This window comes from Panulirus ornatus, chromosome 1, assembly GCF_036320965.1.
Source record: "Panulirus ornatus isolate Po-2019 chromosome 1, ASM3632096v1, whole genome shotgun sequence".
NCBI lineage: Eukaryota > Metazoa > Arthropoda > Malacostraca > Decapoda > Palinuridae > Panulirus > Panulirus ornatus.
Window position 1 is genome coordinate 89,838,479 of NC_092224.1, and position 72,089 is coordinate 89,910,567.

The 72,089-nt window shown below is 41.1% G+C and overlaps 1 protein-coding gene across 8 annotated transcripts; it reads left to right on the forward strand.

The window, feature by feature from the left end:
- The first annotated feature begins 12,086 nt into the window (after positions 1 to 12,086).
- On the forward strand, positions 12,087 to 43,396 carry LOC139750797 (double-stranded RNA-specific editase 1-like). 8 transcript variants are annotated; one of them, XM_071665550.1, is made up of 8 exons: positions 12,087 to 12,244; positions 18,004 to 18,176; positions 23,883 to 23,976; positions 25,056 to 25,222; positions 25,377 to 25,623; positions 37,044 to 37,183; positions 37,352 to 37,565; positions 42,801 to 43,396. In XM_071665550.1, exons 1-8 carry the CDS (start codon positions 12,232 to 12,234, stop codon positions 42,890 to 42,892), a joined length of 1,140 nt encoding a protein of 379 aa, XP_071521651.1. In that variant the 5' UTR covers positions 12,087 to 12,231; the 3' UTR covers positions 42,893 to 43,396. The 8 variants fall into 8 exon arrangements, with proteins under 8 accessions (XP_071521651.1, XP_071521686.1, XP_071521668.1 ...); XM_071665585.1 differs by having other exon boundaries at positions 37,415 to 37,565; XM_071665567.1 differs by having other exon boundaries at positions 37,053 to 37,183.
- The last annotated feature ends 28,693 nt before the right edge of the window (positions 43,397 to 72,089 follow it).

Genomic DNA, 72,089 nt, shown 5'->3' on the forward strand with positions numbered 1-72,089 from the left:
AAAATTTGTGGATGCACTTTACCTGTAAGTCTTTGCCCTCTTCATGTTGTTATCAGTCAATGTTAATGAAATGGAAGATGCTTCACCTAAAGCAGATGCATCTTGCAATTACTACATGAGTTATACTACTGAATGATTTTAAAATTGGAGTAGATTTTAGATGTCAGTGACAAGCTAGACAGGACCTGGAAGCTCGAAAGAATAACAAATCAGCAAATGATAAAGAAATATGAAGTATAACTCTCCTCCAACAGGAATTCTCATTTTTAAGACTTTATTGATGACTGAGGATTGGATATAGTATGTTGACTTGTGGTTGCTTAACCCCTTCCCTTATTATATATCTATTTCTCTGATTGTTACCTCTGGGAACTTCCATGAAGGGGATATCCATAGGAAAAGTCCTTGCATTTATCCCAGTCCTTACATCCATACTTTTCCTTACACCACTTCATGCAATCTAACCCCCATTTCTCTGCCTCCTGTACTCTACCACTCTTTCTCATGTCACAGGTGGTTTTCCTGTCATGCAAACACCCATAATTGTTTGAGCGTACTCTCTCCTTGTAAACTCTCCTTCTTGTTCCCTTTGCATTCCCTGCCACACCAAATCTGTCATACATTCCCTCATTACTTTGTTCATTCCGTCTAGTCATACTACATGTTCCTCTCTTACAGCTCGTTTCCACAGCTGGATTTTCAACCTCTGACTCATCGCATGTCACCTTATGATAATTCTACCCTCTGCTGCTCCCTCCCTTATATCATTCCATTTCACCACTTATTTAAGATAGCTCCTGAATACTTAAATTGTCACATCTCATCTTTCTGTCCATATATTCGAACTCATTTTAGGACACTGTTTTCTCATATATATAGGGCTTTGCAAAATATACTTTTACTGTTGTGTCCTTTCAAACACCATTACTTCTCATATTTAAAATGCCTACACTTACAACCTTCTGCAACTTCTCTTCACTCACGGCAAACAATATAGTATCTTACACAAACAGACTTCGTGAACCACCTTACTTCACAACCACTCTACAACTCTACACCCCTTTTCCCTAGTTTTGCTTTCATCTCTTATCACTCCATCTACGTGTATATTAGAAAGCCACGGTGACATCCCACAGCTCTGCTTCTTGCCCACTTGTATACTGAAACTCACTGACTCTATTCACTCTTATGTATGCATATGTTTCCTCTATAAAAGGCTTTAATTTTTTTTTTTTTTCAAAAATCATGGTCAAAAGTCCACATCAAGGCCGTGCCTTAATTTTAATAATCGAGTGGTTAATGAAAGGTAAAAAGACTTGAAAATATTTACGGATTACGGATGAAGTGAAAAACGCGTCTTAAAAGTGCCAGGTTATAGTTATTAGGGCAAGACATGAGATGGGAGAGAGTTCCAAGCTTCAAAGTGTAGAGAAGAATACGGTTATCAAAACTGCTCGCCCCTTAGTTGTACATTGCCTAATATGCATTGCAGCAGCTTGCTGAGTATTGCAAGGTCTAGCAAGTGGTGAGAGCACCCTAGCGGTCAACTCTTGGGAACATAAACTAAAGTGATACAGAAGGGAAAAAAACAATATTGTGACATAGGGTTCGCATGTCAATTTTTGAAGTTGGAAAGTTCATCGTCGAACTGCATTCAACTTTATCAAGTGAGGATGTTAAGCTAGAACCACCCCATTTACAGGTGCAATATTTTAAATAAGGGCCGACCAATCCTTCGTACAAACAGCAAATTTGAAGGAAAAGCAATTTCAATCAAAATAGGGCCCCCATTTTCTTCAGAGGTTGACAAAGCTTTTCCTTTACCATATATATTCTTAATGCATCGCATTAAGAATAGGGTTCCCAGCAACTACGTATTTCATTGTGTATTTTTTTTTTGTATGATTCAGGTTCCATTCACGGACAAAAGTCCACAACAAGGCTGTGCCTCAATTGAAATATGTAGAGAGAATTATGAAACGGAAAAAGAAAAGACAAGGGAAAGTATTTAAGAATTTTTGAGTAACCTAAAACCCTGTTGCTGAAATGTGCCAGGTCATAGTTATTGGGAAGTACATGAGAAGATAGAGAGTTCTAAAGCTTCGAAGTTTAGGGAAAGAAGCAGTTGTCAAAACGGCCCACCCTTGAGTTGCTGATGGCCACACGATAATCATGTGATGCAGCAGGTTTCCCATTATTGCGTGGTCTAGCTACTGGTGTGGGCACACAAGCAGCCAACTCTAGGGAGCAACAACCAAAGCAATAGTTGAAGAGGAAAAGTAAACTAACACAGGCGCAAGGCAAAATCTTGAGCAAAATTTTTTTTTTTTCATTTCGAAGCTGTAGGGTGCCTGGGGCGGAGAAGTACGCGAAGTGAGTCATGGAAAGTGGTTTGGTCAAGAGAATAAGAGGTGAAAGACTTGTGTAGGATGAAATGCGGCTGGAATTTATGGTATTGCAAATGGATTTCTTAAGAAGGGCTGGTTATGCTGTTGATCGGTTAGTTTGGATTTTCAATGCCTGAAGACTGGCAGAGTGCATGTATAGTGCTATATTATAATGGCAAGGGGGTCATAAAAAGTGAGCGTTTAAAACTACCAAAGTTTAAGTTTGGAGAGTGTGCCTGGTAAGTTGTATGGGAGAGAAGGTGAAGGCACAAACAGAACACCAAAACGGGGAGGAACAATGTAGTTTCAGACAAGGTAGAGGATGAGTAAATCAGGTGTTTGCTTGAAGTGTTTGTAAGAAATACTTAAAACAGAAGGATTTGTATGTAGCATTTATGAATCTGTAGAAGGCATATGATAAAGTTGATAGGGATGCCTTATGGAAGGTCTTGAGCATATATGGCATGGGAGGGAAGTTGCTGAAGCCAGTAAGAAGTATTTATTCATCAAGGGTGTAAAGGCCTGTCTACACGAATGGGCCTGATCGGCGGGTTTGCCCGTTAACGGGCAAATTCTGGCGGGCCTGCCCGTGAATGTTGTCCACACGACCGAAGTGGTGAACAGGCGGGCCTGCCCGACGATGTTGCCAGTGGCGGGTGGAGTGCAGTACGAGAACCATGGTTCCTAGCATTGTCAAGAAAAAGATTTTGTGCTCTATGATAATAGTTTTGTGTCTCAAGAAGAAAAAGAAGAAAAGGATATGGTGTAAAGATTGGTTAAAGAAAAGAAGTATGCTTGGAAGCACTGCAACAATACTTCATAAACTACAAAGTAGTGAGGAACACGACTGTCAGAAATTACCTGAGGATGAGCGTAAGCACTTTTTACATCTTGTTATCAAAGGTGGAGCCATACATAGTGAAGAAAGACAGTTATGAGAAACAGCATTACAGCAGAAGCTCGTCTGGAAGCAACTCTGCGATTTTTAGCAAGTGGGTCTACTTATTCGGAGTTGCAGTACAGTACACGCATATCAAGCAAAGCTTGTCCCGCATAATACCGGAAACATGTAGGGGCATATACAAGGTGCTGAAGGCTGACTACTTACAGGTAAGTGAATCTGTTATAAACATGTTACGTGTAAATAATGTTGTGACATTGTGATATAAGTAAATATACCTATATAATGGGTATTGATAATTAATTTGATGAGTCATATCTATTAACATTCCTGTCTCCCGTGTATATATAGACAGACTGACAGACAGAGCGAGAGAGAGAGAGGTGGTAATAGAGTGTAGGGGTTTAGATAAACATGTGGTGGTAGTTACACAATATCGCAGCTATATCATACTTCTTCCTTCTCTTATTCATTTGCTTCCTCTATTATACCGTGGGATGTGGGATGAAGGCCCGCTGTGGGTTCAAGATGTTATCTTGCGTCTGGCAGGGTAGAAACTCCAGCTACCAGGCGCCAGCTCAGTGATTTCGCTCGGCGGGCTTTCGGGCAATTTGATCGTTTGCCCGTCAAATATGCCCGTTAACGGGCAAGCCCGCCGATCAGGCCCGCTCGTGTAGACAGGCCTTAAGAATTGTATACCAGGAGGAAGACAAGAGAGTGAATGATTCTAAGTTAGTTTTATTCTATGCATTCGTGAAAAAAAATACCATATACATCTCGTTCTTCACTTGTATCTTATGGATTTTACGTTCGTTCGTAACATCTCCGTTGGGTTAAAAATTAGTCTCAGGCTTGAGTATATATATATATATATATATATATATATATATATATATATATATATATATATATATATATATATATATATTGAAGGTTTGTTGAATGTGTTTGATGATAGAGTGGCAGATATAGGGTGTCTTGGTCGAGGTAGTGTGCAAAGTGAGAGGGTAAGGGAAAATGATTTGGTAAACAGATAAGAGGTAGTAAAAGCTTTGTGGAAGATGAAAGCCGGCAAGGCAGCAGGTTTGGATGGTATTGCAGTGGAATTTATTAAAAAAAAGGGGGTGACTGTATTGTTGACTGGTTGGTAAGGTTATTTAATGTATGTATGACTCATGGTGAGGTGCCTAAGGATTGGCGGAATGCTTGCATAGTGCCATTGTACAAAGGCAAAGGGGATAAGAGTGAGTGCTCAAATTACAGAGGTATAAGTTTGTTGAGTATTCCTGGTGAATCATAGGGGAGGGTATTGATTGAGAGGGTGAAGGCATGTACAGAGCATCAGATTGGGGAAGAGCAGTGTGGTTTCAGAAGTGGTAGAGGATGTGTGGATCAGGTGTTTGCTTTGAAGAATGTATGTGAGAAATACTTAGAAAAGCAAATGGATTTGTATGTAGCATTTATGGATCTGGAGAAGGCATATGATAGAGTTGATAGAGATGCTCTGTGGAAGGTATTAAGAATATATGGTGTGGGAGGCAAGTTGTTAGAAGCAGTGAAAAGTTTTTATCGAGGATGTAAGGCATGTGTACGTGTAGGAAGAGAGGAAAGTGATTGGTTCTCAGTGAATGTAGGTTTGCGGCAGGGGTGTGTGATGTCTCCATGGTTGTTTAATTTGTTTATGGATGGGGTTGTTAGGGAGATGAATGCAAGAGTTTTGGAAAGAGGGGCAAGTTTGAAGTCTGTTGTGGATGAGAGAGCTTGGGAAGTGAGTCAGTTGTTGTTCGCTGATGATACAGCGCTGGTGGCTGATTCATGTGAGAAACTGCAGAAGCTGGTGACTGAGTTTGGTAAAGTGTGTGAAAGAAGAAAGAGAAGAGTAAATGTGAATAAGAGCAAGGTTATTAGGTACAGTAGGGTTGAGGGTCAAGTCAATTGGGAGGTAAGTTTGATTGGAGAAAAACTGGAGGAAGTAAGGTGTTTTAGATATCTGGGAGTGGATCTGGCAGCGGATGGAACCATGGAAGCGGAAGTGAATCATAGGGTGGGGAAGGGGGCGAAAATCCTGGGAGCATTGAAGAATGTGTGGAAGTCGAGAACATTATCTCGGAAAGCAAAAATGGGTATGTTTGAAGGAATAGTGGTTCCAACAATGTTGTATGGTTGCGAGGCGTGGACTATGGATAGAGTTGTGCGCAGGAGGGTGGATGTGCTGGAAATGAGATGTTTGAGGACAATGTGTGGTGTGAGGTGGTTTGATCGAGTAAGTAACGTAAGGGTAAGAGAGATGTGTAGAAATAAAAATAGCGTGGTTGAGAGAGCAGAAGAGGGTGTTTTGAAATGGTTTGGGCACATGGAGAGAATGAGTGAGGAAAGATTGACCAAGAGGATATATGTGTCGGAGGTGGAGGGAACGGGGAGAAGTGGGAGACCAAATTGGAGGTGGAAAGATGGAGTGAAAAAGATTTTGAGTGATCGGGGCCTGAACATGCAGGAGGGTGAAAGGAGGGCAAGGAATACAGAGAATTGGATCGATGTGGTATACCAGGGTTGACGTGCTGTCAGTGGATTGGATCAGGGCATGTGAAGCGTCTGGGGTAAACCATGGAAAGCTGTGTAGGTATGTATATTTGCGTGTGTGGACGTATGTATATACATGTGTATGGGGGGGGGGGGGTTGGGCCATTTCTTTCGTCTGTTTCCTTGCGCTACCTCGCAAACGCGGGAGACAGCGACAAAGCAAAAAAAAAAAAAAATATATATATATATATACATATATATATATATATATATATATATATATATATATATATATATATATATATATATATATATATTTTTTTTTTTTTTTTTTTTTTTTTTTCATACTATTCGCCATTTCCCGCGATAGCGAGGTAGCGTTAAGAACAGAGGACTGGGCCCTTGAGGGAATACCCTCACCTGGCCCCCTTCTCTGTTCCCTCTTTGGAAAATTAAAAAAAAAAAAAATGAGAGGGGAGTATTTCCAGCCCCCCGCTCCCTTCCCTTTTAGTCGCCTTCTACGACACGCAGAGAATACGTGGGAAGTATTCTTTCTCCCCTATCCCAAGGGATAATATATATATATATATATATATATATATATATATATATATATATATATATATATATATATATATATATATATATATATATAGTACCATGCCATTTTTCCTAAGCATTTCTGAGTTCTGCTTGGGGGAGGGGGATATGTGCGTGGATCAAGAACTGAAATGCTTCACAAAACATATAAGGGAAAGAAGACTTTTGCACTTGAACAGGAAGAGAGCGAGAGAGAGAGAGAGAGAGGTGGGTGGGGGCGGGGGAAGACTCGGAGAAGGAAATGAACTATCGATTAATCACTGGAAGTGGAGGAGGACGAAATGTACCACCCAGTTCTCTCTCTCTCTCTCTCTCTCTCTCTCTCTCTCTCTCTCTCTCTCTCTCTCTCTCTCTCTCTCTCTCTCTCTAGATTCATGTCGTGACAGCTGACGCCCACACCTGCGTCTTGGCAGCGCTTGCTTGAGTCAGCCCTTCCTACTCCGAGGGCGGAGTTGTGCCAGAACGGGGGCGTCAGCTCCCACGCACCTGGGGTGGGTGTGTAAGCCTGACTGTCAGCTTAATCCCCACCCCTATCCCCACACACCCAGGGGTGGTGTGTCAGTCCTGCCGTCAGCCCAGCCACACACCCAGGACACTGGTGTGTCAGCTTTGCCGTCAGTCCTGCCACCAGCCACGGAAAGAGAGGTGTGTCGGGCTGTCAGGGGGAAAAAGGTGTGTCAGCCTGACCGTGAGTCCTTCGGGACATCCAGGAGACGTGTGTCATCCCAGGCCGTCAATTGTGTCAGACACTAAGGACAGAGGTGTGTCAGCCCGATCCATCAGCTGTCAGACACCAAGGACAGAGGTGTGTCAGCCCAGGCCGTCAGCTGTGACAGACACCAAAGAGGTGTGTCAGCCCAGGCCAAGTTATTTCAGACAAAAAGCAGAGAGATTTGTCAGTCCGGGCCATCAGCTATATGACACCAAGGACAGAGGTGTGTCAGCCCAGGCCGTCAGCTATATCAGACACTAAGGACAGAGGTGTGTCAGCCCAGGCCAAGCCACTTCAGACACCAATGAGAGAGGTCTGTTAGTCCAGGCCGTCAGCTATATCAGACACCAAGGACAGAGGTGTGTTAGCCTAGGCCGTCAGGTGTGTCAGACACCAAGTACAGAGGTATGCAAGGTAGAACATACGTGGGTTCCAATCTATGAAGCTTTCTGATTGCTTCAGAAAAGCATTGATGGTTGACTGAGGAGGCTGGCTAGTCCAGTGTGTGTGTGTGTGTGTGTGTGTGTGTGTGTGTGTGTGTGATGGATATAACAGCTCATTTAATCAATTGTATCCTAAAGGACGAAACACGTACAGGTTATCCTCCTGGATTTTCTAGTACACACACACACACACACACATGTTACCCTAATGACCCCCCCCACCACCTCCCGACATGTACCAGTAATGGACGGCACTAGGCCGGACTTGGCGGATCTTTACACACGTAAAGGCTGGAAAAATATAAAGAAATTACGAGCAATAACGACTGGGGCCACATAAGGGAATCTGGAGAGAGGGGTTAAACAGACAAGCTTGACACAGACACTGGAGGGACAATCTAGTTAAATGTTTATAGTATTCCCTGTAGCTGGGATGAGGCTGCACTTCTATCAGTCCGCACAAGCTAGGATGGGCTCTATATGGTACTGGTGCCAAACTGCAAATCGGGGACGAGGGATCTCTAGCAGTAGGAGCTGTCGGTGGCTTTAATGGTATGTTTGTAGCGGTGGTTTAAATGGTATGTTTGTAGCGGTGGTTTAAATGGTATGTTTGTAGCGGTGGTTTAAATGGTATGTTTGTAGCGGTGGTTTAAATGGTATGTTTGTAGCGGTGGTTTAAATGGTATGTTTGTTTGTAACTACTTATTGTTAACAATGTTCCCAACTCAACTTCCTGTCGTTCAGCGTAGTCACTACTGTAATGGCTTCTTGTCTTTCCCCGATACTCGCTGTTAGTTTCATACATCGTTGAAGGCTCGCTAGGAGCTGTGTGTGTGTGTGTGTGTGTGTGTGTGTGTGTGTGTGGAGGAAGAGCGAACGGGTCTTGTTGAACTGTACCTTCGATCGACATAAGCATCACATATATCCACTAGAACATCAAGTCCTCTTGCCTAAAAGAAGTTTCGACACTATAACAGAGATAATGTTTGCTTATCTCACGATCCTGTAACCTGTTAATGTAACCTATTTCCATACAAATGATATTCTAGTTCTTATCTTCTTTTCCTGATCAAACATCTGTGACAGGTATTCTTTGCTTTATTTCCCAGCCAGGTAACTTTCCATCCATTTACGAACATCACACTCTCAGGGCTATACAAGTTACCTGTACTCAGTATGATTCCCCGTGGGATGGGATCCTGGGACACGAAGATAAGGTAAGGTGAAGTAGAGTATGTTAAGGTACGATAACAATGCTGACACTCTGATAATGTCGCCAAAAGTCGTCATGCCTTTTGGAATAACACAATCTTGGAATTGTTGTCTCTGCTGGCTCCCTCAGTAGACACATTTCATTAGACACATCTGCATCTCTTATGTACATCATAATCAAATTGCCTTTACAGGTTTTAGCCAAGATGTATGCTAAAGGTCATGTGGAAAAAACGCTGTAATTATTATTATTTTTTTTTTCCAAAAGAAGGAACAGAGAAGGGGGCCAGGTGAGGATATTCCCTCAATGGCCCAGTCCTCTGTTCTTAACGCTACCTCGCTAACGCGGGAAATGGCGAATAGTTTGAAAAAAAAAAAAAAAAAAGATATATATATATATATATATATATATATATATATATATATATATATATATATATATATATATATATATATATATGGATAGATAGAATTAGAGAGAGATGAGAATAATTTGAAGACAGTGGAATTACATTTTAAAAGAAAGGTGAATGTTGAACGTGACGAAGAATAATATAGACGCGCTAGAGAAAAGCAGAGAAGCTTATGTGTGGAGAGGGCGGCGAAATACAAAAAGTGTCGCGTATATTTGGGATATCTAGGTCGTCTGGGCCAGATCCAACACACTCGAAATACCACTGATTATCATGTACTGAATTCATATTTAATACTTCCCTGCGAACAGGAAGTTTGCCGGGTGATTAGAAGTGTGCAAACCTAATAGCCAATACATGATATGAGTGACTTGGAAGTTGCAGGTCAATTTCACTTGTGTGGTTTACAAACATTTGGAACTGGTAAGAAATACCATGGCCATGATATGATACCTGATATCAAATTCTATGATGACAAACCAACAAAGATCATGGATATAGAAGGCTTACAACACTTTAACTATCCAAATGTATTACACAGATGAACTTGAAATCGTAGACATAGTAGGTTGAATAGACAATATGTACCGTGAAATGAACACATTTCACAAAGTACCCCATAGGAGGTTGAAGAAGCAACCGGAGTATAGTGGAATAGAAACTCTGTTTTTGCATGGGTAAAGCCAACCTTTCTGAGTGACAGAAATCAGAGGAAATTAGTAAACAGTGTGAGTGGCAGGATATCTTGAATGGAGTTCCACAGGGAGCGGTGCTTGGACCCATAGTTTTCGATATATATGTTCACGCATCACTTAGAGTTATTCAGGTTTGTCATGTGTTCTTATATGCTGACGACACTAAAGTATCTGAGGATGTATTAGACATGGAGGATTGTCAGAAATTTCAGGAAGCTATAGATAACGAATGGACCTCTATGTTGCTACTTAAGTTCCAGCTTCACAAGTGTGGAGTCTAAGCGTATTGGAAGCCCTTACTAAAATATCTAACACGACATACACTACTGGTCCAGAGAAACACAAGTTTAAACTGATACCTGAAAAAAGTTAAGGTCACAATAGAGAGAAAATAACATTTTGTAAGCATATGTCTACCAAAATCAATAGACCTAATTCTATTCGTATCTGGATAAGGAGAGTTCTATGTCTTTCCTGCTTTAGAAGTCACTGGTATTTGGAGTATGGAAATCAGATCTGGGCTCCGCACTTCAAGAAGGATATGATTGCCATAAAGTGCAGTGAAGGACAAGACGGATACCAGGCCTCAGAGAAAACATACACTGAGAGACTTAAGTGTTCTGGACCACGGGGCGACAACCTCAGGCACGCGTGCCAAAGGCAGCATGTGATTTTATATTTGGTGGCAGTGATAATAATAATCCAGATCTAAAATGGATACCTACACTTCCTACTGTATCAGGGTTAACAGACCAGGATGTAGATAGAGGAGTATGATATCCATAACAAATATTCTTTGCAGTATGGACGTAGGCAACATATTTTTAAAGCGAAGAATGATGGTAGGCGATGAAGGCCGTGTGTTTTAGGTAGACACCCTAATAAGAAGAAGTAGCCTACCTCTGGTCTTGATTTACTAATACTCTGATGTCAGAGGTTGAGGAGAGATGTAACCGAGGTCTATGGACAAAAATCTAGTGCGAAAACATGATCCTAGAGTATCTGACTTCATTGCTATTGATAGAAATTACACGTGAGAACGTAATATAAGATTGGCAGGGAACATCTATGGGTGAACATGAGGAAAATATTCTTCTATAAACAGGGGTGTGAACTACTGGATGGATCTCCCAAATGAGGTAGTGCACCCAAATAAGAAAGCCTAGGAAAGAAAGAAGGGTAACTGGTTAAGGTAATGAACCTGAAAAAAAAAGAGACCCGGATATTGAAATGTCAGTCACCCGATCTCATGCGCATGACCTAACGCATCCATGACAATGGTCTGGCATTTAAAACCAACAAGTCTACATTCACAAGAGGTCCTGTGAGTACCTTTAGGTACCTGTGATCCAACTTTTTTTCTTTCTATCTTATCTGTATTCTATTTTCCCTCCTTGTATCTTATGTTAATGTATTTCCTTATTTCTTTCGTGGGTATTTTCCAACTTAAACGTGTTAGGGCTTATCTATGTAAGTCTAAGAGTGTAGATTCTTGTATGAGTGACCTTCAGCTCGCGCTCTTAAGTACCTACCATGGTAATCTTTTGATGCATCTCTCCTGGGATCATCTTTGTACCACCCAATCCGTCTGTATGTTCCAAAAAGATTGTCCCTTCGACAATAGTGAAGTGACTTTCTTTACAAATTCCTATCATCCTGCGTCTTCGCTTATGGAGCTGAAACGAGAGACTCCTCGATTTCCCACAAGAACTTCAGGACAAGAGCTATGTACTTCACATCCTCAGGAATACAGAGAAGCTGAAAAACTTTGATCAGATCTCCTCTGAATTTCCTTTATTTTGACTCTATAAACGTAAGCTTGACCAATCTTCCCTCAAAGGGTAAGTATCTATAATGTTTCGTCAACCTCTTTCCAAGATCTACCTCGGTGTGTGGGCGGTTTGAGGGCTGTGATATAGCCCAGACAACTGGGACGGACAGGAATAATACTTATATGCATATGAATTTGCATATTCAAATACGTATATCACTGTGTTAATACATACATTTAGACTCATATGTAATACAGAAATGGGCACATATCTTCCTTATATTAGTATATGTTGAAGTGACTCATTGATTTTTACCATCTCCGTTTTCTCATATGCCAGGCGTACCAACAGAAAGATGCCTTACGCATCATATTTTCCCCACAAATATCATGGTTTCCTCAAACTACGGTTACTTATAGATTTCATTAATGTGAAACTATGAAAAGTTGTATATTTTTACAAAAAAATCTGACATATTCTCGATGAAATGAGGATGACTAATTATACAAGCGGACATGAAGGTGAAGCGCATGTTACCCCGCCATATTCCGGTGGAGACGAGATCAGAAGGACATCATGAGAGGCAGAGGTATGTGATGTTGATTTGCCAGTAGACTTCTGTATGTTTCTCAGGTTCTATACAATGAAATTGAGCTTGGTGCAGTAGTGATCAATAATAAATAATAGTTGTAGTCATTTTATATTTTGTGGTAGTAAAATGATTGAAAATACTTAGCCGGTGGAGGTGATGGTCTGCTACCACGACGCCATTAAGAACCGCTATTGTCCTTTTCTACCCTAGGGAATTGCTTAGTAGTTTTTATTTATCTAATCTTAGTTTTAGAAGATTCTTTCACGTCTTTGGTAAAGCCTTTTGTTGGTAGATGAGTGTGGATTGAATGTAGGAATAGTGTTTGGTTGAACTCTGTGTAAGCTAACAAAGCCCTGGCTCCTGACGCCTGGCCGGTGCCGTGTGCGATCGAAGATAGACTTCCGGTGTTGCTCTTGATGAAGGTGGTTTTAACACCATTGTTTTGCTTGGACAGTGTTTTGCATGTACAGGTGAGGGTAAAAATTTTCCCAATCATGTTGGAAAGACCCTACTTTTGGACGGCCACGTGTGGAAATTCTCTGGGCAGATTTCAGACTTGGCCAATTGCCAAGGACTTAACATTTTCCCCCATGTGCCACATCTGGGTTACGTTTAAGTAGTCTGGTTTGTGTGGTTGCCTTGGTTTTATCCATAAGGTTTAGTGAGTTTAGGCCCATAGCTGCAGTTTAGGGGCACCACAGAAACAAAAATTTGTTCTTTCATTAAACGCCATGTATAGTTATTGATTTGGATGGAAAAACTTGTCATTAATTGTTTAAAAACTTGGGAGTGTGTTATGTATGGTGATTTGAAGATGATGGATTTTGAGGGAAAAGACGAGATAATTTGGTGAGATTGACACGGCAAGTAGACCAAAGCCTTCGTAGATTTATTAACTTTAAAGTTAAGTAAATGGTGTTGAAGGAATTAATGCATGAATTGGCCTGTTGGGCTTTAGAGATGCACCAAATGTGCCCCAGCAGTTGTATATCAGCATTTCAGTACCAATTATCCCATCAACGCAGTTGGGCAATGCTGGTACAAAGAATCACTTAAACAGTTTGCTTATCAAGGGAAATGGGTTTGAAATGGCTATTTTTATTACTAAAGTTTTGTGATTAAAGAAATACCAACTGGACCTTTTTAAAGACCTCATTTTCATTTGCAGCTTCATTAGGAACACAGTACTTGTTTTAAGTACTCTTTTGAGTAGAAAGTATATTTTATAGTATATTGGCTTTTTTGAAGATTTATTTATGCCAGCTTTTTTAATTTACAGGTGTACGTTTGTTCTTAAATGGCACTTATAATCCTGTTTTCTCAGCCTCTGACTATGGTTAATTAAAGCTTTGTCTTTCCACATATTTTAGATTTCTAGGCCAGGTACCAGTTTTGTTGGTCATGCACGTATTGAGTCGTGTATATGCTTCTTCCTATAAGGAGACCTTGTGTGATTTGTATGTTCTGCGTTTTATATGACTGGGCTTGAAAACATAATTTGAAAGCTTGACCTGTTTTTTTAAAGGAAACGAAGCCTCTAACTTGATAACCAAGAAGAGGAAAGTTTGTTTGGATATGGAGGAAATGGAAGAAGTCGAGAACAAGAATATTGGAGACATGCTATCATAAACCAGTCGAATAATGAAAGGCCTTGGAGCAGTAATGCCTAACTCCGTAACTTTAAGCAAATGTAGTAAAATGTTTGCCTCAGGCTAAAAGATGGCGGGCTGGATCTTGCAGACAAGAGAAGAAAACAATCATATTGTTTAAGGTACCAGTTCTATTGGGAATTTAATATTGCCCACCCGGATCTGGGGGTAAAGACCCCAGACGACTTGTCTAGATATTCACAATAGTGTTTATTACTTCTAATATAGTTTGGTGTGTTAACTTTCCAGAAATATGATGAATATTCAGTTGGCTGTAAGTTATCACTACCATATCTTTTTTTTGTCTGATCTTTTTGTAGGATTGTGCCATTTTCTTTGAAATTCAGGTACGTTAGATTTACTAACTTGTGAATCCTGGAGTACATAAAATAAGGGTAAATACTTTCATAAGGTGTCTCCACAACCTTTGAGTTAAAGAAAGGCATGATCTCGGTAATTGCCCTAATGTTTGGTCGACCAAACATGCCAAGAGTTTTAACATGTCTGCTAACGGTTAAGATAATGGCAGAGAAAAGTGCAAATTTCAGACTATTCAGAGAAATTATATATGTTTGTGTGTGTTCTTATTTGATGGCCATTTCCTGCATTTAGGAGGTAGTGCCAGGAACAGATGAAGATAAGCTGTATTTGCTCGCATCCATTCTCAATTTTTGTGTACTGCACTGAAACCACAGCTTCCTATTCACAAACAGGCCCCACAGACTTTTCCATGGTTTCCTTTGGCTACTTGAATTTCACTTTTTCAGTTAATTGACTGCAGGTTGACCCTGTATGCTACATTGTTCCACTTAACTCAATGCTGTGCATGCTGTTCTCCCTCCTGCATGTTTAATTGCTGATCACCAAAGATGTTTATCACTCAATTCTTTCTCTAATTTAGTCTCTTGTTCCACTTCTGACGTATATCCTGTCAGTCTCCCTTCACACATTCCATAATGCCCAAACCATTTCAGCACACCCTTTTTATTTACCTCTCTCAACCACACTGCTTATTACTAAACACCTCTTGTTACTCGAGCAAAATGCCTCGCACATATTGTCCTCAAGACAATCCACCATCCTCTGCACATCCTTATCTATAACCTATACCCCACAACCATATAACTGTTAGAATTTTACCTTCAAACATAATTTTTTTTGCCTCCCTGATAGTGATGTTCAAATTAAAAAGTGGTGGTGGTGTATTACTCTTTGTTGAGTATTTTAATCTTATAAAATATGTTGTAGTTGATGAAATTAACTAAATTTTTTGTTGAAATTAAAGATAAGGATTAAGTTTTAGCCCCCAGCTCAGACATTACTTATGATCAGCAGAAATTTATATTGGACACAATTCTGTAATAATGGAAGACTTTAACATACTGGTGTGTAAGTGGGGAGAATCCTGTTCTAATAGCATGGGGTAGGCTTGACCTGAATTTACTTAAGTAAACAGCCAACAGCCACACAATTATAATGTTACGCAGTAGCTTGTTGAGTATTGCATGGTCTTGCTAGTGGTGGGGGCATGCAAGCAGGATGCTCTTGGGAAGAAAAACCCAAAGTAATGCTTTTAGAAGAGGGAGTGAATCAACATTGGGGCTTAGGGCAAGAGGGTCAACTTTGGAAGTTAGCCTAGGACAGTTTGTCTGACCGCTTTTCACACATCTGTCAAGTAAGGGTGCATAGGTAGAACAACCCCAGATTTGGGAGTTGTACTCTATCCAATGATGAATTGATTCTTCTGCAAATGGAGTAACATTTCAGAAAAACTGATGAATTCTTTTACAAATGGAGTAACATTTCAGAAAAATGAACAGGATAGATTGAAGATACTGTACTGAAACCATTTCCATCGATAAGAGGGTGGGGTAGTGTTTTGCAGTGTATTGAAATAAGATAGAAATATACTGTTGGCACTAAATGGTATGAAATAAAACTGGGTTTTGATAAGTTTTATCCGATGATGCTAATTGAGACAAAATAGGTAATAGTCTGTCTTGAGATTTATTGTCCATTTATCATATGTAATTAGTAAACTAATGAAAGCTATCTTTTGGGATGAGATTGTAAACCATTTGTGGACCACCACTCGAAACTATTCTCAGCATGAATTTTGATGAAATTACTCGTTTGACAAATCTGCTTGATTTCATATGAGGTAATCATTGCGTTTGATAGTAAAACAATGCATCTTGTATTTAGATTTTCAAAAAGCATTCGCCTAAGTTCATCAGAGGTTGCTAACAAAAGTTGTCACATGATATTGATGGTCCTCACATCCACAACAGGCTGCATGCTTGCCCCCCTCTCCAGAACTTTTGCATTCACCTCCCTAACAACCCCATCCATAAACAAATTATACAACCATTGGGACATCATGCACCCCTGTCGCATACCGACATTCAATGGGAACCAGTCACTTTCCTCTTCCTACTCGTACACATACCTTACATCCTTGATAAAAACCTTTCACTGCTTCTTGTAACTTACCTCCCACACCATATACTCTTAACACCTTCCACAGAGCATCTCAGTCAACTGTCATGTACCTTCTCCTGATCCATAAATGCTACTTACAGATCCATCTGTTTTTTTAAGTATTTCTCATACATTATTTAAAGCAAACACCTGATCCACACATCCTGTACCACTTATGAAACCACACTGCTCTACTCCAATCTGATGCTCTGTACATGCCTTTACCCTGTCAATACTCTCCCATATAATTTCCCAGGAATACTCGAACTTATACCTCAGTAATTTGAACACTCGCCTTTATGTATGTATTTGTTGAAATGTATAGGTATGTATATGTGCGTGTGTGGGCATTTATGTATATACATAAATGCCCACATGTATGATAAATGAATATATATATTAATATACTTTGTTGCTGTCTCCCGCGTTAGCAAGGTAGCGCAAGGAAACGGATGAAAGAATGTCCCAACCCACCCACATACACATGTATATACATAAATGCCCACACACGCACATTTACATACCTATACATTTCAACATATACATACACAGACATATACATATTTATACACATGTGCATATTCATACATGCTGCCTTCCTCCATTCCCACCCCCACCCTGCCACACATGAAATGACACATACACACACACACACAAATGCCCATACATGCACATATGTATACATAACATATACACACATTGACATATGCCATGTACATATTCATACTTGCCCTCATCCATTCCTGTTGCTACTGCTCCATAGGAAACAGCGTTGCCCCATGCTTCAGCGAGGTAGTGCCAGGAAAATAGACAGAGGCCACATTTGTTCACACTTGGTCTCTAGCTGTCATGTGGATTGCACTAAAACCAAAGCTCCCCATCCACATCCAGGCCCCACAGACCTTTCCATGGTTTACCCCGGATATTTCATGGAAAATGAAAATAAGTTCCCTAGTGCACTTTCATCTAGTGATCACATCGTCGGGAGATACGAAATGAGATAGGAGACAGAACAATCAGTTGATGTACAAGAGAGACGTTGCTTACCAGTGGTGTCTTCGCTGTCTTCCTTGCACATCAACTGACTGTTCTACATCTATCTCATTCTAGTATCTCCCTTGATGTGATCATGACATGAAAGTGCACTTGGGAACTTAAATATGGGAAGTAAGGGGAAAGAACTGCTGACTAACCATTTTCTTTAATGTATCGTACATGAAGTAAGTAGCCCAAGTCCTTGGGGAAGTTTTGACCATGACATATCTCATATTTGAATGCGTGCAGCTGTTACTATGGTTGATTTAGGAAATTTTTTTACAACTTTATATATCCAATTGAATGATAGGATTTTTTTTTTTTTATAAACATCTGCCATGAGGATCCCCCCAAAAAATAATGGCTCCATCCTGAAAGGTTTCATTTTTTCCTGAGGTTGTCTCTGATCAGGGCTTTTGACCTGTGCCTTGTCATGAAAAAAAGATTCATTAGTCAATTAAAAAGGCAAAGTTTTATGGTAAAGCAGTTCCATTTTTCATTAGGTAATTTCAACCAGGACTTTGTTTTTGCTAGTACACCAGAAAGTACTTCACAAGGCATCCATGTTTATCCCTTGACTGTTTTGATCAGGTCGTGGCCGTGGCAATTGGCGTTCTGGAGCTGCTGCTGCTGGTGCAGATACAGCTAACACTGAAAATTTCACACCACCAGCAAATAATGAACAGCCAGCCCCAGTAATGGATTTTTATCAACAAGGTCGGCCTGCTGCTCCTGCTGATGTTAAAATGGATGTTGCTAATGAGGTGAGATTTTTCATTATTTGATATTTGAGTGTAGGTACACATTTCCATTATGGTAATAAATTTATCTTTGTATTTTCATTATTTGTATATTTCTTTAGTCAAAATAATGCTAATGATTTTTAGATTAGGGAAGGTTCACATTAGTATGGCTTGTACTGTTTCCTCATCCTCCCCTTAAATGCTCTGAATTTTATTTGTAATAGTTTTTTAAGCTAATTGCTTTTTTTCCATGTCAGCGAGATAGTGCTGGGAAACAGAGGGAGGATGGCCCATCCACTCATGTACACATGTTTATACATAAATGTCCATACATGCACATATACATACATATACAAATCAACATATACACATAAAAAGACACTTACATACACATGTACATGTTCATACATGCTTGCCTTTATCCGTTCCTGTTGCTGCCCTGCCTCACAGGAAATAGCATTGCTACCCTGTTTCAGTGAGGTAGTGCCAGGAAAACAGACAAAAAAGGCCTCATTCGTTCACACTCTGCCTCTAGCTGTCATATGTAACGCACTGAAACCGCAGCTCCCTATCCACATCCAAGCTCCACAGGCCTTTCTATGGTATGTTAGGAAAATTGGAATTGATGATGCGGAAAGGAAGGAGCTTTGGCAAATGGCCTGTGTGCAGATTTAGAGAACTGCAGAAGTGAGTTATGAAACTTAGGGAAGCTAAGGCCCCGCAATAATAGTCCTACTATGTTAGTAAAGGATTTCATCTGTCATGCCTTATGTTTGGAACACACGCTATTACTCATGTTACTCCATATTTTTAGGATATTGTATATCTGGCGTGGTGCGTTCTTAAAAGCTAACATGAAACCCAGCTATTCTGTAGGTGTGAAAAAGCTTATACCCCATCAGGTATTCAGTCACTGTACTGGTCTTTCTAAGTCAACCAGATGTAGCTTTTCAGGGGAAGATGACATTAGAAGCAAGCCCAAAAATCTGGATGGTGGATTCTACCCCAGTATGTCATGAAATCTCTTTTGTAGACACACATTCTTGCTTCCAAGGAAAATTTTGGTATTTTTTTCCAGGGATGACTTCTTACGACCCATCGTTAGTTTCTGTCAGAGGAGAGATGTCACTCAACATATTACATATTTACAGTTTTAGGAGATATGGCAACATGGGTGTAAAAAACTTGGTTATACTCAAATAGTACATAACTTCTTTCACAAACGAGCCTCCATGGTAATAGTGCTTGGGTGTTACTGCTCATGAGTCAGCAAGGGCTAGTGGGGATTATTTGAATCCAAGGCAAAGGGGATAAGAGTGAGTGCTCAGATTACAGAGGTATAAGTTTGTTGAGTATTCCTGGTAAATTATATGGGAGGATATTGATTGAGAGGGTGAAGGCATGTACAGAGCATCAGATTGGGGAAGAGCAGTGTGGTTTCAGAAGTGGTAGAGGATGTGTGGATCAGGTGTTTGCTTTGAAGAATGTATGTGAGAAGTACTTAGAAAAGCAAATGGATTTGTATGTAGCATTTATGGATCTGGAGAAGGCATATGATAGAGTTGATAGAGATGCTCTGTGGAAGGTATTAAGAATATATGGTGTGGGAGGCAAGTTGTTAGAAGCAGTGAAAAGTTTTTATCGAGGATGTAAGGCATGTGTATGTGTAGGAAGAGAGGAAAGTGATTGGTTCTCAGTGAATGTAGGTTTGCGGCAGGGGTGTGTGATGTCTCCATGGTTGTTTAATTTATTTATGGATGGGGTTGTTAGGGATGTGAATGCAAGAGTTTTGGAAAGAGGGGCAAGTATGAAGTCTGTTGGGGATGAGAGAGCTTGGGAAGTGAGTCAGTTGTTGTTCGCTGATGATACAGTGCTGGTGGCTGATTCATGTGAGAAACTGCAGAAGCTGGTGACTGAGTTTGGTAAAGTGTGTGAAAGAAGAAAGTTAAGAGTAAATGTGAATAAGAGCAAGGTTATTAGGTACAGTAGGGTTGAGGGTCAAGTCAATTGGGAGGTAAGTTTGAATGGAGCAAAACTGGAGGAAGTAAAGTGTTTTAGATATCTGGGAGTGGATCTGGCAGTGGATGGAACCATGGAAGTGGAAGTGGATCATAGGGTGGGGGAGGGGGCGAAAATCCTGGGAGCCTTGAAGAACGTGTGGAAGTCGAGAACATTATCTCGGAAAGCAAAAATTGGTATGTTTGAAGGAATAGTGGTTCCAACAATGTTGTATGGTTGCGAGGCGTGGTTTATGGATAGAGTTGTGCGCAGGAGGATGGATGTGCTGGAAATGAGATGTTTGAGGACAATGTGTGGTGTGAGGTGGTTTGATCGAGTAAGTAACGTAAGGGTAAGAGAGATGTGTGGAAGTAAAAAGAGCGTGGTTGAGAGAGCAGAAGAGGGTGTTTTTGAAATGGTTTGGGCACATGGAGAGAATGAGTGAGGAAAGATTGACCAAGAGGATATATGTGTCGGAGGTGGAGGGAACGAGGAGAAGTGGGAGACCAAATTGGAGGTGGAAAGATGGAGTGAAAAAGATTTTGAGTGATCGGGGCCTGAACATGCAGGAGGGTGAAAGGCGGGCAAGGAATAGAGTGAATTGGATCGATGTGGTATACCGGGGTTGACGTGCTGTCAGTGGATTGAATCAGGGCATGTGAAGCGTCTGGGGTAAACCATGGAAAGCTGTGTAGGTATGTATATTTGCGTGTGTGGACGTATGTATATACATGTGTATGGGGGTGGGTTGGGCCATTTCTTTCGTCTGTTTCCTTGCGCTACCTCGCAAACGCGGGAGACAGCGACAAAGCAAAAAAAAAAAGAATTACTGATATTGGAGGAATTCTTGTATATAGAGATATACTAGACCATTGTTAATAATCAGGGTGGTAGAACGTCATAGGGAGTTTTTAGCATGTATATATAGGACTATTTTTTGTCTAGGACCACACTAGGATTAGAGGTATTTGAACATTTTCATTGTTAGAGCATACTTTTACACATACTAGCTTGGATATCAGGAATATTTTGATACACAAATTGGAAGAAATTCTGTGATGCTTAAGTTTAAGTGGTATATGAGAACATTAAAAGAGCAGGTGTAAGACTAGACACAAAGAAAAGATATGATCATGCAAACTACTTAAATCTGTATGGCTGCTTTGATTGGTAAATGGGTTCAGTAACTATAAACCATGGTACTGTAGGAAGAGGTTCTATGAAATTTACAGTAGAATAGTAGGGATGGGTATCTCAAGCCTCAGATACTGGGGGAATGGTAGCAAAGAGGAAGAGAATGGCTGGAGAGAGTTAAGAATGGTTTAATAAAACATTTTGAAAAAGGAGCTTAGAAATGTGCAATTTAATAAAAAAAAGATTTTGAAAAGCAAAGGTGTTTAGAAATTGCATTAGTGACGATAAAGATGCACTCCAGCTAGCTAGTATTTGCAAGGCATACAAGAGCAAGGAATGAAAATAGTAGGAAAAGAAATAAAGAACAAAAATATTGAAAATACTGTACACAAGGCAGGAAAATTAGACTTTTCCATAAATTCATTTAGAGTTGGTTAAGGAGCAACTTACCAAGCTAAGGAAGTTAGGTGAAAAAATTGTAGAGGATGATAATGAATAGATGTTTTTTGCCAACGCCAGTGAGTTGGAATGGGAGGAGGATTTGGAAATGTTGGAGATATCTAGAAAAGGTAATTCCGAAAGTACTAAATCTTTTTCCTTGCGCTACCTCGCTAATGTAGGAGAGAGCGAAAAATTGATAAATATTAAATATTATGAAAGGCTCATGGTCCTGATGAAAGTTCACCATATACTGAAAATGAACATATACACTAGATAAACTACTTTTCGTACTGTTCAAAATGGTACTTGATAGTCACTTAGCCCCTGAAGTGAAAAAGGGTAAAAGTTGTACCTGTGCATAAGAAAGGAGGTTGGTGCTGAACTGTAGACCAGTATCACTTACACGTATGGCATGTAAGGCTGTGGAAAAAATTAATAGAAGAGACTCTGCTGAGGAGATAGTATAAGTGAAAGAGCATGGTTTTGGATAAGGTCACATGTACCAAACCTCTTAGTTATACAAGAGTGTAAGCTTTTCCTAGGAAAAACAGCTGTGTGGGATGTTTTGTATCTGGTAAGCCAGAAAGCATTTGACACTAAAACACACTGGAGGCAGATAAAGAAGCTGGGTCACCAGGCAAGAATAATGGGGAAACTCATATGATAATAGATTATCTCAGTGGGTGGGTATAGAGGATACATGGTAGAGGAGTCTTTTCTGTTCTCAGACCATTACTTTTCTTCTCTGTAAATGTCTTGCCTTAAGATGTGGACTCCTACCAGAACGTGTTTGCAGATGATGCAAAGGTCATGAGGGAAGTGAATAAGCTTGCAAGGGGACTTGGTAGACTTCAAAGTTGTTACAATAGATTTCTGATGAATTTCATCCCAAGCAAGTGTTAATAAGGATGAGAGACTTGAAAATAAGGCCTCAGTATGATTATCTTGGCAGAAACAAGCTTCAGGATTTTTTCTGTCAGAGGGACTTTGGAGTCACCATTGTCTTACTGTGTTGCCAGAACCCCATTTTAGGAGAACTGTTGATTTAAGTTATTGTTCATAAAGGCGTAACTAGAAAATGCTTCTTACAGTGCTAGAATTGCTATCTGCATGTGATGTGTTAAGGGAAAGGCAGGAAAGGCCAAGAAGTGGCACTGAAGTTCATCAGTTAGGAGGGAGTTGCTGTGTTCACCACCTTGAGGGAGTTCTTAAAGGGACAGGTGTCAGATATTGATAGGTAGATAATTTGGTCATCACACCTAAAGAATCACAAATAGCCAAAGAGGAGGTCCAGAGGAATGCACTTGCCCTCCCAGTTAGAATACAATTAGTAATCACACATGGGGATGGGTGGTTGGAATTAAATGAATGAAGACATGATTAATGCATACAGCATGCAGAAATTTGTGTGGTATAAAAGGCTCGAGAGATGGGGTCCCATGAGTGTAGAACACCCTTCCTTTGTAGTATAACTTAAGTTGTAATCCCTAACCTGTCACCAGAGCCCCATTTTTGGAGAAAAGTTAAGATCAACTGTCTCGATGCAAGTATAATAGCATTCAGTTTCATGTTTAATGCAATTAGTGAGCTTTTCACATTTGACTTAAGGCCATAACTAGAAAGTTTCTTAAGGTTGGTCACTATATAAAGAGGTGCAAAGCTAATATAGATTGAGACGAGAGCAGCAAAGATCTTACCAGAATGTAGAGAGCTCTGTTACAGAGTAAGGCTAAAAGACCTCAGTTTGCCTACCTTGGGAGAGAGAGAGAGAGAGAGAGAGAGAGAGAGATATAGAGAGATAGAGAGAGAGATAGAGAGAGAGAGATTAAACACCAAAAATTGAGCCGAAGACTAATAACAAATAAATGGTTTGTGTAGTAATTCTATAGGAGTAACAAATAATGGGAAGTACTTTTTTAATGGATTAATGGAACACAGTAAATGAGAATATGACATGCAGGTAACAAGTAAGTTTTATGGTAGTCAAGGATATTCGATGGGGCCTCACAAATGTAGAACTCCCTCCTTGTGAAGTACAACTAATTACACTAAGGAGAAATTGATAATGAATACCAAAAATGTTTTTAAAGGTATAGGAATTTTTTTACAACTGTGAACTAATTATTTTGGCATTTAACCAAATATGATTTGCAGGTGCACGTGTCTGATAGTGATACCTCAATGCATGAGGGAGAACAGCAACAAGAAACGAGGAAGCGGCCATGGGAGAAGTTAGGAGGTAGGGAAGGTTTGTAATTAATGTAGATTTTAGCTTTTTGTATTTAGTTAAAGTTTACGTTAGTCTTGAAATAAGTAAAGTGAACATTAAGAGGTTGTAAGACTAAAAATTCAGTGTAATCTCAAATACAAATTAGATTAAATACACTTAAAGATTTCATATCTCTACCTTAATATGAACTTCATTGAATGGTATCAATAATTATAATGGTTATATGGTAATTTCTCTTTTTGATTTTTAAAGTTTCTTTTAAGTGATGATTTAAACAGCTTTCTTAGGGTTTGTACTGTTGGTGTAATTGATAATGCACCAAGAGCATCATGATGTAACTGCTGGATATTCTTGTTGATGTCTGATTTTAGGTAATGTTTTATAGATCTCTGAATTTCTTAAAATGTGTTTTTCTGTGTATGTATTGATTGGTGACTTTGTCGCTGTAATAAGTTAGCAGTGTTGAACAGCATTGTTTTTCAAGAGGAAGAATTGGTTTCTTGTTAAAGGATTTATTTTTTAATTTCTCTCTCATGATATTTATTGGCACTCTTCTTTGTTTTGACAGCGGGCTAGTTTGATGGCCGTGCAAGGTCACCTTTGGTCCCATGTCCTGTTATGTCTCCTCACGACACTAGTTAATTGTGGCACTCCAGAAAAGTCAGTGAAGGATTCTGTTGTAACTCTGTCTTTTTGGCAGTCAAATTTGTATTGATTTGTCCTAAATACAAAAAAGGGATTTACTAGAGGTCCTTGTCTGGCTACCATGCATGAGGCTGGGTGCATACTTAACAGTCGTAGAGACATTTTCAGAGATTTTAATTGAAGAGTGTTGCCCACACTTGTCATGGATGTCTGACTGAGGTGGGAAGTACATCTGGTACTGAATCCTGCTTAGTCATTCCATCAAAATTTGTGATGATCTGGCATGCAAATCTGATCATACTGTGGGGAGATGATTTTTTTGCCTAATGACCTCTTAACTTTGCTTAAAGATCTCAGGTTAGTATTGTATATTATTATGCAAGCTAGGGCAGGCTGGTTTTTCATATCAATGGCAAGTGTGTTGCGACCTTTCAATTAATATGTGGTGGCAGGCGTCAAGGTCAAGAGAAAGAAGGTACCAGGAGCAAAGAATCTTAAGATCCGAAGATATGTGCAGCCAAAGAATGCAGTAATGTGTCTCAATGAACTTCGACCAGGAGTAACATATAACACTGAACAGGAAGGAGGAGTTGGCCAGCCATTCTGTATATCTGTGGAGGTAATTGATTGGATACTGGACAGTTATCAAAGATTTGATTTTTTAAATTTTCAACTTGTGACAAACTGTATACTCTGTAATGGATATGTTGATGAGAGAGATTAGATAGTGCCACATATTTTAAGAACCGTGATATAAGAATTTTTTTTGGCAGGTTGATGGTCAGAAATACCGTGGTTTTGGGTCATCTAAACAGCTAGCAAAGCAAGCATCAGCTGAGGCAGCACTCATTAGCTTCGTAAAGCCACCAGTTACTTCAACTGAAAATGCAGAGGAGGACAAGACCCCTTGGGCCACCCTTGCATCATTTGCTATTTACAAACTATTCAATGATTGGCGTGAGGGTCGAGTTGGCACGTGTCCACCACCTTCACAGGCATATGGCACTGCCCTTCCTCCAGGTAAGAGTATAATGTCTTCCAAAGGCTGTATTGATTTTTAATACATGTCCCCATTTCTGCTTCATGTGATGTTGCTTATAGTCAAGTTTCAGTTCAGGTTATTATTAATGTAGTATTCTGTAGGGTGTTTGCCTTTATCTACATTGTTTGTACTTTTCTAGGAAGAGTACAGGGCTTTGTGTATACCTAGATGGTTTAGTTTGGTAGCATCAGTCTAGCAATAGTGAATCGGAAAAAATGATTACCACAGTACACATATACCTGACCGCTGTGACCACTTTCTTAATATTCTGAATTTGTTTTTCATCCATAGTCCATCTTGTAAATTCGCGGTCTTGCCCCCAATTGATTCAAATGATCACACTCGTAAATGCATTTATTCTAACGGCACCTCCCCCTCCAGCAGTCCCTTCTGAGCATAAATACTGGCACCTGAACAAAGCTGACTTTAATAAATTGTGCAACTTCTTTTTTGACATACTTTGGTTAATTACTGTCTCATACGTGGTGATGCTTCTGTCTCCACTGAATTGAGAAGGTCATTCTTGTGGGAATGGAAGCATTTATCCCCAGAAAATGCCTCTTTCTCTTGACATAAGCAAGGCTTATGGTCCTGATAGCATCCATCCCCGTGTACCAAGTGTATCTCTAAACTTTCATATGTGCTTGCTTGTCTTGTTTGTTGAAAAACTAAAACTTTTCCTTGTCCCTGGAAGCATGCTTTGATACTTCCCATTCCTAAGAAGGGTGACTGTTCTAACCCCTCCTATTGCTTTGACATATACCATTTCCAAAGTCTGCAAGTTCCCTCATTAGCTTACATATCCTAAAACACCTTGAAAATTGCATTATTCTTCTGATCACCAGTAAGGCTTCTGTAAGGTGAGATCCACTGTTGATATTCTGTACTGTCTTAACGTCTGGTCATCATCCCTGAAAGATTTTGAGGAGTCATATGTAGTTGCCACATCTAAGGCTTTTCGCTGGGTGTGACCTTGTGGTCTCGTCTCAGAGCTCCCCTCTTTTGGCTTCCCTCCCTCACTTTCCTCCATGATATCTGGCTTCCTTTCCTGCTGATCGATCTCTCTGGTTGTTGATGGACCATCCTCCCCCCCTTTTCTCCAGCAATGGTGTCCCTCAAGGTTCTGTCCAGTCCCCTACACTTTCTCCCATTTTTCACTCCCTCCTTCCACCTCCAATTTGATATGCTTCTGCTTGTTCCCTTCACCTCTGACGCATATATCCTCTTTGTCAATCTTTCTTCACTCGTTCTCTCTATAAGTCCAAACCTTTTCAAAACACCCTCTTCTGCTCTTTTAACCTCACTTATATTACAACCATATATCTGCAAATTTTTTTTCTAGCACATTCACTCTCATATCCATTCAACATTAGGGCTACTATACCATCAAACATCCCTATCTTTGTGAACATAGTGAACTTGCTTTCATCACGCTTCTGTACTCTTGGGACTTTTCCCACATCTGCTCAGTGGCTTTTCAGCTCTCATAGTTCCTTCTGTTGCCACATTCATTTCCAGGCAATTAAAACCACTCCACTTAAAACGTTTTTTCCACTCAAACTTGCATCCTAACCAACATTTCTCTTAAGTTCATGATAAGCTTATAATGCACATAGACTTTAACCTTTCTTACACAGACCCATCTTCTCTTTATATCCTTCACCTTCATCTCCTCCTTTTCAGGAGTTGATGAAAATCTCCCAAGACAAACTAGTTAATCTGTAGAGTGAAAAAGGAAGAAGCATTATGTAACATTTGTTAATGTTTCACTTAAACAGTGGGTTTTAGGTCATTAGTGTTGTAAGAGATAGGATTTGAGAGTTTTACTGGATTGCGAACTTATATGGAATCTGTTCATATTTGAAAGTAAAATTTTGCACATTATTCAAGCATAATAGAATCGGTGCCTTCCATTGTTGATGAATTCGTACGTAAGTTTAACAAAAAAAGCTGCTTGAAATTTTGAATATTAAGGTTATGAACTTTTGACACCCAGTAACTTACTGGAACTATTGAAATTTTACTTTTTTAATAATGCTTATTTGCTGTTTCATGCTTTAGCAAGGTAGTGCTTGGAAGAGCCAAAAGACAGCAATGTTATTTGCTCTCTTCCAATCTCCAGCTGTTTAGTACAAAGCTTTCTTAACCCTTTAAGAAAGTGCTTTATTTGCATTTACAGGTTATATGAAATGTTTGTTTCTTTCTTCACGCTTCGCACTATTAAAACTTGAATTTGCTACCTCTTGCTTTGGGTGAAGAGTACAGCAGTGTATACTGTCAGTGGCGTCCTGTGCATTCATAACGAATGATAGAATTTTTTCCATTCACTAGTTAGTCTATGTGGAGTTGTCAAGGAGGCATGTCCATGATCTGTACCAGCATGTATAGTAATGAAGCTTTGCAATTCGTACAAGATAATAGGTGAAAATCCTGATTACACAATTGTTTGCATGAAAAATGCAACACAAAATACCGTATATCTCACTGCATATGCTTGATAGTACTTGGAGTACCTCATGTGCCTGGCAGCAGAGCTTTTTGAATAAAAAGACCCTTTGCAGATGGTGAGTTTACTTGGTAATTCACATGTAAGAGTGGTAATTGAGGTGGTGGTGGCATGCACAAAAGTATTAGATTGGGGAGGAACAATAAGGTTTCAGGCGTGGTAGAGGATGTATGGATCTTCTGTTTGCTTCAAAGAATCTGTGACATGTTGAAAGAAAAAATTGTTTGTGTGGCATTACAGGATCTGGAGATGACAATAAGATGATTGGTGTGGGAGGAAAGCTGCTAGCACTTGTGTTTCTATCAAGAAATTAAGGTGTATGTGTCTGAGTTGGTAGAGAGGGTGTGAAGATGGGTAGGGTGTGTATTGTCACCGTGGTTTTTTGAATTGTTTATTGATTGGGTGGTGAGGAAGGTTAGTCCAAGGGTCTTGGAGAGTGGGGGCAAATATGTAGTCTTTTGTGGGTGAGGGGGAACCATTCAGGTGAATCACTTATTTGTTGATGACACTACTGTGTCAGATTTAAGTGAGAAACTGTAGAAGTTGTCTTGAGTTTGGGAGAGTATGTGAAAAGAGAAAGTTAAAAGTAATTGATAAAAGTAAGGTTATTAGGTTGAGTAGTGAAGAGAGACTAGGTAGTTGGGGTCTGAGTTTGAATGGAGAAAACTTAAAAGAAAGTGGTGTGTAAGACCACATTGGATTAGATATAGCACTGAATGTAACGATGGTAGCTGAGTTGATTTTCAAAGTGGGTGAGGGGGCAAACGTTCTGGGAGCATTGAGTAATGTGTGGAGAGGTCACTTTATGGGCAGTAATGGCCGTTTGTTATATCTTAAGTCCTGATGGAGGTGAATGGATGCGAGGCATGGGCTACAGATGAAAATGTACGAAGAGGATAAATGTTGGAGATTAAGTTTGAGGACACTTTATGGTGTGAGGAAGGTTAAGTAAATAATGATGTAGCGAGAGTTTATTTTATATATTATACTTTGTTGCTTTTCTAAGTAAGTATTTCTCACATACATTCTTCAAAGCAAACACCTGATCCCCACATCCTCTACCACTTCTGAAACCACACTGCTCTTCCCCAATCTGATGCTCTGTACATGCCTTCACCATCTCAATCAATACTCTCCCATATAATTTACCAGGAATACTCAAACTATTTTTTTTTTTTTTTTTTTTTTTTTATACTTTGTCGCCGTCTCCCGCGTTTGAGAGGTAGCGCAAGGAAACAGACGAAAGAAATGGGCCCCCCCCCCCCATACACATGTATATACATACGTCCACACACGCAAATATACATACCTACACAGCTTTCCATGGTTTACCCCAGACGCTTCACATGCCCTGCTTCAATCCACTGACAGCACGTCAACCCCGGTATACCACATCGCTCCAATTCACTCTATTCCTTGCCCTCCTTTCACCCTCCTGCATGTTCAGGCCCCGATCACACAAAATCTTTTTCACTCCATCTTTCCACCTCCAATTTGGTCTCCCTCTTCTCCTTGTTCCCTCCACCTCCGACACATATATCCTCTTGGTCAATCTTTCCTCACTCATCCTCTCCATGTGCCCAAACCACTTCAAAACACCCTCTTCTGCTCTCTCAACCACGCTCTTTTTATTTCCACACATCTCTTTTACCCATACGTTACTCACTCGATCAAACCACCTCACACCACACATTGTCCTCAAACATCTCATTTCCAGCACATCCATCCTCCTGCGCACAACTCTATCCATAGCCCACGCCTCGCAACCATACAACATTGTTGGAACCACTATTCCTTCAAACATACCCATTTTTGCTTTCCGAGATAATGTTCTCGACTTCCACACATTCTTCAAGGCCCCCAGGATTTTCGCCCCCTCCCCCACCCTATGATCCACTTCCACTTCCATGGTTCCATCCGCTGCCAGATCCACTCCCAGATATCTAAAACACTTCACTTCCTCCAGTTTTTCTCCATTCAAACTCACCTCCCAGTTGACTTGACCCTCTACCCTACTGTACCTAATAACCTTGCTCTTATTCACATTTACTCTTAACTTTCTTCTTCCACACACTTCCACTCAACAAACTTATACCTCTGTAATTTGAGCACTCACTCTTATCCCCTTTGCCTTTGTACAATGGCACTATGCACGCATTCCGCCAATCCTCCGGCACCTCACCATGAGTCATACACACATTAAATAACCTTACCAACCAGTCAACAATACAGTCACCCCCTTTTTTAATAAATTCCACTGCAATACCATCCAAACCTGCTGCCTTGCCGGCTTTCATCTTCCGCAAAGCTTTTACTACCTCTTCTCTGTTTACCAAATCATTTTCCCTAACCCTCTCACTTTGCACACCACCTCGACCAAAACACCCTATATCTGCCACTCTATCATCAAACACATTCAACAAACCTTGAAAATACTCACTCCATCTCCTTCTCACATCACCACTACTTGTTATCACCTCCCCATTTGTGCCCTTCACTGAAGTTCCCATTTGCTCCCTTGTCTTACGCACTTTATTTACCTCCTTCCAGAACATCTTTTTATTCTCCCTAAAATTTGATATGATAGAGTTGATAGAGATGCTCTGTGGAAGGTATTAAGAATATATGGTGTGGGAGGCACGTTGTTAGAAGCAGTGAAAAGTTTTTATCGAGGATGTAAGGCATGTGTACGTGTAGGAAGAGAGGAAAGTGATTGGTTCTCAGTGAATGTAGGTTTGCGGCAGGGGTGTGTGATGTCTCCATGGTTGTTTAATTTGTTTATGGATGGGGTTGTTAGGGAGGTGAATGCAAGAGTTTTGGAAAGAGGGGCAAGTATGAAGTCTGTTGTGGATGAGAGAGCTTGGGAAGTGAGTCAGTTGTTGTTCGCTGATGATACAGCGCTGGTGGCTGATTCATGTGAGAAACTGCAGAAGCTGGTGACTGAGTTTGGTAAAGTGTGTGAAAGAAGAAAGTTAAGAGTAAATGTGAATAAGAGGAAGGTAATTAGGTACTGTACGGTTGAGGGTCAAGTCAATTAGGAGGTAAGTTTGAATGGAGAAAAACTGGAGGAAGTAAAGTGTTTTAGATATCTGGGAGTGGATCTGGCAGCGGATGGAACCATGGAAGCGGAAGTGGATCATAGGGTGGGGGAGGGGGCAAAAATTCTGGGAGCCTTGAAGAATGTGTGGAAGTTGAGAACATTATCTCGGAAAGCAAAAATGGGTATGTTTGAAGGAATAGTGGTTCCAACAATGTTGTATGGTTGCGAGGCGTGGGCTATGGATAGAGTTGTGCGCAGGAGGATGGATGTGCTGGAAATGAGATGTTTGAGGACAATGTGTGGTTTGAGGTGGTTTGATCAAGTAAGTAACGTAAGGGTAAGAGAGATGTGTGGAAATAAAAAGAGCGTGGTTGAGAGAGCAGAAGAGGGTGTTTTGAAATGGTTTGGGCACATGGAGAGAATGAGTGAGGAAAGGTTGACCAAGAGGATATATGTGTCGGAGGTGGAGGGAACGAGGAGAAGAGGGAGACCAAATTGGAGGTGGAAAGATGGAGTGAAAAAGATTTTGTGTGATCGGGGCCTGAACATGCAGGAGGGTGAAAGGAGGGCAAGGAATAGAGTGAATTGGAGTGATGTGGTATACTGGGGTTGACGTGCTGTCAGTGGATTGAATCAGGGCATGTGAAACGTCTGGGGTAAACCATGGAAAGCTGTGTAGGTATGTATATTTGCGTGTGTGGACGTTTGTATATACATGTGTATGGGGGTGGGTTGGGCCATTTCTCGTCTGTTTCCTTGCGCTACCTCGCAAACGCGGGAGACAGCGACAAAGCAAAAAGAAAAAAAAAAAACTTTGTTGCTCTCTCCCGCGTTAGCGAGGTAGCGCTAGGAAACAGATGAAAGAATGGCCTGACCCACCCACATACACATGTATATACATACCTATACATATCAATGTATACATATATATATATTTTTTTTTTTGCTTTGTCGCTGTCTCCCGCGTTTGCGAGGTAGCGCAAGGAAACAGATGAAAGAAATGGCCCAACCCACCCCCATACACATGTATATACATAGGTCCACACACGCAACTATACATACCTACACAGCTTTCCATGGTTTACCCCAGACGCTTCATGTGCCCTGATTCAATCCACTGACAGCACGTCAACCCCGGTATACCACATCGATCCAATTCACTCTATTCCTTGCCCTCCTTTCACCCTCCTGCATGTTCAGGCCCCGATCACACAAAATCTTTTTCACCCCATCTTTCCACCTCCAATTTGGTCTCCCACTTCTCCTCGTCCCCTCCACCTCCGACACATATATCCTCTTGGTCAATATTTCCTCACTCATTCTCCCCATGTGCCCAAACCATTTCAAAACACCCTCTTCTGCTCTCTCAACCACGCTCTTTTTATTTCCACACACCTCTCTTACCCTTACGTAACTTACTTGATCAAACCACCTCACGCCACACATTGTCCTCAAACATCTCATTGCCAGCACATCCATCCTCCTGCGCACAACTCTATCCATAGCCCACGCCTCGCAACCATACAACATTGTTGGAACCACTATTCCTTCAAACATACCCATTTTTGCTTTCCGAGATAATGTTCTCAACTTCCACACATTCTTCAAGGCTCCCAGAATTTTTGCCCCCTCCCCCACCCTATGATCCACTTCCGCTTCCATGGTTCCATCCGCTGCCAGATCCACTCCCAGATATCTAAAACACTTTACTTCCTCCAGTTTTTCTCCATTCAAACTTACCTCCTAATTGACTTGACCCTCAACCGTACAGTACCTAATTACCTTCCTCTTATTCACATTTACTCTTAACTTTCTTCTTTCACACACTTTACCAAACTCAGTCACCAGCTTCTGCAGTTTCTCACATGAATCAGCCACCAGCGCTGTATCATCAGCGAACAACAACTGACTCACTTCCCAAGCTCTCTCATCCACAACAGACTTCATACTTGCCCCTCTTTCCAAAACTCTTGCATTCACCTCCCTAACAACCCCATCCATAGACAAATTAAACAACCATGGAGACATCACACACCCCTGCTGCAAACCTACATTCACTGAGAACTAATCACTTTCCTCTCTTCCTACACGTACACATGCCTTACATCCTCGATAAAAACTTTTCACTGCTTCTAACAACTTGCCTCCCACACCATATATTCTTAATACCTTCCACAGAGCATCTCTATCAACTCTATCATATGCCTTCTCCAGATCCATAAATGCTACATACAAATCCATTTGCTTTTCTAAGTATTTCTCACATACATTCTTCATAGCAAACACCTGATCCACACATCCTCTACCACTTCTGAAACCACACTGCTCTTCCCCAATCTGATGCTCTGTACATGCCTTCACCCTCTCAATCAATACCCTCCCATATAATTTACCAGGAATATTCAACAAACTTATACCTCTGTAATTTGAGCACTCACTCTTATCCCCTTTGCCTTTGTACAATGGCACTATGCACGCATTCCGCCAATCCTCAGGCACCTCACCATGAGTCATACATACATTAAATAACCTTACTAACCAGTCAATAATACAGTCACCCCCTTTTTTAATAAATTCCACTGCAATACCATCCAAACCTGCTGCCTTGCCGGCTTTCATCTTCCGCAAAGCTTTTACTACCTCTTCTCTGTTTACCAAATCATTATCCCTAACCCTCACACTTTGCACACCACCTCGACCAAAACACCCTATATCTGCCACTCTATGAACAAACCTTCAAAATACTCACTCCATCTCCTTCTCACATCACCACTATTTGTTATCACCTCCCCATTTGCGCCCTTCACTGAAGTTCCCATTTGCTCCCTTGTCTTACGCACTTTATTTACCTCCTTCCAGAACATCTTTTTATTCTCCCTAAAATTTAATGATACTCTCTCACTCCAACTCTCATTTGCCCTCTTGCACCTTTCTCTTGACCTCCTGTCTCTTTCTTTTATACATCTCCCACTCGATTGCATTTTTTCCCTGCAAAAATCATCCAAATGCCTCTCTCTTCACTTTCACTAATAATCTTACTTCATCCCACCACTCACTACTTTTTCTAATCAACCCACCTCCCACTCTTCTCATGCCACAAGCATCTTTTGCGCGATCCATCACTGATTCCCTAAATACATCCCATTCCTCCCCCACTCCCCTTACTTCCATTTGTATGTAGCATTTATGGATCTGGAGAAGGCATATGATAGAGTTGATAGAGATGCTCCGTGGAAGGTATTAAGAATATATGGTGTGGGAGGCAAGTTGTTAGAAGCAGTGAAAAGTTTTTATCGAGGATGTAAGGCATTGTATGTGTAGAAAGAGAGGAAAGTGATTGGTTCTCAGTGAATGTAGGTTTGCGGCAGGGGTGTGTGATGTCTCCATGGTTGTTTAATTTGTTTATGGATGGGGTTGTTAGGGAGGTGAATGCAAGAGTTTTGGAAGGAGGGGCAAGTATGAAGTCTGTTGGGGATGAGAGAGCTTGGGAAGTGAGTCAGTTGTTGTTCGCTGATGATACAGCGCTGGTGGCTGATTCATGTGAGAAACTGCAGAAGCTGGTGACTGAGTTTGGTAAAGTGTGTGAAAGAAGAAAGTTAAGAGTAAATGTGAATAAGAGGAAGGTTATTAGGTACAGTAGGGTTGAGGGTCAAGTCAATTGGGAGGTGAGTTTGAGTGGAGAAAAACTGGAGGAAGTAAAGTGTTTTAGATATCTGGGAGTGGATCTGGCAGCGGATGGAACCATGGAAGCGGAAGTGGATCATAGGGTGGGGGAGGGGGCGAAAATCATGGGAGCCTTGAAAAATGTGTGGAAGTCGAGAACATTATCTCGGAAAGCAAAAATGGGTATGTTTAAAGGAATAGTGGTTCCAACAATGTTGTATGGTTGCGAGGCGTGGGCTATGGATAGAGTTGTGCGCAGGAGGATGGATGTGCTGGAAATGATATGTTTGAGGACAATGTGTGGTGTGAGGTGGTTTGATCGAGTAAGTAACGTAAGGGTAAGAGAGATGTGTGGAAATAAAAAGAGCGTTGTTGAGAGAGCAGAAGAGGGTGTTTTGAAATGGTTTGGGCACATGGAGAGAATGAGCGAGGAAAGATTGACCAAGAGGATATATGTGTCAGAGGTGGAGGGAACGAGGAGAAGTGGGAGACCAAATTGGAGGTGGAAAGATGGAGTGAAAAAGATTTTGAGTGATCGGGGCCTGAACATGCAGGAGGGTGAAAGGCGGGCAAGGAATAGAGTGAATTGGATCGATGTGGTATACCGGGGTTGACGTGCTGTCAGTGGATTGAATCAGGGCATGTGAAGCGTCTGGGGTAAACCATGGAAAGCTGTGTAGGTATGTATATTTGCTTGTGTGGACGTATGTATATACATGTTTATGGGGGTGGGTTGGGCCATTTCTTTCGTCTGTTTCCTTGTGCTACCTCGCAAACGCGGGAGACAGCGGCAAAGCAAAAAGAAAAATATATATATATATATATATATATTTTTTTTTTTTTTTTTTTTTTTTTTTTTCATACTATTCGCTATTTCCCGCGATAGCGAGGTAGCGTTAAGAACAGAGGACTGGGCCTTTGAGGGAATATCCTCACCTGGCCCTCTTCTCTGTTCCTTCTTTTGGAAAAAAAAAAAAAACGAGAGGGGAGGATTTCCAGCCCCCCGCTCCCTTCCCTTTTAGTCGCCTTCTACGACACGCAGGGAATACGTGGGAAGTATTCTTTCTCCCCTATCCCCAGGGAATTATATATATATATATATATATATATATATATATATATATATATATATATATATATATATATGTCTGTGTGTGCATATATATGTATACATTGAGATGTATAGGTATGTATATTTGCGTGTGTGGATGTGTATGTATGTACGTGTATGTGGGTGGGTTGGGCCATTCGTTCGTCTGTTTCCTTGCTGTACCTCGCTAACGCGGGAGACAGCGACAAAGCAAAATGATAAATAAATAGATATCTCTTTTTACACCAGGGTTTCCCAATCACCAGTCCTTTTTCAGCACATAAATCTACAAGCTCTTCATTTCCATTTACAACACTGAACACCCCATGTTCACCAATTATTTCCTCAACTGCCACATTACTCGCCATTGCATTCAAATCACCCATCACTGTAACCTGGTCTTGTGCATCAAAGCTACTAACACACTCACCCAGCTGCTCCCAAATCATGGAAATGATATGGTTGAAAGCAGAAGAAGCTGGAATGATTCGGACAGAAGAGAATGGGTGAGGAGAGGCCGACAAGAGGATATGTTAAGTGGAGGGGACAAAAAGGCAGAGAGGGAATGGGAAATTGAAGGATGTAATGGAATGGATTTTGAGTGCTTAGGGTCTGAAAATGTAAAAGGGTGAAAGGCATGCACTAGGTAGAGTGAATTGAAGTGATGTGGTATACATGGGATGATGTGCTGTCAGTGGACTGAACCAGGGCATAAGGAGAAGGGGAAATCTAAGGTCTGTTGTGCATGGTTGTAGATAGTGGATAGAGGTTTTGGTGTGCTACACGTGATTACTTGAGAAAAAGTGTGGGAAAATGAGGTCTTTCTTCAGTGTGTTCTTTGCACTACCTTGCTAGTGGGAAATTGTGAACTAGTTTAAAAAAAAGAATAAAGTTTCATGTAGTTGCATTGTATATCATTGTACTAGTTCTAGTGAATCATAATAATTTTTTTATATAATGTCCTAGAATGCATTGCAGACACAGGTCATTGGATATTAGGACTGCCACAGCAAGGTCTTCTGGAACTTCTTTAGCTGAAGTACTAGTTGTATCTGATTGCTCATGTTATCATAGGAACTAGTTGCTTTTCACATTACAGGATTCCAAGCATTCTTAAATCAGAATATGGGAGCTAATTCAGCTGTCAAGGAAGAGCCTCCTCAGGCAACAGCATTTACTGAAGCAATCACTGCTCACCTGGGAGGCCGTACAACCATTGCTCCTGTCGCAGATGGAAAGGTTGGACTGGGGGTTTTCATGGAGTTCATGAGTGAATATAATTGTGATTAAGTTAAACCATTGTTTGGACATAAGCTGGATATGATATAGTATCAGGGAATGCGATGGATTTTGCCTAAATTGGGAGCACCAGTTTTTAGATTTTTTTTTTTTTTTTTTTTATTCCAGCAAGAGGCAAATTCGTCTTTACCGGCAACAGATCCTGTTAAAGTGCCAAATCCTGCCAAACAGGTTCCTGAAAATGCTGCCAACATGCATCCTGTTATGGTTCTGCATCAGATGAAGCCTGGCCTGCAGTACAATGTTAATCAGACTTCACATGAAAGCAAGCCATTCTTTACTGTGTCTGTCGAACTTGATGGAAAGGAGTTTACTGGGGAGGGTAAGTTTTTTTCTTTTTTTGTTTGATGACTCTTTATCAGCATAGTTTTTGGAAAGCAGTTTTTGGATGCAAATTATTTTTGTTATTAGGATAGTGTAGAAAATATGGTTATGCTCGTAATTTTTGTTACAAGTGTGAAAGTGTTGCTGAGGGAAATGAGTGGCACTTGGAGAGATATACATAGAATGAGAGGTTTCACCATAGACCTATGGCATTTAACCATGGTATTGCTTCCCCATCCTGAGATTCTCCTCAGGTCCACGCTGAGAGAGGAGTTTGTTTATTGCAAGAAAGTGAATGATGGTAGAGAAAGTGAGGAGTGTGTAAAGTGCAGTCATCAGGACAAGTGATTGATGGTTAAAACACACATGGTTAAAACATGAGATGGTGTTTTTAGGGTGTGGGAAATAGGAAATAGGACTTGACTTACAGTGCTCTAGGTAAGATTAGAAAGAGAAGTTTCTCCATCAGTAGCTACTCTTAATGGATTGGTTTGAGAACTCTACAGCAGAGAACAGAAAGGTGGGAAAAAACATCAGTTTGTTAAGCAAAGGCTTGTGCTGTATCCTGTCATATGCTTTATTAGTGCAAGGGGCAATGGCAAAAATTACACCGAAATCCTAAAGAGGAGGAGCATCAGAGGTGTCACATAGGGCATGAGTTCTCTGGGGGACTTCCTACAGTGAAGAGAGAGGTGATGGGATTCCAAGGAGTTAGTCACAGGTAGAAGTGAGAGCAATAGGGCAGCATTTAGAATGGTTAGAACAGTTGTCTCAAAGGAATAGGTTAGATCAAGATATGCTTCTAGTGAGCTAGTCTTGGTTATTAGAAAGTATGTACGCTAACTTAGATGCTTAATTCCTTAGGAATTGTGGGAAGCAAGGGGCCACATGCCTTACCTTTGGGAGCTGGGAAAGTACTCAAGACCCTGTGCAAAAAGATTGGATGGCATGGGTTTAGTAGTGGAAGTAGGAAATGAGGGGAGGAACTAAATGAATTGTTCGAAGTTAATTAGGAGGTAAATGATTTGACAAAAGGAGTGGATGTATCATTTATACAGTTAGCAGTAGATTGATTAGTTTGAAAGAGAGGAGGAAAAGTTGCATTACAAAGGGTACTGCATGTGTTATCAGACATTACTGTTGATGACCTTTCTTTGCTGTTATGCATTGCTTATGTATCTTCCTTCACTAGGAAATAGAGTTAAGAGTTCTTTCAGTGTTAATGAATTCCAACTTAGTTATTTAATTTTTCTTTTTTACATCAAGCATTTTCAGTTATATCTGCCTTGATGTAGATTTCATCATATCACTCATCATGCTTCTGTCATGTCGATGTGCTCCTTGAATGTAGCACTCGCATTTTCTTTAACCCATTGGCTGTACAATGGAAAACGCTTCTGAAAATTCAATTTTCCAGCAAAATATGGAAATAGTAATTGGTCTGTTTACTACTATTTCTTTCTTAAAGAAGACCAAAAAGCTCTCTCTCTCAGGTTCTGTTATTTATTAAACCATCTGATTGTTAGGGGAAGAAAAATGAAAATAAGCACCCATGGATGATGCCTGCAGAAAAACATAGTAAAGTTTGACATTTCTCACTTTTGATGATTGATTATTAAAGAGCATGATAAAAGTAAAGTGCTGGATTGAAAGGAACACTTAAGCAGCATGATGTTCCCAGCTCTTGAGTGAAGAAAGATTGACAAGGAGGATGTGTGTCAGGGTGGGGGAACAAGGGGAAGTGGGAGACCAAATTAGAGGTGGAGGAATGGAGTGAAAAAGATTTTGAGCAGTTGGGGCCTGAAGATACATGAGGGTGAGAGGCATGCAAGGAAAAGAGTGAATTGGAATGATATGGTATACTAGGGTTGACATGTTGTTAATGGACTGAACTAGGGCATGTGAAACGTTTTAAGGTAACCCATGGAAAGGTGTGTGGGGCCTGGATGTGGATAGGGAACTGTGGTTTTGATGCATTACACATGACAGCTAGAGACTGAGTAGCCTCTCAGGAAATAACAGAGAGGCCACGAATGTGGCCTCTCTTTGTTATTTCCTTATGCTTCCTTGCCGAAACGGGGTAGTGATGCTGTTTCCTGTGGGGTGGGATAGCACCAGGAATGGATGAAGGCAAGCATGAATATTTACATGTATATATGTACATGTCTGTATATGTATGTATACATGCATGTATGGGTGTTTGTGTATGAGTGAATAGGCCATTCTTCGTATGTTTCCTGGCACTACATCGCTGATGCTGGAAACCCCAATTAAGCATGATAATGATAGTAATAGATATTTTTTTCATACATATTTGCCATTTCCTGCATTAGCAAGGAGCTTTAAGAACAAAGGATCAAGCCTTAGAAGGAATATCTTTCTCAGTTCCTTCTTTTGGAAAATTAATTTATTTGATAGCCATTTTCCGTGTCATTGAGGTAGCACCAGGAAACAATGAACGACCCATCCACTTGTATGTACATACATGTATGTATCAGTGTATACATACATATATATACATGTATACACATATACATACTCATACTTGCTTGCCTTCATCCATTCCCAGCACCACCTTGCCACACAGGAAATGGCATTCCACCCCATGTCAGTGAGTGAGGCAGTGCCAGGAAAACACATGAAAAGCCACATTCACAGTCTATATCTCTTGTGTAATACACCGAAACCACAGCTCCCTATCCACATCCAGGCTCCGCACACCTTTACATGGTTTACCCCAGATGTTTCACATGCCCTGGTTTAGTCCATTGACAGCATGTTGATCCTGGTATACCACATAGTTCCAATTTATTCCTAGCATGCCTCTCACCCTCCTGCATGATCAGTCTCCAATTGCTCGAAATCTTTCACTTCATTGTTCCACCTCCAATTTGGTCTCCTGCTTCTTCCGTCTACCCGACACGTATATGCTCTTTGTCAACCTTTCCTCAATCATTCTCTTCTTATGTCCAAACCATTTCAACATGCCCTTTTCTGCTTTCACAACAATGCACTTTTTTTTTTTTTACCACACATCTCGTACCTCTTCATTACTTTATCAAACCATCTCTCGCCACATATTGTCCTCAAACATTTCATTTCCAAAACATCCACCGTCCTCTGTACCCCATGTCTTGCAACCATATGTTATTGTTGGAACTACTGTACCTTCAAACACCCATTTTTGGTAAATTTAATATTTGGGGAGAGAGAAGAACAGAGTAGGTCTTTGGGTACCTAATAGATACTGAGGGTTAATGGTGTATGTATAAAAGTGAAGAAGGAATTAAGGGACATCATAGTCCTTTCAAACCTGATCTATGCAGCCAAAACATGGACGTGGAATGAGTCAGAGGTAAGAAACCAGGGTGTAGAAATGAGCCCTTTCTGAGGAGCATGTGATACGACTAGATAAGGAAAGAAATGATGAGGTTGGAGAGATGTCGTATGGCAGGGAATGAATTATAGTGGTAGTTTGTTTGAAACAATACTTTGAGGTGTTTTGGGCATGTGGTAAGAATGCAAGGTAGAGTTTACAAGGTTGGTGTGAGAGGTAGACCACTTGTGACAGGGAAATAGTGGACGAGTACTGGAGTGAGTGAAATAGTGAAAGAATGGATGGTGTATGTATGTGAGGGAGGCATGCAAGTACAGGGATAAATGGTGAGACTTTTGGTATGGCCACCCCTTTAATGAATGTTCCCAGGGGGTATGGGTGTTGGATATATAAATAGGTTGTGGATAGTGGGGCTTTGATTGTGTGTTTCATAATAGGTTATGGATGGGGCTGTGGTTTTGATGCGTTACACTGATGGCTAGATAATGATCGAGTCAGTGAGGCCTTTTCTGTTTCTCTTCCTACCTTGCTTAATACTGGAATTCTGGAACACTAATTGATTCCTTACATGGCTAATGAGGATCTCTGCTGCCTCCCAGGCTTGCCTTTCATCAGTTCAGCAGTCCCTCATAAATATGGAGGAAGATTTTTTTTTAGTGTAGTGCAGAAATATGAGATGATTTTGATTTTTGTTGTATGGTTAAGGGCATTACATATTATCCCTCTGGATATGGGAGAAAGAATACTGACAATGTATCTCATTAATGTTGTAGAAGGTAACTAAAAAGGGTTGGAGTGGGGCCTGAAATCTTACCCTGTTGTACATTATGAATGAGGATCTCTGCAGCCTGCCAGGCTTGCCTTTCATCAGTTCAGCAGTCCCACATAAATATGGAAGAAATTTTTTAAGTAATGTGTAGTGTAGAAATATGAGAAGTTTTTTGTATGGTCAAGGGCATTATGTATTATCCCTCCAGATATGAGAAAGCATTTTGACAATGTATCTCGTTAATGTTGTAGAAGGTGACTAAGAAGGGTTGGATAGGTGCCTGAAATCTTGCCCTATTGTATTAATTAACTAAAGAAGTATTAGAGAAGAGTCAAATGAGGATCTTTTTCCTCTAGGGCTTAGTCCAGTTTTGAAACCTACATCACTCGTGGAAATTGCTTATCATGAATGTTCGTAAGACCTTCCTCAAAGCATCTCTATCAACCCTCTCATATGCTTTCTCATGACCCATAAATGCCACATATAAATTAATCCATTTTTCTGTATTTCTCGTTCTTCAAAGCTAACACCTGATCCACTCATCCTCTACCATTTCTGGAATCGGTGCTCCTCCCAGTCTGATGCTTGTTCATGCCTTCAGACTCATTCAGTACGCTCCCATACAACTTAGCAGATATGATCAACAAACCTTTACCTTTGTAGTTTGGACACACTTTTTTCCCTTGCCTTTATACAGTGGCACTATATGTGCATGCTACTAATTCTCAGGCACCTTATCATATCCATATGCGCTCATTGAAAATCCTTACAAACCAGTCAACAAGTCACACCTCTTTCTTGATATAATTCAGCTGCAGTGCCACTTATGTTCCTCATGGCTTCCACCACTTCTCTCACCAAATAACTGTCTATGACTTCACATACCACTCCAACCTAAACACCCTATATCTGCCACTCTCATCAGTGATATATGGAATTTGTACCCTAACATACATATGGGAGATGCAAAGATCATGAGTGAAAAATGAGGATTGCATCAGTTTTAAGGGGACCTAAACAGGACACACAGCTAGTTAAGTGATAACAGAAATTTATGGTTTAGGGTGTTAAATGATTAGATGTAATTGTTCATTGGTATTGATATTTGAAACATTTTGATATTCCAGGACCGAATGTGAAGAAAGCAAAATTCTTCTTGGCCAAGGAAGCAATCCAAGGATTGTATGGTATAGAGTCTACTTTTCAGACACCTGCCTAATTTGATAACATAAAAGGACAACCCCTGCAGTTTTTATGTAGATGACATTGACCAACATTTCTGAAGTGATCTCCACAAGTCACCTGTATCTTTTAGTGTCCCATACACATGCATTTGCTAGCTAGCAATTAACAACCTTACCACAAGGTAGTTTTTTCTTTTCTTCAGTTTGGCATTATCAAACTAATGGTAAGCATAAAAGGCATCCATTTATATTGTATTTGGTGTGATAGGTGTAATATGTTTAATACTTGAAATAATGTTATGGATATGTAGAAATACAGGTAGCATGCTAATTAGTGTTATCTTGGAATTGTGGATGTATTCTAGGTTAAAAGTATGGTTTGTACCTTGAGACTATCATTATTCATATTCCTGTTTAGTTTTATTAATTTTTAGTTTTTAAATTCTGGAATGCCAGTTTTTATAATTGAATATTATGCATTGTAGTTTGTCAAGTAACAAAGTATTAAATGCTTCAGAAGTATAAAATCTAAACATGTAGTTGGGTTTCATTTTCCGTTACCATTGATTATTAGGAAATATAATACTTGGGTTTTCTTAATGGTGAGACACTCGACTCCCAACGACCTATATATATATATATATATGGGGAAATTGTAAACTTACCTCGTCAAACTCGATGGGTTACAAAAAATGGTGCAGAAAAGATCATGCAAAATACTACAACTTTGAGACCATAGATTCCTCTTCCCCACGAGGCAGTTTATTACTAGCTGCATTGAACACATCTAGGCTAGAGCAGACAGCTAGAACAGCATGGGATCCCTAGCATTGTGAACTCATAGCTATTTTTGCAGGTATTGAACCCCTTTTCTCTTATAAGAAAGAAATTTGTCTATTTGATGCATGTTCCCTCTGGGAACTCACATCAAGGGATGGCCATGGCAAAAGTCTCCACTTATCCCTGTCCTTACGTGAGGAATGGGATATATTTAGGAAACCAGTGGTGGCATGAGAAAGGTGGGAGGTGGGCTGATTAGAAGGGGTAGCGAGTGGTGGGAGAACAGGTAGTGAAGTTAAATTTTTTGAAGATTTGTTGTGTGTTTGAGTGACAGATGTAGTGTGTTATGGTGGTAGTGGTATGTAAAGTGAGAGTTAGGAAGAGTGGTTTGGTGAAGAGAGAAGAGGTGGTGAAAGCCTTGCGGAAGATGAAATCCGGCGAGGTGGCGGGTTTGGATGGTATTGCAGTTGAATTTCTTAAGAACGTGGGTGACTGTGTTGGTTGGTATGTATGTATGTAAATGCAAGTTCTGGAGGGGCGAGTATGCAATATTTTGGGGGGGATGAGAGGGCATGGGAATCGAATCTTGTTTGCCGATAATAGTACAGGTGGTTGATTCGAGTGAGAAACTGCAGAAGTTGCGATTTGGTTTGGAAGAGTGAAAGTTGAGTAAATGTTACGAGCAAGGTTATTAGGTTCAACAGGTTGAGGGACAGGTTAATTGGGATTTGAATTTGAATGGCGAAAAATTGGAGGAGTGAAATGTTTTAGATCTAAGAGTGAAGCTAGAAGTGAGTCGGGGAGGGGGCAAAGGTTACGAGAGCGATGAAGAATGTGTGGAAAGGGAACGTTATCCAATGGCGAAAATGGGTAGTCTAACAATATCAAAGGGGTGCGAGGCATGGGGTTGTTCGGAGGAGGGTCGATGTGTTGGAAAAGGAATGATGAGGACAATGTGGTGCAAGGTGGCTTGATTAAGCAAAGAAAGGACAAGAGGTTTGATAAGTGTAGTCGAGAGAGCAGAATAGGGTGTGTTGAAAGGTTTTGGAAAGAATGACAGGATATATGTGTCAGGTGAAGAGAACAAGAAGAGGAAGATCAAATTGGAGGTGGAAGAATGTAGTTAGATTTTTTTTTTTTTTTTTTTTTTTGAGCGATCGGCGCCTGCAGTAGGGTGAAAGGCGCACAAGGAATAGTGAATTGGAACGATGTGTTACACCGTGGTCGATGTGCTGTCAGTGGACAGAACCAGGGATTATGAAAAGTTGGGTATACCATGAAAAGGTTGAAATATGTTGATTGGGAGCTGTGGTTTCGGTGTATTCCAGATGAACAAATGTGGCATTTTGTCTATATTTTTCCGGGTAGTGATGCTGTTTCCTGTGGGGTGGGGTAGCGACAGGTTGGATGAATGCTTGCAAGTATGAATATGCACAGGGGTATATGTATATATTGTGTGCATGTATATGAGTTGATGGGCCATTCTTCGGCTGTTTCCTGGCGCTACCTAGCTGACGTGGGAAACCGAGTTCAAATATATATATATATATATATATATATATATATATATATATATATATATATATATATATATATATATATATATATATATATATATATATATATATATATATATATATATATATATATATATATATATATATATATATATATACATATATATATATATATATTTTTTTTTTTTTTTTCATACTATTCGCCATTTCCCGCGATAGCGAGGTAGTGTTAAGAACACAGGACTGGGCCTTTGAGGGAATACCCTCACCTGGCCCCCTTCTCTGTTTCTTCTTTTGGAAAAAAAAAAAAAAACGAGAGGGGAGGATTTCCAGCCCCCCGCTCCCTTCCCTTTTAGTCGCCTTCTACGACACGCAGGGAATACGTGGGAAGTATTCTTTCTCCCCTATCCCCAGGGATAGAATATATATTTATTTATTTTGCTTTATCGCTGTCTCCTGCGTTAGCGAGGTAGCGCAAGGAAACAGACGAAAGAATGGCCCAACCCGCCCACATACAAATGTATATACATACATGTCCACACACGCACAATATACATACCTATACATCTCAATGTACACATATATATACACACAGACATATACATATATACACATGTACATAATTCATACTGTCTGCCTTTATTTGTTCCCATCGCCACCTCGCCACACATGGAATAACAACCCCCTCCCCCCTCATGTGTGCGAAGTAGCGCTAGGAAAAACACCAAAGGCCCCATTCGTTCACACTCAGTCTCTAGCTGTCATGTAATAATGCACCGAAACCACAGCTCCCTTTCCACATCCAGGCCCCACACACTTTGCATGGTTTACCCCAGACGCTTCACATGCCCTGGTTCAATCCACTGACAGCACGTCGACCCCGGTATACCACATCGTTCCAATTCACTCTATTCCTTGCCCTCCTTTCACCCTCCTGCATGTTCAGGCCCCGATCACACAAAATCTTTTTCACTCCATCTTTCCACCTCCAATTTGGTCTCCCACTCCTCCTCGTTCCATCCACCTCTGACACATATATCCTCTTGGTCAATCTTTCCCCACTCATTCTCTCCATGTGACCAAACCATTTCAAAACACCCTCTTCTGCTCTCTCAACCACACTCTTTTTATTTCCACACCTCTCTCACACCCTTACATTACTTACTCGGTCAAACCACCTCACACCACATATTGTCCTCAAACATCTCATTTCCATCACATCCACCCTCCTGCGCACAACTCTATCCATAGCCCACGCCTCGCAACCATACAACATTGTCGGAACCACTATTCCTTCAAACATACCCATTTTTGCTTTCCAAGATAATGTTCTCGACTTCCAAACATTCTTCAAGGCTCCTAGAATTTTCGCCCCCTCCCCCACCCTATGATTCACTTCCGCTTCCATGGTTCCATCCGCTGCCAGATCCACTCCCAGATATCTAAAACACTTCACTTCCTCCAGCTTTACTCCATTCAAACTTACCTCCCAATTGACTTGACCCTCAACCCTACTGTACCTAATAACCTTGCTCTTATTCACATTTACTCTTAACTTTCTTCTTTCACACACTTTACCAAATTCAGTCACCAGCTTCTGCAGTTTCTTACATGAATCAGCCACCAGCGCTGTATCATCAGCGAACAACAACTGACTCACTTCCCAAGCTCTCTCATCCCCAACACTTTTTTTTTTTTTTTTTTTCCAAAAGAAGGAACAGAGGGGACCAGTTGAGGATATTCCAAAAAAGGCCCAGTCCTCTGTTCTTAGCGCTACCTCGCTAACGCGGGAAATGGCGAATAGTTTAAAAGAAAGAAAAAGAATATATATATATATATATATATATATATATATATATATATATATATATATTTTTTTTTTTTTTTTTTTTTTTAAACTATTCACCATTTACCGCATTAGCGAGGTAGCGTTGAGAACAGAGGACTGGGCCTTTGTGGAATATCCTCACCTGGCCCCACTCTGTTCGTTCTTTTGGAAAATTAAAAAAAAAAAACGAGAGGGGAGGATTTCCAGCCCCCCGCTCCCTCCCCTTTTAGTCGCCTTCTACGACACGCAGGGAATACGTGGGAAGTATTCTGAATCCCCTATCCCCAGGGATAATATATATATATATATATATATATATATATATATATATATATATATATATATATATATATATATACCTCAAGAGAGGCAAGTGTTTTGGGAGCAGCTGAATGAGTGTGTTAGTGGTTTTGATGCACGAGACCGGGTTATAGTGATGGGTGATTTGAATGCAAAGGTGAGTAATGTGGCAGTTGAGGGAATAATTGGTATACATGGGGTGTTCAGTGTTGTAAATGGAAATGGTGAAGAGCTTGTAGATTTATGTGCTGAAAAAGGACTGATGATTGGGAATACCTGGTTTAAAAAGCGAGATATACATAAGTATACTTATGTAAGTAGGAGAGATGGCCAGAGAGCGTTATTGGATTACGTGTTAATTGACAGGCGTGCGAAAGAGAGACTTTTGGATGTTAATGTGCTGAGAGGTGCAACTGGAGGGATGTCTGATCATTATCTTGTGGAGGCTAAGGTGAAGATTTGTATGGGTTTTCAGAAAAGAGTGAATGTTGGGGTGAAGAGGGTGGTGAGAGTAAGTGAGCTTGAGAAGGAGACCTGTGTGAGGAAGTACCAGGAGAGACTGAGTACAGAATGGAAAAAGGTGAGAACAATGGAAGTAAGGGGAGTGGGGGAGGAATGGGATGTATTTAGGGAATCAGTGATGGATTGCGCAAAAGATGCTTGTGGCATGAGAAGAGTGGGAGGTGGGTTGATTAGAAAGGGTAGTGAGTGGTGGGATGAAGAAGTAAGAGTATTAGTGAAAGAGAAGAGAGAGGCATTTGGACGATTTTTGCAGGGAAAAAATGCAATTGAGTGGGAGATGTATAAAAGAAAGAGACAGGAGGTCAAGAAAAAGGTGCAAGAGGTGAAAAAAAAGGGCAAATGAGAGTTGGGGTGAGAGAGTATCATTAAATTTTAGGGAGAATAAAAAGATGTTCTGGAAGGAGGTAAATAAAGTGCGTAAGACAAGGGAGCAAATGGGAACTTCAGTGAAGGGCGCAAATGGGGAGGTGATAACAAGTAGTGGTGATGTGAGAAGGAGATGGAGTGAGTATTTCGAAGGTTTGTTGAATGTGTTTGATGATAGAGTGGCAGATATAGGGTGTTTTGGTCGAGGTGGTGTGCAAAGTGAGTGGGTTAGGGGAAATGATTTGGTAAACAGAGAAGAGGTAGTGAAAGCTTTGCGGAAGATGAAAGCCGGCAAGGCAGCAGGTTTGGATGGTATTGCAGTGGAATTTATTAAAAAAGGGGGTGACTGTATTGTTGACTGGTTGGTAAGGTTATTTAATGTATATATGACTCATGGTGAGGTGCCTGAGGATTGGCGGAATGCGTGCATAGTGCCATTGTACAAAGGCAAAAGGGATAAGAGTGAGTGCTCAAATTACAGAGGTATAAGTTTGTTGAGTATTCCTGGTAAATCATAGGGGAGGGTATTGATTGAGAGGGTGAAGGCATGTACAGAGCATCAGATTGGGGAAGAGCAGTGTGGTTTCAGAAGTGGTAGAGGATGTGTGGATCAGGTGTTTGCTTTGAAGAATGTATGTGAGAAATACTTAGAAAAGCAAATGGATTTGTATGTAGCATTTATGGATCTGGAGAAGGCATATGATAGAGTTGATAGAGATGCTCTGTGGAAGGTATTAAGAATATATGGTGTGGGAGGAAAGTTGTTAGAAGCAGTGAAAAGTTTTTATCGAGGATGTAAGGCATGTGTACGTGTAGGAAGAGAGGAAAGTGATTGGTTCTCAGTGAATGTAGGTTTGCAGCAGGGGTGTGTGATGTCTCCATGGTTGTTTGATTTGTTTATGGTTGGGGTTGTTAGGGAGGTGAATGCAAGAGTTTTGGAAAGGGGCAAGTATGAAGTCTGTTGTGGATGACAGAGCTTGGGAAGTGAGTCAGTTGTTGTTCGCTGATGATACAACGCTGGTGGCTGATTCATGTGAGAAACTGCAAAAACTGGTGACTTAATTTGGTAAAGTGTGTGAAAGAAGAAAGTTAAAGAGTAAATGTGAATAAGAGCAAGGTTATTAGGTACAGTAGGGTTGAGGGTCAAGTCAATTGGGAGGTAAGGTTGAATGGAGAAAAAGTGGAGGAAGTAAAGTGTTTTAGATATCTGGGAGTGGATCTGGCAGCGGATGGAACCATGGAAGCGGAAGTGAATCATAGGGTGGGGGAGGGGGCGAAAATTCTGGGAGCCTTGAAGAATGTTTGGAAGTCGAGAACATTATCTTGGAAAGCAAAAATGGGTATGTTTGAAGGAATAGTGGTTCCGACAATGTTGTATGGTTGCGAGGCGTGGGCTATGGATAGAGTTGTGCGCAGGAGGATGGATGTGCTGGAAATGAGATGTTTGAGGACAATGTGTGGTGTGAGGTGGTTTGATCGAGTAAGTAACGTATGGGTAACAGAGATATGTGGAAATAAAAAGAGCGTGGTTGAGAGAGCAGAAGAGGGTGTTTTGAAATGGTTTGGGCACATGGGGGCACATGAGTGAGGAAAGATTGTCCAAGAGGATATATGTGTCGGAGGTGGAGGGAACAAGGAGAAGAGGGAGACCAAATTGGAGGTGGAAAGATGGAGTGAAAAAGATTTTGTGTGATCGGGGCCTGAACATGCAGGAGGGTGAAAGGAGGGCAAGGAATAGAGTGAATTGGAGCGATGTGGTATACCGGGGTTGACGTGCTGTCAGTGGATTGGATCAAGGCATGTGAAGCGTCTGGGGTAAACCATGGAAAGCTGTGTAGGTATGTAAATTTGCATGTGTGGACGTATGCATATACATATGTATGGGGGGGGGGGGTTGGGCCATTTCTTCCGTCTGTTTCCTTGCGCTACCTCGCAAACGCCGGAGACAGCGACAAAGTATAAAAATATATATATATATATATATATATATATATATATATATATATATATATATATATATATATATATATGTGTGTGTATGGGGGGGGGGGCATTTCTTTCGTCTGTTTCCTTGCGCTACCTCGCAAACGCGGGAGACAGCGACAAAGTATATAAAAAGAAAAAAAATATATATATATATGCTCTGTGGAAGGTATTAAGAACATATGGTGTGGGCGGCAAGTTGTTAGAAGCAGTGAAAAGTTTTTATCGAGGATGTAAGGCATGTGTACGTGTAGGAAGAGAGGAAAGTGATTGGTTCTCAGTGAATGTAGGTTTGCAGCAGGGGTGTGTGATGTCTCCATGGTTGTTTGATTTGTTTATGGTTGGGGTTGTTAGGGAGGTGAATGCAAGAGTTTTGGAAAGGGGCAAGTATGAAGTCTGTTGTGGATGACAGAGCTTGGGAAGTGAGTCAGTTGTTGTTCGCTGATGATACAACGCTGGTGGCTGATTCATGTGAGAAACTGCAAAAACTGGTGACTTAATTTGGTAAAGTGTGTGAAAGAAGAAAGTTAAAGAGTAAATGTGAATAAGAGCAAGGTTATTAGGTACAGTAGGGTTGAGGGTCAAGTCAATTGGGAGGTAAGGTTGAATGGAGAAAAAGTGGAGGAAGTAAAGTGTTTTAGATATCTGGGAGTGGATCTGGCAGCGGATGGAACCATGGAAGCGGAAGTGGGTCATAGGGTGGGGAAGGGGGCGAAAATCCTGGGAGCCTTGAAGAATGTGTGGAAGTCGAGAACATTATCTCGGAAAGCAAAAATGGGTATGTTTGAAGGAATAGTGGTTCCAACAATGTTGTATGGTTGCGAGGCGTGGGCTATGGATAGAGTTGTGCGCAGGAGGATGGATGTGCTGGAAATGAGATGTTTGAGGACAATGTGTGGTGTGAGGTGGTTTGATCGAGTAAGTAACGTATGGGTAACAGAGATATGTGGAAATAAAAAGAGCGTGGTTGAGAGAGCAGAAGAGGGTGTTTTGAAATGGTTTGGGCACATGGGGGCACATGAGTGAGGAAAGATTGTCCAAGAGGATATATGTGTCGGAGGTGGAGGGAACGAGGAGAAGTGGGAGACCAAATTGGAGGTGGAAGGATGGAGTGAAAAAGATTTTGTGTGATCGGGGCCTGAACATGCAGGAGGGTGAAAGGAGGGCAAGGAATAGAGTGAATTGGATCGATGTGGTATACCGGGGTTGACGTGCTGTCAGTGGATTGAATCAGGGCATGTGAAGCGTCTGGGGTAAACCATGGAAAGCTGTGTAGGTATGTATATTTTGCGTGTGTGGACGTATGTATATACATGTGTATGGGGGTGGTTTGGGCCATTTCTTTCGTCTGTTTCCTTGCGCTACCTCGCAAACGCGGGAGACAGCGACAAAGCAAAAAAAAATATATATATATATATATATATATATATATATATATATATATATATATATATATATATATATACATATATATTTTGCTTTGTCGCTGTCTCCCGCGTCAGCGAGGTAGCGCAAGGAAGCAGACGAAAGAATGGCCCAACCCACCCACATACACATGTATATACATACACGTCCACACACGCAAATATACATACCTATACATCTCAATGTACACATATATATACACACATACATATATACACATACACAAAATTCATAGTCTGCCTTTATTCCCATCGCCACCCCGCCACACATGGAATAACAACCCCCTCCCCCCTCATGTGTGCGAGGTAGCGCTAGAAAAAGACAACAAAGGCCCCATTCGTTCACACTCAGTCTCTAGCTGTCATGTAATAATGCACCGAAACCACAGCTCCCTTTCCACATCCAGGCCCCACAGAACTTTCCATTTGCCACTTCCCGTGTCAGCAAGGTAGCGTTAAGAACAGAAGACTGGGCCTCTGAGGGAACATCCCCACCTGGCCCCCCTCTCCGTTCCTTCTTTTGGAAAATTAAAAAGAAAAAAAAAAAAAAAAACGAGAGGGGAGGATTTCCAGCCCCCCGCTCCCTCCCCTTTTAGTCGCCTTGTATGACACGCAGGGAATACATGGGAAGTATTCTTTCTCCCCTATCCCCAGGGATAACACATATATATGTATGTATATATATATATATATATATATATATATATATATATATATATATATATATATATATATATATATATATATACACGAATAAAGTGCATATGAACGCGCACCTTCATAGAACATACAAACCTCCAACAGCCAGGATCGAACCCGGGACCCCTGTGCAAGAGGCAAGAATGCTAACTGATAGGCTATGGGCTTGGCCAATAGGAAATAACTATTCGAATACTAAGTACTCTAATGCCCTTCGTCTCGCATTGGTGAGCAACGGGGTCTACACCGGTTATTTCCTAACAGGCGCACATAGCCATCAGATAGCATTTTACCGAACCTAACTGTACAACGCGGAGGTATATGAATACGAATAAAGATCTTTCATTGATAAATCATAGAGTTAAGCCCAAAACTCCCATTGACATAAAGAATATTTTTAGTTCTCCCTTTAAATAATCTTACTTCCCATGTTGCTTCAATCCTTTTAATGTAAATGTTGCCTTTAGCAGCATTAATAATATAAAGAATATCTTAATCAGGAACTCATCAGAAAATTCTCTTGGATGCATCTATAGAGTGCCATGTCGAAATTTTGTGAAAGGTTTTATGTTAGGCACACTGTTAAGGATCTTTCTGTTAGACTTAAGCAACATAAAGTATAAGAACAGAACAAGAATCAAATGACTTATTTAATCACGTAAAAAATTATGATCATGATACTGACTGGAGTAATGCCATATCGGTTATTATCTCCAGTACCACGAGAAATATTGAATCTTCTGTTAAATACAAAGAATTATAACCTTAATATTAGTGAAGGTCAATACAAATTGGATAACTTTAAGATTTGTAAACAATTCACCTTGTCCACACAAGTTTATGATACGCTCGTTGTCTGTCTTGGACAATCACATTTACCGAATGGCGTCCTAGCTACGTCATTTCGTTGTATATATCAACTGACTGATATTTCTTGTGTCTCCCGTGATGATGTGATTATTACACGAAAGTGCACTTGGGAACTTACCGTTTCATTTTCCCCGTGGACTCGTAGGAATATATATATATATATATATATATATATATATATATATATATATATATATATATATATATATATATATATATATATATATATATTAATGTGCTGAGAGGTGCAACTGGAGGGATGTCTGATCATTATCTTGTGGAGGCTAAGGTGAAGATTTGTATGGGTTTTCAGAAAAGAAGAGTGAATGTTGGGGTGAAGAGGGTGGTGAGAGTAAGTGAGCTTGGGAAGGAGACTTGTGTGAGGAAGTACCAGGACAGACTGAGTACAGAATGGAAAAAGGTGAGAACAATGGAAGTAAGGGGAGTGGGGGAGGAATGAGATGTATTTAGGGAATCAGTGATGGATTGCGCAAAAGATGCTTGTGGCATGAGAAGAGTGGGAGGTGGGTTGATTAGAAAGGGTAGTGAGTGGTGGGATGAAGAAGTAAGATTATTAGTGAAAGAGAAGAGAGAGGCATTTGGACGATTTTTGCAGGGAAAAAATGCAATTGAGTGGGAGATGTATAAAAGAAAGAGACAGGAGGTCAAGAAAAAGGTACAAGAGGTGAAAAAGAGGGCAAATGAGAGTTGGGGTGAGAGAGTATCATTGAATTTTAGGGAGAATAAAAAGATGTTCTGGAAGGAGGTAAATAAAGTGCGAAAGACAAGGGAGCAAATGGGAACTTCAGTGAAGGGCGCAAATGGGGAGGTGATAACAAGTAGTGGTGATGTGAAAAGGAGATGGAGTGAGTATTTTGAAGGTTTGTTGAATGTGTTTGATGATAGAGTGGCAGATATAGGGTGTTTTGGTCGAGGTGGTGTGCAAAGTGAGAGGGTTAGGGAAAATGATTTGGTAAACAGAGAAGAGGTAGTAAAAGCTTTGCGGAAGATGAAAGCCAGAAAGGCAGCAGGTTTGGATGGTATTGCAGTGGAATCTATCAAAAAAGGGGTGACTGTATTGTTGACTGGTTGGTAAGGTTATTTAATGTATGTATGACTCATGGTGAGGTGCCTGAGGATTGGCGGAATGCGTGCATAGTGCCATTGTACAAAGGCAAAGGGGATAAGAGTGAGTGCTCAAATTACAGAGGTATAAGTTTGTTGAGTATTCCTGGTAAATTATATGGGAGGGTATTGATTGAGAGGGTGAAGGCATGTACAGAGCATCAGATTGGGGAAGAGCAGTGTGGTTTCAGAAGTGGTAGAGGATGTGTGGATCAGGTGTTTGCTTTGAAGAATGTATGTGAGAAATACTTAGAAAAGCAAATGGATTTGTATGTAGCATTAATGGATTTGGAGAAGGCATATTATAGAGTTGATAGAGATGCTCTGTGGAAGGTATTAAGAATATATGGTATGGGAGGCAAGTTGTTAGAAGCAGTGAAAAGTTTTTATCGAGGATGTAAGGCATGTGTACGTGTAGGAAGAGAGGAAAGTGATTGGTTCTCAGTGAATGTAGGCTTGCGGCAGGGGTGTGTGATGTCTCCATGGTTGTTTAATTTGTTTATGGATGGGGTTGTTAGGGATGTGAATGCAAGAGTTTTGGAAAGAGGGGCAAGTATGAAGTCTGTTGTGGATGAGAGAGCTTGGGAAGTGAGTCAGTTGTTGTTCGCTGATGATACAGCGCTGGTGGCTGATTCATGTGAGAAACTGCAGAAGCGGGTGACTGAATTTGGTTAAGTGTGTGAAAGAAGAAAGTTAAGAGTAAATGTGAATAAGAGCAAGGTTATTAGGTACAGTAGGGTTGAGGGTCAAGTCAATTGGGAGGTAAGTTTGAATGGAGAAAAACTGGAGGAAGTAAAGTGTTTTAGATATCTGGGAGTGGATCTGGCAGCGGATGGAACCATGGAAGCGGAAGTGAATCATAGGGTGAGGGAGGGGGCGAAAATCCTGGGAGCCTTGAAGAATGTGTGGAAGTCGAGAACATTATCTCGGAAAGCAAAAATGGGTATGTTTGAAGGAATAGTGGTTCCAACAATGTTGTATGGTTGCGAGGCGTGGGCTATGGATAGAGTTGTGCGCAGGAGGATGGATGTGATGGAAATGAGATGTTTGAGGACAATGTGTGGTGTGAGGTGGTTTGATCGAGTAAGTAACGTAAGGGTAAGAGAGATGTGTGGAAATAAAAAGAGTGTGGTTGAGAGAGTAGAAGAGGGTGTTTTGAAATGGTTTTGGGGACATGGAGAGAATGAGTGAGGAAAGATTGACCAAGAGGATATATGTGTCGGGGGTGGGGGGAACGAGGAGAAGTGGGAGACCAAATTGGAGGTGGAAAGATGGGGTGAAAAAGATTTTGGTGATCGGGGGGTGAACATGCCCGGAGGGTTTTAAAGGAGGGCAAGGAATAAGTTAATTTTGGGTCGATGTGGGATACCGGGGGTTTACGTGCTGTCATGGATTTAATCAGGGGAAAAGTGAAGCGCTGGGGTTTAAACCATGGAAAGCTGTGTAGGGGATGTAAATTTGCTGTGTGGGCGTATGATATACATTGTATGGGGGGGGGGGTTTGGGCCTTTCTTTCGGGCTGTTTTCCTTGCGGGAAATCGCAAACGCGGGAGACCCGCACAAAGGAAAAAAAAAAAAAAAAAAAAAAAATATAATATATATATTTTATAAATATGAACCATACAAACCTCCAACAGCCAGGATCGAACCCGGGACCCCTGTGCAAGAGGCAAGAATGCCTAACTGATAGGCTATGGGCTTGGCCAATAGGAAATAACTATTCGAATACTAAGTACTCTAATGCCCTTCGTCTCGCATTGGTGAGCAACGGGGGTCTACACCGGTTATTTCCTAACAGGCGCACATAGCCATCAGATAGCATTTTACCGAACCTAACTGTACAACGCGGAGGTATATGAATACGAATAAAGATCTTTCATTGATAAATCATAGAGTTAAGCCCAAAAACTCCATTGACATAAAGAATATTTTTAGTTCTCCCTTTAAATAATCTTACTTCCATGTTGCTTCAATCCTTTTAATGTAAATGTTGCCTTTAGCAGCATTAATAATATAAAGAATATCTTAATCAGGAACTCATCAGAAAATTCTCTTGGATGCATCTTTAGAGTGCCATGTCGAAATTTTGTGAAAGGTTTTATGTTAGGCACACTGTTAAGGATCTTTCTGTTAGACTTAAGCAACATAAAGTATAAGAACAGAACAAGAATCAAATGACTTATTTAATCACGTAAAAAATTATGATCATGATACTGATGGGTGTTATGCAACAATCGGTTTTATCTCACGTATGTAACACGAGAATTTGAATCTTCTGTTAAATACAAAGAATTATAACCTTAATATTAGTGAAGGTCAATACAAATTGGATAACTTTAAGATTTGTAAACAATTCACCTTGTCCACACAAGTTTATGATACGCTCGTTGTCTGTCTTGGACAATCACATTTACCGAATGGCGTCCTAGCTACGTCATTTCGTTGTATATATCAACTGACTGATATTTCTTGTGTCTCCCGTGATGATGTGATTATTACACGAAAGTGCACTTGGGAACTTACCGTTTCATTTTCCCCGTGGACTCGTAGGATATATATATATATATATATATATATATTTATATATATATATATATATAATTATATATATATATATATCATATATATATATTATATATATATATTAATGTGCTGAGAGGTGCAACTGGAGGGATGTCTGATCATTATCTTGTGGAGGCTAAGGTGAAGATTTGTATGGGTTTTCAGAAAAGAAGAGTGAATGTTGGGGTGAAGAGGGTGGTGAGAGTAAGTGAGCTTGAGAAGGAGACCTGTGTGAGGAAGTACCAGGACAGACTGAGTACAGAATGGAAAAAGGTGAGAACAATGGAAGTAAGGGGAGTGGGGGAGGAATGAGATGTATTTAGGGAATCAGTGATGGATTGCGCAAAAGATGCTTGTGGCATGAGAAGAGTGGGAGGTGGGTTGATTAGAAAGGGTAGTGAGTGGTGGGATGAAGAAGTAAGATTATTAGTGAAAGAGAAGAGAGAGGCATTTGGACGATTTTTGCAGGGAAAAATGCAATTGAGTGGGAGATGTATAAAAGAAAGAGACAGGAGGTCAAGAAAAAGGTACAAGAGGTGAAAAAGAGGGCAAATGAGAGTTGGGGTGAGAGAGTATCATTGAATTTTAGGGAGAATAAAAAGATGTTCTGGAAGGAGGTAAATAAAGTGCGAAAGACAAGGGAGCAAATGGGAACTTCAGTGAAGGGCGCAAATGGGGAGGTGATAACAAGTAGTGGTGATGTGAAAAGGAGATGGAGTGAGTATTTTGAAGGTTTGTTGAATGTGTTTGATGATAGAGTGGCAGATATAGGGTGTTTTGGTCAAGGTGGTGTGCAAAGTGAGAGGTTAGGGGAAAATGATTTGGTAAACAGAGAAGAGGTAGTGAAAGCTTTGCGGAAGATGAAAGCCGGCAAGGCAGCAGGTTTGGATGGTATTGCAGTGGAATCTATCAAAAAAAGGGGTGACTGTATTGTTGACCATGTTTGGTAAGGTTATTTAATGTATGTATGACTCCATGGTGAGGTGCCTGAGGATTGGCGGAATGCGTGCATAGTGCCATTGTACAAAGGCAAAAGGGATAAGAGTGAGTGCTCAAATTACAGAGGTATAAGTTTGTTGAGTATTCCTGGTAAATTATATGGGAGGGTATTGATTGAGAGGGTGAAGGCATGTACAGAGCATCAGATTGGGAAGAGCAGTGTGGTTTCAGAAGTGGTAGAGGATGTGTGGATCAGGTGTTTGCTTTGAAGAATGTATGTGAGAAATACTTAGAAAAGCAAATGGATTTGTATGTAGCATTTATGGATCTGGAGAAGGCATATGATAGAGTTGATAGAGATGCTCTGTGGAAGGTATTAAGATATATGGTGTGGGAGGAAAGTTGTTAGAAGCAGTGAAAAGTTTTTATCGAGGATGTAAGGCATGTGTACGTGTAGGAAGAGAGGAAAGTGATTGGTTCTCAGTGAATGTAGGTTTGCGGCAGGGGTGTGTGATGTCTCCATGGTTGTTTAATTTGTTTATGGATGGGGTTGTTAGGGATGTGAATGCAAGAGTTTTGGAAAGAGGGCAAGTATGAAGTCTGTTGTGGATGAGAGAGCTTGGAAGTGAGTCAGTTGTTGTTCGCTGATGATACAGCGCTGGTGGCTGATTCATGTGAGAAACTGCAGAAGCGGGTGACTGAATTTGGTTAAGTGTGTGAAAGAAGAAAGTTAAGAGTAAATGTGAATAAGAGCAAGGTTATTAGTACAGTAGGGTTGAGGGTCAAGTCAATTGGGAGGTAAGTTTGAATGGAGAAAAAGTGGAGGATTTCCAGCCCCCCGCTCCCTCCCCTTTTAGTCGCCTTCTACGACACGCAGGGAATACGTGGAAGTATTCTTTCTCCCCTATCCCCAGGGATAATATATATATATTATAATACACGAATAAAGTGCATATGAACGCGCACCTACATTAGAACATACAAACCTCCAACAGCCAGGATCGAACCCGGGACCCCTGTGCAAGAGGCAAGAAGGAATTGCTAAATTTTAGGCTATGGGCTTGGCCAATAGGAAATAACTATTCGAATACTAAGTACTCTAATGCCCTTCGTCTCGCATTGGTGAGCAACGGGGTCTACACCGGTTATTTCCTAACAGGCGCACATAGCCATCAGATAGCATTTTACCGAACCTAACTGTACAACGCGGAGGTATATGAATACGAATAAAGATCTTTCATTGATAAATCATAGAGTTAAGCCCAAAAACTCCATTGACATAAAGAATATTTTTAGTTCTCCCTTTAAATAATCTTACTTCCCATGTTTGCTTTCCGAGATAATGTTCTCGCCTTCCACATAGTTTTCAACGCTCCCAGAACTTTCGCTCCCTCCCCCACCCTGTGATTCACTTCCGCTTCCATGGTTCCATCCGCTGCCAAATCCACTCCCAGATATCTAAAACACTTTACTTTCTCCAGTTTTTCTTCATTCAAACTTACCTCCCAATTGACTTGTCCCTCAACCCTACAGTACCTAATAATCATGCTCTTATTCACATTTACTCTCAGCTTTCTTCTTTCACACACTTTACCAAAGTCAGCCACTAGTTTCAGCAGTTTCTCACCCGATTCAGCCGTCATCACTGTATCATTAACGAAAAACAACAGACACACTTCCCAAGCTCTCTCATCCACAACAGACTGCATACTTGCCCCTCTTTCCAAAACTCTTGCATTCACCTCTCCAACAACCCCATCCATAAACAAATTAAACAACCATGGAGACATCACGCAACCCTGCCGCAAACCGACATTCACTGAGAACCAGTCACTTTCCTCTTTTCCTAATCGTACACATGACTTACATCCATGATAAAAACTTTTCACTGCTACTAACAACTTGCCTCCCACACCATATATTCTTAGTACCTTCCACAGAGCATCTCTATCAACTCCATCATATGCCCTCTCCAGATCCATAAATGCCACATACAAATCCATTTGCTCTTCTAAGTATTTCTCACATACATTCCCCAAAGCAAACACCTGATCCACACATCCTCCACCACTTCTGAAACCACACTGCTCTTTCCCAATCTGATGCTCTGTACATGCCTTCACCCTATCAATCAATACCCTCCCATATAATTTCCTAGGAATACTCAACAAACTTATGCCTCTAATTTGAGCACTTACCTTTATCCTCTTTGCTTTTGTACAATGGCGTTATGCATGCATTCCACCAATCATCAGGCACCTCACCATGAGTCATGCATACATTAAATATCCTTCCCAACCAGTCAACAATACAGTCACTCCCTTTTTATAATAGATTCCACTGCAGTACCATCCAAATCCGCTGCCTTTCTGGCTTTCATCTTCCGCAAAGCTGTTACTACCTCTTCTCTGTTTGCCAAATCATTCTTCCTAACCCTCTCACTTCGCTCACCACCTCGACCAAAACACCCTATATCTGCCACTCTACCATCTAACACATTCAACAATCCTTCAAAATACTCACTCCATCTCCTTCTCACATCACCACTACTTATTATTACCTCCCCATTAGCCCCCTTCACCGATGTTCCCATTTGTTACCTTGTTTTACGTACTTTATTTACCTCCTTCCAAAACATCTTTTTATTCCCCCTACGATATAATGATACTATCTCACCCCAACTCTCATTTGCCTTCTTTTTCACCTCTTGCACCTTTCTCTTGACCTCCTGCCTCTTTCTTTTATACATCTCTGTCATTTCCACTATTTCCCTGCAAAACTCGTCCAAATGCCTCTCTCTTCTCTTTCACGAACAATCTTACTTCATCCCACCACTCGCTACCCTTTCTAATCTGCCCACTTCCCACGCTTCTCATGTCACAAGCATCTTTTGCGCAAGCCATCACTGCTTCCCTAAATACATCCATTTCTCCCCCACTCCCCTTACGTCCTTTGCTCTCACCTTTTTCCATTCTGCACTTCAGTCTTTCCTAGTACTTTCTCACACACGTCTCCTTCCCAAGCTCACTTACTCTCACCACTCTCTTCACCCCAACATTCTCTTCTTTTTTTAAAACCTCTACAAATCTTCACCTTCGCCTCCACAAGATAATGATCAAACATCCCTCCAGTTGCACCTCTCAGCACATTAACATTCAAAAGTCTCTTGTTCGCGCGCCCATCAATTAACACGCAATCCAATAACGCTCTCTGGCCATCTCTCCTACTTACATACGTATACTTATGTATATCCCTCTTTTTAAACCAGGTATTCCCAATTACCAGTCCTTTTTCAGCACACAAATCTACAAGCTCTTCACCATTTCCATTTACAAAACTGAACACCCCATGTACACCAATTATTCCCTCAACTGCCACATTACTCACCTTTGCATTCAAATCACCCATCACTATAACCCGGTTTCGTGCATCAAAACTAATAGCACAATCACCCAGCTGCTCCCAAAACACTTGCTTCTCATGATCTTTCTTCTCATGCTCAGGTGTATATGCACCAATAATCACGCATCCCTTTCCATCCACTTTCAGTTTTACCCGTATCAATCTAGAGTTTACTTTCTTACACTATCACATACTCCCACCACTCCTGTTTCATGAGTAATGCTACTACTTCCCTTGCTCTTGTCCTCTCACCAACCGCTGACTTTAATCCCCAAATATTCCCAAACCACTCTTCCCATTTACCCATTCTTCCCATTTTCCCTTGAGTATCGTTTCACTCGGAGCCAAAACATCCAGTTTCCTCAAACATACTACCTATCTCTCCTTTTTCTCATCTTGGTTACATACACACACATTTAAACACCCCAATCTGAGTCTTCGAAGAGGATGAGCTTTCCCCGCGTGACTCCTTCTTCTGTTTCCCCTTTCAGAAAGTTAGAATACAAGGAGGGGAGGGTTTTTAGCCCCCCACTCCCGTCCCCTTTAGTCACCTTCTACGACACGTGAGGAATGCGTGGGAAGTATTCTTTCTCCCCTATTCCCTAGGATGATATATATATATATATATATATATATATATATATATATATATATATATATATATATATATATATATCAACATGACAGTTAGATTATCATTTCAATCTATGTCCCTTAGTGACCATAGATATGTAAGAGAGAGAGAGAGCAAATTTAAAACATATATACCTTGTGACTACTGCCAAGGAGGAGGAGAGCTTGGGTAGTAGAGTTATAACCCCTGCAAATTTGAGGCACTCTTCGGACTACACTTTGCATGGCTCTGCTGCCAGTGAGAGGAAGGGCTCAGGTGGTGGTGTATTATCCCCTCCCTCAGTACCCTAGCTAACTAAAGGATTATCTCCATCTACGCTTGGAGTCATCCACTAGGTAGTAGGTTGTTGACAACAGCCGACCAGGGTAGTATACTACCGTCCTGGCTGAGGAGCGTTGAAGTGGTGGCCGGAACCATCTTACACTCTCCATGTCAGGATGGCTGGTCTTATTTTATCAAAACGGGGCTACCGGGCTAGTCCTGTCATCTTCATACAAGCACCACACACGTAATCAAACTGCTAATTATTATATATCATTATTACTTTTTCACGAGTAATATTGCCAATTCGTATCCGCTCAAACATTTATAACCATCATGATGAGTTCGTCAAATCTATGACCCCAAATCCCCGGCATCATGGGGTGCTAAGAATCTCCGGGTTTCCGCCTAACTCTACTGCCAATGAGAGGGAGGGCTCTGGCAGTAGTAGTACCGGCCCCTCCCATAACCTTTTCCCATCTGTGAGACCCTCCTCCTTTCTATTCCCTATGCCAATATTCAATAGTCTCTCTAATAACCTTCCCCCAGTTGAACGCCATCTATCTCGTACTTTCATATATTCTGACTGAGACACAGTTGCCTAATGTTCTCGCTAGTCACTATTTCATATCTAATTATAACCCACCTACGATTCCGGTTCAAAGGTGGTGAGTCTCCAAACTTTAATGTTATGTGCCTCAAAGTCTGTCTTCCTACAGCCATACTTGGCCTCTCCAATTCTATAAATTTTGTATCCTCTGGTATCTAAACCCATGAGACAGTGACCACATCTCATCCGCAAGCTGAGATTCTCTACTTCGGGGATTTCAACATTCACCATAGGGAATGGTTGAATTACCCCCACACGGATGGTGGAAGGATCGTATCCCGCACATTCTTCATTCTCAATTATTTAGAACAAAATATCTCCCAACCTACCCATATACCTGACCTTTGTAACCACTCGACTATTCTGGATTGATTTTTCACCTCAATTCCATTTCGCTGTAAATACACAATCTCGCCCCCAATTGGTTCGTCTGATCACACACTTGCGTATCTATTCTAACGGCAGCAGCAGCCCCTTTCTAAGCGTAAATACTGGCACCTAAACAAAGCTGACTGTAATAAATTACGTAACTTCTTTTTTTACTTTCCTTGGGTATATTACTGTCTCTTTTGTGATGATACTTCTGTCTCCTCCAAACACATAACAGGTTATTTTTGCGAGAATCAAAGCAATAGGATATCGATATCGAAACTTCTGAATAGTTGCTCCATTTATACAGGGGGTTGATTTATCCTTGTATGGAGTACTGCTCTCATGTTTCGGGTGCTTCTACCTCTGTATCCTTACTTGACAGAGCTGGGTCGAAAGCGGTCCGACTTATAAATTGTCCCAGGTTAACTTCCAAACTTTACCTCCTTGCCCTACGCCGCGATGTTGGTTCACGTTCCCTCTTCTATAGGTAATACTTTGGATTTTGCTGCTTGTGCCCACCCCCCCCCCCCATCACTAGTTAGACCATGTGATACTGGGCAAGCTGCTGCGTAACATGATTGTTGTATGGCCATCAGCAACTTAAGGGTGGGCCGTTTTGATAACTGTTTCTTTCCCTACACCTCGAAGCTTTGGAACTCTACCTTCTCATGTCTCCCACTGACTGTGACCTCGCTCATCACCGTCGGACAGTAACGCTGTGGGTGTTGAGACACGCCAAAGTAAATCCTTCTTCTCTCACTAAGGAAAGCTGATCCTTCCAAGTAGTGCGACGAGATGCAGAGCTTTATAAACGTTGACGTTTGATGCCAATAATGATAAGAAATCGGTTCCAGGTTTTGGATGATGACGAGGACAACAAACACGAAGTGAGGGTCGTCGGCGACTCCATGATCCGAGGACAGCTGGAGGAATTCTGCGCCAGAATCCCTTGACGCCGTAAACGTCTTTTGTTTTCCAGGTGCCAAGGTAGGTGATGTTCTTGCCGATGATGTTAAGGAGGTTTGTGGTGGCAGTAACGATGATACGCTTCTCGTCATCTGTCATGTTGGCATTAACGAGAAATATCGACAGCTTATTCGGCGTTTTCGAGATAAAACTAATGATATTATTTCACTTCTTTTTGGGATAGGTATGAGGTAAGCTGCCTTCTTTAGAAAGGCGTTTAGTCTATATAATAGATTCGTGAGCCTCTGTTTTAAGGAGTTGAGTTCATAAACTTGTGGCAGCATTTGTACATGTAGTCTGGATGTTTATGAAGGAGGGACTACACCTGAATGAAGTGGGAGCTGCAAAGTTTTTGGTTGGCTCCTTAGCGCGTTTTGGTCAATATAAGCAGTCCGTGTGGAGCAGACGCACCCGCCCACTCAACTCCCTCCGTAAGTACCCATTGGTATGGGTCTCAGCTTCATCTAAAGGTATTTAACGCTAACTTACGGAGTAAACACGATAAAACTCCACAGTCTGAGACAGAGTCAGAGGGAAATTATGCTATGATTGCCATTTCCGAATCTTGGTTAGATATCAACAATACATAAGAAATAGAAATGAATTCGAATCGTAAAAGATCATTGGGTCCTTTCGAGGCTGTTTGTGACGGTAGAAGATATCAGAAACTCATTGATTAGTGTGAGAAACCTTGAAGGTATACAAATATGTGCGAGAGAATGGCCTGTATATTGTCACTGTGGTTAAGGAAGGACAAATGATGAAAGTCGTGGCATCTGAATCGAAGTATATATTAAGTTTGTATCCATTACTAAAAGTAAGCTCAGACGAATGAAGTCTTAAGGGACTTGATTGATCAAGGTCATCAAAGCCTTTGATTATTCTGAATCCTTGTATTAGATCGTGTCTTAACCTTCATTTTTCTAAGCTAAATAGATTCAAGTCGTTTAATCTGATCTCGGAGGATTTGTATTTCATTCTGGCAATCATCTTGGTGGCTCGACGCTGTGCTCTTTCCGTTCTATTTATGTCTCTTTCTAAGGCAGGGTGACCGAACGTGAACACAGTATACAAGATGTGGACGAACAAATGAACTGTAAGGAGTATGAGGAACTATACCTGTGAATCCAAGACTTTCGATCGCTCTGTTCGCCACTTCCATGCACTACTTACTTGGTTGTAGAGTCACCTATGTCTCTCCTCATTTACCTTCTGCAGAGTCAGAATGTTCGGAGAAGTTCAAAGACACAGGAACTGGTGATGGAGTCAGATTGTTTAGAGGCTCATCCTGAGAAGCTAGAGGATACTTAGCGAACCTTTTGTATATTCATGGGTCACAAGTGGCTGGGACCGGCGATGAAGACAAAAGAAACACTAGTTCCTCTCCTGCGGCTTCGTCCGCATCACTCCTCTGCTCTTAGTGTTCCTCTGGCTCCCGTCTCTCGGAGGTGAGGAGGTGCTTCTCCTCCACGTGTCTGGCGTCTCCTACCAGCAGCAGTAGCAGCAGACTTCCCACGCCTGCTCTGCGCTGGTGTCACGTCTCGTGTGTCTGGAACCTCCGCTGTACAAAATCTTTATCTGTCTACAACGACCATGTAGACAGTTGTCTCGGCTTCTTTTCTTTTTCGACTCTCTCCTTCATGGGCCGTAGATTTAGGTCTCGTTTAGGTGAAATAAGAATTGATATATCATAAGACCCTCAGCACAGACGCCATAGGAAGACGAAAGAGCTGATGTGATCGGCTGTGGGAGAGTGTGTGGGGTCGAACACGGTTCGATCGTAGTGGGGAATCTTGATGTCCCAGAGCAGACGAGGGAGGGAGGGAGAGAGTGTCACCTTCCAGTAGCCGTGGGTGTGGTCGTCTGGTCCTCCAGCACTTGACGGCGCCCTATACAGCTCGTGCAGAAACCTAATCGAGACGTGAATATATTAGGGTTGACTCGAACTACAAACTAGTATGTCGTCGGTGATGTCGTGCTCGAGAAACGTTTAATAAAACTGACCGGCAAATAAACACACACACACACACACACACACACACACACACACACACACACATATATATATATATATATATATATATATATATATATATATATATATATATATATATATATATATATATATATATATTCCTATGAAGATGAAACACGATAAGTTCCCAAGTGCACTTTCGTGTAATAATCATATCATCAGGGGAGACACATGAGAGAAATATAACTGTCCGTTGATATACAACGAAGAGACGTAGCTATGACGCCATCTGGATCATCTCATCAGGAGCAATTTCTATGGAAAAGTCCTTCGTGGTGTTAACCAAGACCTTTGTCCAAGTATGCGCTACTTCCAATAGTAGGGAAATGTAGACTCTATCTTAGAGCGAGGTGTTCGTTGACGAAACTGTTCCCCGTGTTATCGCCTCGCCAAAGCTGACTTTTCGCTGGCGACGTAACCTCGAGCAAGAGGAGTCCGGTAACACCGATATAAGGTGGAAGCAAGTCGAGAAAACACAGTAGTGTATACTGAAGGGTGGCAGGTGGACCCAGATATCGCGTCTCCTCGGAAAATAAAGAGAGAAAAGTTACGCAACTTGTGCGGTTGATGATACGTTAGAGGGTCAAGGTGTATTCACACATGATTACGTATGTTGAATGCATATAGAGTGTCAGAGTATACATAGAGACACGATATATTATAGGAATATACTGATGTTCGTCATAATACAGAGGTAGGTGCAAGGTCATTGATTACAAAGTATACGTAAATACAGGACACTGGTGCTGGTTATAATACAGAGAGGGCTTACAGTACATAGATGCATGGTTTACAGGGTACTTGGTAACACCGAGGGTTTCATGGTGCAGTTACATGATGTAGGGTACAGTGGCACAGTTACATGGTCCTGGGTTTATCAGTACAGTTACATGGTGCAGGGTACAGTGGTACAGTTACATGGTACAGGGTATAATGGTACAGTTACATGGTGCAGGGTACAGTGGTACAGTTACATGGTGCAGGGTACAGTGGTACAGTTACATGGTGCAGAGTATAATGGTAGTTACATGGTGCAGGGTACAGTGGTACAGTTACATGGTGCAGGGTACAGTGGTACAGTTACATGGTGCAGAGTATAATGGTAGTTACATGGTGCAGGGTACAGTGGTACAGTTACATGGTGCAGGGTACAGTGGTACAGTTACATGGTGCAGAGTATAATGGTAGTTACATGGTGCAGGGTACAGTGGTACAGTTACATAGTGGAGGGTACAGTGGTACAGTTACATGGTGCAGGGTAAAGTGGTGTAAAAATACCTGAATTTACAAACTCAAATCCCAGCGATTATATTCATATTGGTCTTGAGAGGATAAACTGGGATGACGTCTTCACAGAAAGCGAGCGATCTGGTCGTAACCTGGAGGAGGTTAAGTGAGGCATGTAGCGTGGGCAGAGGGGGAAACATGGGTGCCAGTGTGCAACAGACAATCATTATCGAGACTTAAGGTAAATTGACCGAACACAGGAACACAGAAGTACCTGATCCTAGAGAAAATATCACACTACAGACTTAAGGAGTTTAATAACCCAGCATGATGGAAATAGAATACCTAAGCTATCATAGAGCAAAGATGCTAACTGATACTTTATACAGGCCGCCCGGGGTCGAGCGCTTACGTTCGAGTTCTGAATGCGGCTGTCGGTCCACAGTCAACCCAGCTGTTCATCTTTCCCAAGTGGTTGGCTGCTAGAATGGATATCTGGATTAAGTTAAGCGATATATATATATATATATATATATATATATATATATATATATATATATATATATATATATATATATATATATATATATATATATATCGTTAATGATATAGCCTTCATTTATGGCTTCCAGTTAATGGCATCTCAGCTAATTTAAAAAGTGTTGGTATGAAGCGCACATCGCTGAAAATAGCGAGAGAAACAGCAAGGAATTTTATAGTTATGTTTGGAGCAAGACAGTTATCACCCAGTCTACCGGTCCATTGATTATAGAAGACACCGAGTTAGCACACGACGAGGAAAATGTTACGACATCTGTATTTAATGGTGAGTCTCTCAGCCGGATTCGACCCCCGGAGGACACGTTCATCAGATGCAGTCCCATGGCTTGAGGAGGAGGATATATTGTGACAGCGACGATACGCGGTCGAGACACACACACACACACACACACACACACACACACACACACACCAGGAAACAGAATGAAGGAATGTATCCGAGACAAATGAAAGAAGTTAGTTATGAGGTAGACAAATGAAAGAAGCTAGTTATGAGGTAGACAAATGAAAGAAGCTAGTTATGAGATAGACAAATAAAAGAAGCGAGATATGGGATAGACAAATGAAAGAAGCTAAATACGAGAGAGACAAATGAAAGAAGCTAGTTATGAGACAGACGAATGAAAGAAGCTAGCTATGGGACAGCAAAGCCCTTATCTAAACTTCCTAAATAACTCTAAATATGGGATAGTGAAGTTCCAGACGACTCTTCTCAAGAGCTCACTTTATACAAAGAAAATCCCTCAACACAGGAGGCTTGAGTGATGACACAAGCGCTTGCGTGGGTATAGACTGTGCAAGTATTTCTCCACGTAAACATGTGTCTTTGCCTCTCTCTGTGGTCTGATCTCTTGTGTCGCCTATCGCCGTGAGGGAAGACCTGGTGGTGTATGGTGTTGCTGTTTGTATGCCTTTGTGGTCGATGCGGAATACAGTAGTCACTGTAGACCAGTTGTAGTGATGTATGTCATGATACAGTAGCGCAGTAGTGTGGTGCAATAGATGGAGTCACAGTTCAGGAGGATAGTTAATGTGGTCCACCCAATGCAGTTCAAGTACTACAGTGCATTTGATGGGGTCTAGCGTGTAGCACTCACCATGACCGTATTTCACCGTATTCCTGTTGCGGTGACAGCGCAGTGCCACGTCTAACCGTAACCCGATCTTTTAGTCACTGTTGAAGGAGTACTTGTCGTCCAGGGATAAAGTCTATGGCATCGTAGTTTCGCTCCCGTTTACGATACAGTGTTGTGTTTCCTCCGTTGAAGTAACGTGATGCGATCCTTGGATTCACTCTCCACCCTCCATTACTAACCCATCTGTGGGCCGGACAACCTCACACGTAGTGTGTGTAACAGATACGGAACAAAGACATTGCAAAATAAATAGTGGCGGAGGAAAGCGCCGCCGGACACAGACACATGGATGGTAGGAACAGACAAGGATACCAGACCAGACATAGACACAGGGATGGTAGGAACAGACAAGGATACCAGACCAGACATAGACACAGGGATGGTAGGAACAGACAGGGATAACAGACAGGACACAGACACAGGGAAGGCAGAAACAGACACGGGGGACGAGGAACAGACAGGGATAACAGTCAAGACCAACAGGAAATATTGTGATGATGGGAGGAAGTTCTTGGGATGTCTGGAGGTAGGCTGGTGTGGTCGGGTCGGGTCGCCCGCCTCCGTTGTTTTCCATACCCCGTCATCAGCGAAAAAAGTCCCTGGATTATTACTTTTTTCAAATCAAGTATTACTGTGATTTTTTTTTTTTGCGGTGTTATTAAAGGAGGAGAGGAAAAAAAAAAGAAAGAAAGAGAGGAAGAATATCTTGCTTCACGCTCCTTTCTTGTAACTGCACGGTCAGAATTTGTGGGCTTTTGAAATACTACTGTGATGATCATGATGATGAGGAGCAGGAGCAGGAGGATGAGGAGGATAAGAAATGATACTGATATCGGGGATGATGATAACCCTCGGCTTTCCTGCTCTGCTTTGTATACTGAAAGTCAAAGACCTTCTGGTCGGTGGAGCAGCTGACGCAGTTGTTCATGGATCGTCTTCTTCGTCAGTTATCAGCAGTGATGATCCTTAAGGTTCTCTTCTTACCTCTATATTGCCTCGATTCTTCCCTTTATCGATGACCTTCGTTTGACAGTCACCCCACCTCACTCCTGTCCTTATCACTCATCCCTGCAACAGGGGCTTAAGGGGGAACGGAGATGGGCAAAGACAAGGGCCTGTGCCAGACTAAGACCCTGGCAGGTCTTGAACAACAAATTTGTACTCTTCACCTTCCCGTGCAGGCCAGAGACCTCACTCGATCATCCTGTTCCTCGCTGTACCTCGACTACTTCCCTCGATCCGGACCTGGACAACATCTCTCTGCCGGGCAGACATAACCTAGGTAGATGCAGTTCATGCAAACTTTTTGCTTTCATCAATTTATTTCTCAAAACTTCCTCTTCCTCTTGATTCGTTAGAAGGAGTCTATTAGAGATCTCCTCGACTCTGTCAATACATTTGTCATTAAATTTCACATCTAACGCTTTCAAGGAACTCCGTACCACTGAAATAAAAAAAAAGAGTGAGGGGGTAATCCTGTTCAGGTCTCAACAAACACATCATCGTCGAGGGGATTCTTGAGCTGAAGAGGAGGTTGATCTGTGTCTGCAGCCGGTACTGCTCCGCAGAACTGATGACCTCTGCTCCACTGTCCCTCTCTTTGCCTTGTCAACTCTTCCAAGTTTACAGGTTTCTTTTCCTTTTCGTACTTGGTCTTCACTTCCTGCATAAGCGAGGTAGTACCATGAACAGGCGAAGAAAGGCAGAATTTGCTCATATCCATTTTCTAACTGTCATGTGCAATGCATATAACAATGTTCCAATGCATTCTATCCCGTGCACGTACTTCACCCTCCTGTATGTTCAGGCCCCGATCACTCAAAACCTTTTTCACTCCATATTTCCATTTCCAATTTGGTCTCCCACTTTTCCTTGTCCCTTTCACTTCTGATACATTTATCCTCTTTCTCAATCTTTCCCCACTCATTCTCTCCATTTGTCCAAACCATTTCAGCACACCTTCCTCTGCTCTTTCAACCACATTCTTCCTAGTACCACACCTTTCTCTTACCCATTAATCATTTATTCTATCAAACCACTTCACGCAACATATTGTCCTCAAACATTGCATTTCCAACGCATCACCTTGCATCCAAATAAAACATCGTTGAAACTACCATACCTTCCAACACAGCCATTTTCGCTCTCCCAGATAACGACCTGTCTTTCCGCACATTCTGCAATGTTTTAACAACTCTCTTCCCTTCACCCACCTTATGGCTTGCTTCTACTTCCATGTTTCCATTTGCTGCCATAGTCACTCCCAGATATCTAAAACACTTCACTGCCCTTAGTTTTTCTCCCTTCAAACTCATAGCTTCAACTAACCTGTCCCTCTGCCCTGCTAAACCTAATAACCTTTTTTTTTTTTTAATCACGTTTACTTTAAACTTCCTTCTTTCATACACTCTCCCAAACTCAGTCATCCTCTCCCCATGTAGACTGCATACTCGCCCCATTCTCCATGACCCTTATATTCACCTCCCTCATCACCATATCCATAAATGAATTAAACAGCCATGGTTACATCACACACCCCTAATGCAGACTAACATTTCCTTGGAACCAATCACTCTCCTCTCTTCTTTCTCATACACACGCTTTGCGCCCTTCCTAAAAGCGTCTTACTGCTTCTAGCAGCTTTCCCCTCACACTGTATATTCTTAAGACCTTTCACAAGGCATCTCTATCAACCCTATCATATGCTCTCTCTAAATCTCTAAATGTCACACAAAAATCACTTTATTTCACGAAGTTTTTTGGACACATGATTCAAAGAAAACACCTGATCCACACATCCTCTCCCACTTCTGAAACCATATTGCTCCTTCCCTTTCTGGCGCTCTGTATATGCCCTCACTCTCTCAATCAGTACCCTACCCAACAACTTATCAGGTACGCTTAATAACTTGTACCAGTGTATTTGGAACACTCCTTTGTTCCCCTTGCCTTTATACTATGGTACTAACCATGCATTCCATCGATCCTCATGCACCTCATAATGAACCATAGATACAGTGGAAATCTTAACTAACAAAACGACAACAACGGTCACCCCCTTCCTTAAGAAATTCAACTGCAGTGCTATCCACCCCAACTGCTTTGCCACATTT

Excerpts from the sequence above, each read along its gene's own strand:
- LOC139750797 (XM_071665550.1), top strand. Across the intron at positions 37,184-37,351 it reads CTCCTGTCGCAGATGGAAAG|CAAGAGGCAAATTCGTCTTT; the intron begins GTTGGACTGGGG and ends TTTTTATTCCAG. Across the intron at positions 37,566-42,800 it reads AAAGGAGTTTACTGGGGAGG|GACCGAATGTGAAGAAAGCA; the intron begins GTAAGTTTTTTT and ends TTGATATTCCAG.